A 71,695-nucleotide genomic window follows, 5' to 3' on the forward strand; every position below is an offset into this window, starting at 1 on the left:
GAGCAATCTATACTTTTAATGCCATTCCGATCAAAATTCCACCGGTATTCTTCAAAGAGCTGGAGCAAATAATCCAAAAATTTGTATGGAATCAGAAGAGACCCCGAATCGCTAAGGAAATGTTGAAAAACAAAAATAAAACAGGTGGCATCACGTTACCTGATTTCAAGCTTTACTACAAAGCTGTGATCACCAAGACAGCATGGTACTGGCATAAAAACAGACACATAGACCAGTGGAACAGAGTAGAGAGCCCAGATATGGACCCTCAACTCTATAATAATCTTCGTCAGAGCAGGAAAAAATATACAGTGGAAAAAAGACAGTCTCTTCAATAAATTGTGCTAGGAAATCTGGGAAGCTATATGTAGAAGAATGAAACTCGACCATTCTCTTACACTGTACACAAAGATAAACTTTTTTTTTTTAACTATCTCTAAGAATTGGCTAGCACTGGCTGTCCCTCCAGGGTCAGCAAAGCCCCCAAATGTCAAAACACCAAAAAATACAGACTAGGAAGAGATGACTAACACATCACTTAAAGGTAAGACTTCTCTCCATGCTGAGACCTGAGGTTGGCAGCTATCTCCCACTGGGAAGGAGAAGTGACTTCTGTTCTTCTCTTACCCTCCTCTCTCCCACATGCAAGCTGCTGTTTGAGACTCCACCAAGGTGTAGTGCATGGAGCTAGGATAGCCAAGTTGATTCCAAGTGCCACCATCAGTCTGCCCTTTTTCACAGCTCTCATCCTGGGAGGGCTTAGTCCACCCAGCTGAACACTTGAGCAAGACTTAACATGGCTCACATCTGGTACAAATCTGGTACACACGGCCTTGATTGCCTGGGCAGGAGTACAACCCTAGGCCATGTTACCCCCATGGCAGAGAACCCAGAAGAAGGCCTCCAGATGTTCCCATTGAAGCCCACTTTCGACAGACTGGAAGCAATGGAGGCACCAATCCATCCAACCCCTCAAGGTCCCAGCACAGTTTCCTGCAGAGAATTACCCCTCAAATTCTATTTTCTCACACACTCTGACCTTGTTTTCACATCTGTGATACAGTTGAGGGTTCCCACTTTCTTGGTACATCTCTGTATGGGGAGACTCATTCAGATTTCCCTGCCTCTTTGGTTGGCATCTCTGAACCTGAGGCCAGAGGAGCCCTGTCTTCACATCCCACTGAAGAGGTATCACAATCCTGCTACTGCTCAGGCTTCCTTTCCTTTTTGCCTCCTGTCCAGATAGTAAAGCTTCAAGGTTCGTAGAGCCAAGTTCCTCTTTTTTAGAGAGGAATAGAATCACAAGTAGCAAGATGCTGTTTTCCATGTATGTATGGAGAGATGTTACTTTCAGGTCCTGTGAACAAATTTGCCCAGAGCTTTCTAGAGAGGGCCAGAGCCAGAGCTAGAGAGGGACGATTGGCTCCACCCAACCTCCTTCATCCTCTTCCTTCAACATTTTTACTAAAAATACTTATTACATTGTGGGAAAGCCCCAGAAGGCTGGAGGCAGTGGTAAGATGGTGGAGGGCAGACACGTTGGAGAGAGCTCTGGAGTCACAAATCTTGGGTAGAACTGAGGTTTTTACTCAGATATTTTAACTGTTTATCTCCAGGAATCACTCAGGTCCACCTGATTTCTAGTTTGGAAGCCTGTATTTAAACTCACAAAATCAGGGACACCTTGATGGCTCAGTCAGTTAAGCTACTGACTTTTGATTTTGGCTCAGGTCACGGTCTCGGGTTATGGAATCAAGTCCTATCCTGGGCTCCACACTCACTGTGGCATGTGCTTGGGATTCTCTCTTCTTTCCTTCTGCCCTGCTCTGCCCCCCCTCAAATAATTTTTTAAAAAAATCTTAAAAAATAAATAAATTCACAAAAGCAGGTCTTCCTCTGTCTTCCTATCCAGGAGTTATAGGGAAGAAAACAAGTGGGGGTTTGGAACAGAGGTATCAAAGGCCTGCCATCCCTGATAAGATGTATGTCCTAAAAGTTTTCTAGTTTTTCAAAGCTTTTGTGACTTCTATCTACACACACACACACACACACACACACACACACACACACACACTCTGGCATTTGATGTTTCTGAAACCCAACCAGAGGCAGAACCTTAAACACATCTCAAGTTGTGATCATGGAAACAGTGGGCTCCCCCTGGGGTTGAGGTTCTGTAGGGCATTTCATAATAAATTTATCAAAGCCACAGGAGCCAAAGCTTTATAAATAATTCTGGCATCCTTCATTACTCATTATTTGCTGTTAGCCTATTGGGGGCAATTAGTCTCCATAGAAAGGAGAGGCTTCCCATTTACACAGTTGCATTCACAGCACTTTTATTTTTATGAACATTTCATTTCCCCAATCTCCAGAAGAAGTTTTGCAATGTTGGAGATTTTTTATTTATGAAAACCAAAACAGCTGTGCTCCAGCAGAACCTGGGGATTTATCCATCCACCTCGGAGTCACCTCCAGACAAATTGCACCCCCAGTGTATGCTGGGCACCGTGCCAGGAAGGGGCTGTAAAGCCCACGAGGATGTGTCCCTGGACAGGAGCTGAAAACATTCACAGAGCTGAAATAGACAATTAGAATCCAGTGGGAAGAAAGCTGACACAGAGGCCATGAAAAGCAGATGAAGGTTAAGGAGCAGATACCAAGGACGGTTGGGTTTTGAAGCATGTATAGAAGTCAGACAAATACAGAAGGAAGGGTTTTCCAGGCATAGGGAGCAGCATGTATGAAAGCATGGAGGTCTGGGAGCCGAGAGGATCTTACCCGCTTCTAGTGGATCCAGGGAGGCAGTAAGATCTTTGAAGGAGGAGGTTTGTGTAGTGTGTTCAGACAGAAGGGTCTTGTTCCCTGGTGTTTCTGAGAGTAGAACTATAGGACCCCTGGTACGTCAGCCATTTAGAAAATATCAAAAGCTTAAAATGTATTTTTGCCAATAATATAATCATAGCAATAAAATAAAAATCTAAAGTAAGGAAAAGGAACTGATGTTGAAGAAAATGAAAATCAAAACCATGCCAGGAGGTAAAAGAACAGTAGCCAGAAGAATAAGTTCTTGAATTAGATTTGGAAGTGATAATATGCATGTGCTGTATAACAGATAGTTATAAAATACATACAGATGTGCATATATATTAATATATATAAAATGCATACATATATAGTATATATTTATATTTATAGTAAGTGTAAGGGTTGTGTGTGGGTGTATATATATATATATATATATATATATATGTATATATATATGCCATGTACATATACATGTTTTTTAAAATTAAGGTGTAAGTTACACGCAGTACAATTAAACCTGATGTACTCTTACATATGTTTACACCAAGAGACAGAAGATATCCATCACAGGAGAATGTTCCCTCATGACATTTCCTAGCCAATCTCCCCAGTCCAGAGAGCCCTTACCCCACAGAGTACTTTTGTTTGTCTTTGAACTTCACATAAAGAGAATTATACCATATGTGCTTTTTTTGTGTCTTGTTTGTTTGGCTCAACACAATGCTCGTGAGGTTCCATGATCTTGCTGGAATCTTGGTGGTTTATTCTTTTTTACTGCTGGGTAGTATTCCATTGTATGAGTACACAAGTCTGGTTATCCATTCTCCTATTGATGGACATCTGGGTTGTTTCCAGTTTTGGGTTGTTGTGAATAAACATGCTACAAACATTTCTGTATGTGTTTTTTGGACATGTGCTCATTTCTTTTAGTTGTGTGCCTAGTTGTGGAGTGGCAGTCTGAAGTCGTTACACCAGTTCACATTTCCATCAGCATTGAATGACAGTGAACCATATTTTTAAGATGGATAATTCAGCTTCAAATAAGTATGCCTGTATGTCGGGAGCCAGTACAGGAGGCCTATACTATAAGAGCTGTAAGGGACTGAATATGATTGGCTGTTCATTTAGGTCCACTCACGCGGGAGGTGCATGAGCACTGCGGTGATTGGCTAGGCGGGCTAAGCGGCCGGTGTATATATGCTTGAATGTACTTGTAGAGCGGGCCCGCTGGGAGCCAGGCCGCGCCCAGCCGGCCAGGGGGCCGCAGCCTGGACCATGGCGGCGGCGGCGGGCGCCGAGGGGCGGCGCGCGGCCCTGGAGGCGGCGGCGGCAGCTGCGTGCTGTGCTGCGCCAGAGGGGGAAGAAGATAAAAAGAAGCCATTAAAGAAGTTTGCCTCCACGCGTGTCTCCCTGTCGTTCTTGCTGGCGAGAGCGACAAGTGGTGCCGAAACCCGGGAACTCGTGCAGAAGAGACGCGGGGAGTTAGGCAACGATCAGGTAAAGAGTGCACCTATTTCTGTCTAGTGACAGGGAAAGTTCCTCAAGTCGAGGACGAGCGTAGAAAGCTTTCCGGGATGGGAAACGAGATGGCTGCAAAGTTCCTAGGATAAGGACGAGAGTAAAGCTTTCCGGGATGGGAAACGAGATGGCCACATATAAAATGCTGGGGCCGCTTTCTGATATCCTTAAAGCAATTGGTACTCCTTTAAAAAATAAAACAGCTCGTTTGTTTTTGAGAGAAGTGGGACAAACGGCTCCCTGGTTTTTGGAAAGGAGCAGAGGAGGGAAATCGCCCAAAAGCCAAAAGGTGAGCAAGATGCAAAAGGAGCTTGCAAAAAAGGAGGAAAAGCTAAAGAAGGATATGGCGCAGCTCAAAATGCAGGGGAAAATTATGGCGCAGCTGAAATTAAAAGTGAAAGAAGGAGCTATGGCGCAGTTACAAACAGAGACGAAAGTGGTAGATAACTTAGATCCTATGCCCACGCGCCCAGCCCCAACAGCGCCACCTTAGGAGGGGCCTCCTCCGTATAAACCTTGCTGCACCAAGGCCTGCTATTGTGCGAGCTGCACCACATGAGTGGCTGCCATAGTAGCCTCTTAGGAGTTTGGGTGGGAACAGGATTCTCATTCAGTCCTAAAATCCCCACTTACTCTAACTCCACCTTTTTTGGCTATAATTATACCTACCAAGACCCCGCGCAAGGCGCGTCAGCTCACCTTCTAGATAGGTGGCTGCTCTGCAACGCTGCACAGGCATGTACAGGCTTGGAAAGCCTTCACTTTATTAATGGGTCTACATGGCATAACTGTACGTACAACTATCATATAGGCTCTCGATTTGAAAAAATTGGATTCCACTTTAGGTAAGGCTGGGCCCTTCTTCAGGTTCACGAGAGACTTCATTACGACTTCACATCTTTTTGTTTAGTTTAAACTTTAGTGATAACGTACCTTTAATACGGATTCCATTTGTTTTTAAAACCTTGTAAATATAAAAGTTTGAATTAAAACAACTGTTATTATTGCAAGGGTAATTCAAGTTTACATGGTTTTTACATTTTCAATGGTGTGATGACTTTTTTGATTCTGTGTACTCCAAGGTACTGGAAAAGTTTTTCCTTTACCAAATTTTTTCAACTTCTACTAAGTATAATTTAATGTAAAGTGATGAAAACTTGTGCTAATTAATGTATTCTAATATGTGATATAGTTTACAAGTTATAATTATTAAATGTCCATAATTTGGAATGCTGTTATTTATCAGTAAATGTAAATTATTTGAGGCATTTAGCCAGACACATCAGAACTTTTTAACCTGTCTGCATTCTGTAGTATAATTATATTATAAACTGATGACTGATACCGTCATACTTGATTCTTCATGGCATCAAGTCACTGAAATGAAAATATGGGAGTATTTATTTACTTTTTGTAACTAAGTTGGAAACAAAAAATGATAAAAGGAAGTATGTAAGGGGAAAATGATTCTCGTTAAATCCTGCATTTTCAGTCTCCGTTGTGTCATGTGTATCAACATATTACATACTCCATGTAAAAATTTGCTTAAAGTATACAGCATTTAGCATGTAGTATATATGCCGTAGGTATTAGGTTGAAACACTAAAGTCTGCCAGAAACTTTAGACAGTAGCAAGAAAATTGTTTTGTTTTTTCTTGGAGAGTATCAGTTTTGCAAACTTCAGTTGTAAATTCAAAGGGCTGACTTTAGTTCTTCCATGGTAATGGCTTGAATAACATCATCTTTGGGATATTGCACCTCAGCTAAGCACATAAGTTACTCACCAACGCCCGTCTGTGTTAGAGCTCCCTTTCTCTTCATAGTTTTTAATGCTTCTACTATTAACAAGTCATTTAGTCTCTCTTGTGAGTCCCAGAATTGTCTGCTATCAGAATGTTGGAACACCACGGAGGGAGACTCAGCAGTAATAGCCAAGATACCAACGTATATCCCGATGCCAGTACAGGTGAACCCCGACAACCTGCCGGTGCTGCTTCGACATAAACGAGACTTTGGAATAACAGCAGCCATTATTGCAGCTATCGCAGCATCCGCCGCCGCTGCTACTGCTGCCGCGGTAGCGTTGACAACCTCGGTACAGACAGCAGCTGCACTCAACAACGTCACAGGAATGGTCGCTGAAGCATTGGCTTCGCAAGAACAAATTAACGGACATTTGCATGCTGGAATCCTTATTGTAAATCAAAGAGTTGATCTAGTACAGGAACAAATAGATGTCTTAGAATCTATAATCTCAACAGGATGTATACATAATATGGCGGGACTTTGTGTTACTCCCGTAGTTTACAATAACTTGTCAGTAGCAGCCGATCTGTCTCGACAATTGGGAAGAATGCTTAATGGTACCTGGAACTGTCAATTTCAAAATTTAACTAGGCAATTACGAGTTCAAATTATATCCATATATTCTACCAAAGTAAATATTGCACCTGTTAGTGAGTGGGAAAAAAATGTTACAGCAATCTGTTTCGTTCCTCAAATAGTGGGCCGGACTTGGTGCCATGGCTGTTCTCTTAATCACAGCTAATGTACTAATGTTACGTTGGGTGTGTGGCCGTGTCCGTCGCAATCAATGACAATAACACCTCATGGTTCAAGCCATGGTGGCTCTTGAGGCTGGTACCTCCCCCCAGATATGGCTAAGTATGCTAGATCGGTAGTCAAAGACGGGTAAGACTGATCCCACACCATAGCAACCTAAGACAGGGGCTCTTCGACCAGGGAGAGTACCCGATGTCGGGTAAGCATGTGTGCTGAGGATTGGCAACCTAAGACAGGCACGATCTCAGCCATTATAAATAAATAAAAAAGGGGGAGATGTCGGGAGCCAGTACAGGAGGCCTACTATAAGAGCTGTAAGGGACTGAATATGATTGGCTGTTCATTTAGGTCCACTCACGCGGGAGGTGCATGAGCACTGCGGTGATTGGCTAGGCGGGCTAAGCGGCCAGTGTATATATGCTTGAATGTACTTGTAGAGGGGGCCCGCTGGGAGCCAGGCCGCGCGGAGCCTTGCAGGCCAGGGGGCCGCAGCCCGGACCATGGCGGCGGCGGCGGCAGCGGTGGCGGGCGCCGAGGGGCGGCGCGCGGCCCTGGAGGCGGCGGCGGCACCCGAGCGGGGCGGGGGGAGCTGCGTGCTGTGCTGCGCCAGAGGGGGAAGAAGATAAAAAGAAGCCATTAAAGAAGTTTGCCTCCACGCGTGTCTCCGTGTCGTTCTTGCTGGCGAGAGCGACACCTGTACACTTATAGTTTGGAAGACTTGCTAAAGGACCATAAGTCTGAAAGTCAGCGTCCTGGGTCTGAAGTTCTCACCCTGCCACCCAGATGATCACCTCATTATCCTGTGTCTTCTTTTCATTTCTTTTTAAAAAATTATGTTATGTTAGTTACCATACAGTACTTCATTAGTTTTTGATGTAGTGTTCCATGATTCATTGTTTATTTATAACACCCAGTGCTCATTGCAATACATGTCCTTCTTAATACCCACCCCCATCCCCTCTGAAACCTTTGGTTTGGTTCCTGGAGTCCACAGTCTCTCATGGTTCGTCTCCCCCTCCTTCATTTTTCCCTTCTTCTCCTAATGTCCTCTGTGCTATTCCTTATGTTCCTCAAATAAGTGAAACGATATAATTGACTTTCTCTGCTTGACTTACTTCACTCAGCATAATACCCTCCAATTCCAACCATGTTGATACAAAGGTTGGGTATTCGTCCTTTCTGAAGCTGAGTAATATTCTATCATATATAGGGACCACATCTGCTGAAGGACATCACGACTCCTTCCACAGTTTGGCTATTGTGGGCATTGCTGCTGCTGCTATGTCTTCATTTCTTTGTCTGTAACCCAAGTGGTTTGGATGTTGATCTCCAAAGTCATTAGAATTCTGGGGGTGGCAGTATAATATTTAAATGTTTTCTCGTCTTTCTCTCTGTTTTCCCCCCCAGATCTCCTACCACTATGCCAGTGTGGCCAACAAGGCCCTTCATCTTCCCTTGCCTTCAGGGAAATGAAGGCACAGCAGAAAATAGGTGAGAAAGTAGGTAAGACTCCTGGCCTTTTAGATCCAAAAGCCAAACCTTTGGCAGGGAGAGGGATGAGTTGAGGCCTGAGTAATCTGAGAGACTACATGATGCATAGTAGAGATTCTAGTTCCCTGCTCTGTACTCTCACCCCTCCACCAGCACAGATTCGCTGAAGGGGGTATGAAAAGAGTTAGAAAGCCATAAATAAATCAGTGATGTTGCTGAGACAGGTGGTAGCAGCTTACAACAACAGCCATTTTAATCCTATCTCAACTACGTAGGCTAGGAATTCAGGCAAGGCTCTGCTGGGCAATTCTTTTGTTCTATGTGGTATTAACTGGGGGTCACTCAGCAGTATTAAGCCAGTAGCTGGCTGGTCTGGAGGGTTCCAGATTGCTTCATTCACGTGGTGATGTGTCTGGCGGACTAGGCTTGCTGGGTATGATGCTCGTTCTTAAAGTATGGTCTGGAAACAATGGTACCAGCATCACCTCGGAGACTGAGGCAGAAATACAGATTTTCAGGGGATGGTGCACCTCTATAGGGGCCTCTCCAGTATGGGGGACTTGAGGCGGTTGTACTTTTTACTTGGTGGCCTAGAGCTTCCAGAAAGAGTGTTTCAAGAGGCAGGAAACTGCTAAATTCGTAAGGCCTGGGCCCAGCAATGGGTAGTCATCATATTACCTTTGCTGTGATGGATTGTTGAAGGCAATTGCAGAGCCCACCCACATTCAAGAACAGGGTACACAAATCTTACTTTTAAGGAGAGGAACATCAAAAAATTTGATAACTATCTGAAATTTGCCATTGAAGGGCCTTTCTCAGGCCAAACATAGGGATCCAGAAACTTCTAAATAGGTTTGAAGGATCTGAAAGCTGATTGGTACCACTTCTGAGGTTGAGCCTGAGGAACTAGCAAGACCCGGAAAAGAAATGACTGTGTGGTGTACGCATAAAGATGGGGCTTTAGATAGAGTCCCTCAGGTCCCAACATCGTGTGGGAGCAGAAGAGTGGACCCCTTTATGTCCCAGGAGCATGGAAGGACACTCATTAACAGAGTTGGCTCCCAAAGACTGGCAGAGACGCTTGGGGCTTGACTCTGTAGGGACTAGAATGAAAAGGCATCTGAGGACCAGATGGGATATCACGCATCTTAGTGATGCCACGTAGGTAGATGATAATGAAAAAATGGGTCACCATTTCCCCTACCATCTCCTGATACCTTGGATTTATGATGACTCCTGGAAATCAGGTATAGCCTGAAGATAGCACAATGGGGTCTTTTACAGGTTGGGTGTTTTTTATGGTTTGTCCTTGAGATCAACTCCTGTGGAGGGGAAGAGATGGAAGCAGGGCTGGACAAAGGGAGAAGCAGTCCCATTGGAGATCTCAGCCAACTCCATAGGCAGCTCTGGAGTTGGGATGGACCTTTAGAGTTATTCTGAGTTGGGATAAGGGGGCTGGACCTGTACACACCTGCACTGATGGGGCATTGGATGCAGCCACAGGGGAAGGGAGCATAACCTTGGATGAGGCAGCTGCCTTCTGCTGGGCCAGTCCCTAAAGGAGCAGAGAGCTGAGACCATCTACCAGCAGCACTGCCAACAGCTGGAAAAATGCTTTCTTTTTTCCTGAAGGGAGATCTGGAAGGCATATCCCAGCAACCATTACAGAACTTATCATAGAAATGATCATGATTTATACAGTGATCAAGAAAACTACATTGCTTGCCATCTGAATTTGTGTGACTTGTGCCCCCAACATGTGAATTCCATAATTTTAAGAACAAGGGCCATATGATGTGTTACTCTGATATAAGATAGATGGTCTTCTATGTGTCTTTTAGAAAGAGGGAAAGCCCCTCATCTTCTTGCCCCACAGACAAGAACATAAAGCCAGGATCCAAGGAGCTGTTTGCCTGAACATTGCCACATGTCACGTGCAAACCAGAGGTTGTTCTTATTTTGTGTACCCCACTGAAAGGCTAGAGAGGACCTTAAAACAATAAATCCTTACTTATGGGTTTTTCAAGCACCACAAATCGGACAGGGAAAGGGTGGAGCCTTCAACAGCTGCCTTCTGTAGTACATGAGCCCTTTGCCAAGTTGTCCCAAGTTGTGAGATGTTGATCTGATACTGGTGGCTATTTAGAACTAGAAAATATGCCGTGTCTTGGACCCCTTTACATCTTCAAAATGGGGAGACTGGCTATGGGCAGCCAGGACAGAAAATAAGCTGGATGTGAGAGTCAGATCAGCTGAATCCAGCCAGCAACATATTGTGGAATGAGCTCTCAAATCCCATAGACAGAAGCACTGGGGATCTGCGGCCAGCAAGGAAGAAAAAGGATTTCTTCATTGGTCTATTGGTGCTGCTCCATAGAGCTTTCTTTGATGATGACAACGTTCTATTCTGCTCTGTGCAATATGGTGGCTATTGAAATATGGCTGGTGTGACCAAGAAAGTGAATTTTGAATTGCATTTGATTTGGTTGGTGGCTACTGCACCGGGCTGTGAGGCCTAAAGTCTTGCTCGTTCTTAAAGTATGGTCTGGAAACAATGGTACCAGCATCACCTCGGAGACTGAGGCAGAAATACAGATTTTCAGGTCCCACTTGAGACATGTGATCCAAAATCTGCATTTTGGCAAGATTCCTCAGGGAGTTTGTGTGTCCACTAAAGATGGCTTCTAGAAAATGCCCGTCCTCCCCCAGCCTCCCATTTGATCACCCTATGATTCAATATAGAGGAGAGTGAATAGAGCATTGGAGTATATGACAAGGTCCTGGGCTTCAGAATGAAGGACTGGTTGCAACACGGGCCAAGTTTCCCCACAGGGTGCACAAGAGTGTTCTATGAGGGGGCCAATATGAGACTAGCCCCTGTGCAGATTTTGCTGACACATCCAGGAGGGTGGCCTGAATCTATCAGCAGACCTCTGCTGCATGCTCTACAGGGATGGGGGGGGGGCTGTGATCAGAATTGTTTGGGATGATTTTCCTCCACTCTTGAGCATTCTAGGTGGTGGGGTACAGCCTGAAAATCCTCCCCCCACCCATCTTACCAAATTCAGAATCTTCCCAACTTATTGAAAAATATTTTTTGTGCTCTTCTTTTGGATCAAACACATTTTATTTTATCTTTTGGGTCTCAGATGGTTTCTTTTCTGTTTCCCACCCCACCCCCAATTTCTACTTTAGTTCTAGCTGTCAAGACTGTTACTCCAACTCGCTCCTGCTTGTTTTAATTGCTGCCTCAAACTTTTCTTGAGGAATCCAAAACTTACTGTGATTTGCCCTCCTCCCCCACTTCCTCCCTAGGTTTGATGCCTGTCTTTTTTTTTTTTTTAAGATTTAATTTATTTATTAGAGAGAGAAAACATGAGCATGGGGGAGGGGCAGATGGAGGGGCAGAAGTGGGCTTAGTCCCGGGACCTTGAGATCATGACATGAGCCAAAGGCAGCGGCTTAACTGAGATAGCCACCCAGGCACCCTGACATCTGTCTTTTTCACCAGTCTCCTCTCAATTTGTTCTTTCTCTTGGGAATTTGTGCTTGTTTCCCTCTCCAGTTTTTAATTTTTAGAGTGGAGTATCCTAAGCCATAGAGGAAGGCGAGGAGGTGGGTTTGAGGTGGTCGTAAAGGGAGGACAGATGCAGTCAAAGCAACTGGGAGGAAAAGACTTGAGTGAAGCAGGGTTATCTAGTGGAAGCGTCCGAATAAGTTTTGCTCTCACAATCCAACTTTCCACCTTGCACCTACATCTTCAACAAAATCTGTATTACTCACCAATGCTTGGGAGATTTTTCAACTTTAGGATATTTCAAACATACAGAAGCAGGAGAAAACACATTATGAACCCACATGTACCACATGTTGACTGTATTCAGCAACAGTTAATATCAATATTTCCCACCCCTACCCCAGGTATTTTTGGGGGGCAAATCCCAGAAATGTAAATTTTTTACCCATAAACATTTCACAATTTATCTAATATTAGAGATTTCTTTTTAAAAACATAACCCCAATGCCATTGTTTTCTCTTGAAGTTAACAATTCCTCATTACCTACACTTAGCATTCAGATTTCTCTATTGCCTGCAATTTATTTTAGAGTTGGTTCATTTCAGTCAAGATCCAAATAAGATCCATGTGTTTCAATTAGTTGATATATGTCTTCTAATCAGTAGGTTCCTCTTCAACCTCTCTACTCTTCCTTAGAACTCCTTTGTTGAAGGACTAAGTTGTTCACTTGTAGACCTTCTCATGGCCTAGATTTTGTTTATTGCTTCCCCAGTGTGACATATAACAGATACCCCGGTCTCCTATATTTCTTGAAATTTGGTGGTGTGATAGAGGCTTGACTGGATTCCGGTGCCATGTTTTTGGCAAGACCACTTCATGGATGGTGATTTTTCTTTCAAGAGACCCATACTATATGGTGCTGTTTTTCAGGTGTGAGCAGTCACTAATGCCCAATGCCCACATTTGCAAGTTAGGACTTGCAAACTAGTAATATTCTAATTCCATCATCCCTTCTTCATTTATTAGCTAAAATTCTTCTATAAACAGAAATTCCTGCTCAACTTTCGGTTTCTCTGAGTTAAAGTGTGTGCAGAAGAAGCCTGATACACGCTTGATTCTTTCTCTTTATTAATTTTCAAAAAAGAAAGCAGGGACCCTGGTACTTGGGAGTTTATTTTATTTTTTTTTAAAGATTTTATTTATTTATCAGAGAGAGAGAAGGGGAGAGAGCGAGCACAGGCAGACAGAATGGCAGGCAGAAGCAGAGGGAGAAGCAGGCTCCCTGCCGAGCAAGGAGCCTGATGTGGGACTCGATCCTGAGCCGAAGGCAGCTGCTCAACCAACTGAGCCACCCAGGCGTCCCCTTGGGAGTTTGTTTTTGTGGATAGCAAATAGTTGAACCTGACCAGTGCAGGGGGAGGCTGGAAACTTTTAATTCTCTTAGTAGCTTTGAAGAAGGGATGTTAATATACTCATTTTTACAGATCGAGAAAAGGAGACTCAGCGGTGGCCCAAGCTAGTGAGTGGAGGATCTGGGATTTTATCCCGGGTCTGCTCGTTTGCAGAGACCAAAATCCTTACTGCGTGGAACAGTCCTTTTTATAGGACTGTGGGGAATTCACCCAAACTTGGGATTGAGCTGGCAGAAGTCTCTTTCTGTTCTGGCTTGCTAGAAATCAACATTCTACAGACTGAAAAATGACATGTATCCATAAGATCTAAGAATAACCTTTCTTCAAGTTGCATTTAACCACAATTATAGCAATGAATTTTTTGATTTCGGAATACTTGTGTTGTTAAGCAGTTTCCCAAAGGTTGAACCCTAAGCTAGGCTGCTTTAATAAGATTCATATATTTATTGTGATAGGATATGATATCATGATTTGCAGTTCTGTGTTCAGTGACAAACATCACTGTACACGGAAGTGAAGGAAACCTATGTTGGAAGGGGTTTATTTATAAAGGAGTTTCGGAAAAGCTGAGGATTAAATGTAGGAATAAAGAGATATACTGAAACTTAAGGCCAACCTTGGGTCATAAATAGCATTTGTGCAGTGACATTGTTTGTTTAATTGGAAGTTATATGGAGAACCATCAGAATAACCTGTGAATTAATGAAGATTATCTGTCAGAGTGCATTCTGCTGCATGGGGCTCAAACTGGTTTAAGCATGGGCTTACAGGATTTATTTCCTAAACCATCCAGAGATAGATCTGACCGGGCTTCAGGGCTTAGATGCTGTATTCAGAACCAAGTTTCTCTTCCTTTCTGTGCTCTGCTTCCTTTGTGTTGAGTTCATTCTCACAGAGACTCCTCCCTATTGTCCCAAAATAGTAACTGCCAGCCTCTTGTTCCTGTGGCTACAGCCTTCCTATTGTACATCAGTAGGAAAGAGGAAAGGGCCTTCCTTTAATTTTCATTGAGTCTTATTGGTTCTGAGTGGGTCCATGTGCCTATCCCTGAGTCAATCACTGTGGCCAGGGAAATAGGATAGGTTGTAGGTGCAATTGTGCCTACAAGTTCATGTCTACGCTCATTTTTCAGGGAGATGGTCTGCAGCTTTGATTAGGTTATCAAAGGCCAGTCCAAAGGAATGGCTATTCTGAGATATTGTTAGATATTGAACCAGACTGAATTGCTTTTTTTTTTTAATTTTTTGTTTTTTATAAACAGGTATTTTTATCCCCAGGGGTACAGGTCTGTGAATCGCCAGGTTTACACACTTCACAGCACTCACCAAAGCACATACCCTCCCCAGTGTCCATAACCCCACCCCCCTTCTCCCAACCCTGCTCCCCCCAGCAACCCTCAGTTTGTTTTGTGAGATTAAGAGTCACTTATGGTTTGTCTCCCTCCCAATCCCATCTTGTATCCTTTATTCTTTTTTAAAACCCTGGCTTCATATTTGTATTGTCTTCTTTTTTTTTTTTTTAAGATTTTATTTATTTATCAGAGAGAGAGAAGGGGAGAGAGCGAGCACAGGCAGAGGCAGAGGGAGAAGCAGGCTCCCCGCTGAGCAAGGAGCCCGATGTGGGACTCGATCCCAGGATGTCGGGATCATGACCTGAGCCGAAGGCAGCTGCTCAACCAACTGAGCCACCCAGGCGTCCCTGTATTGTCTTCTTGAATATTTTCAATTATAATGTGTCGAGTCTGCTTTTTAGCCGCCTTTTATTGAGGATGATCAGAGATAGGAAATACTGATCAGAATTTAGTTTATATCATTTCTTCAGGTTCTAGATGTTATAACCCCTTTTCCTTCCCAACACAGCCCTATGTCTGGGGCTATGGCAGAAGTTGCCCCCGACTGTGTCACAGGGGCTAAGCTCACAGCCTTGCTGGAGTCCCAGACCCACACCATCTGCAGGCCTCAAGTTTGCCCAGGGTTGGAGAGCTGCTCATTCCGGGTGAGGAAAAGCTCTTTGGGAATTATTTCCCGGTAATGATTCCAAGATCTCACGCAGGGTGGTATTTTTCTGCTAATCCCAACCCAGAGCCTAGCGTGTGCATTGTTGACACCAGATAATGTTAGTCCTCTGGCTGATACTGTGGCGGATAAGCAAACATCGGACGGCTGGCAGAATCCCCGACTTCCTGAGCGTCCACAATCACAAATTCATTGAAGTTTAAACACACAGAGACCTATCACCCTTGCCCTTTGCGTTTGCCAGGAGATGAGGTTATCCGTGGGTGATTGTTGTAAATAGTCACCCCTCATTTCCCCCTCCAACTTGCACTTTGGATTTTAATCAGGTTCAGAGCCTTCCTGGCATTTGGCTTATTTTCTTCTTCTGTATGACCCACAGGCTAGTCCAGGGAGGCTTAGACTTTAATGAGCCTTTGAATCACCCAGGGATCTTGTTCCAGTGCAGAGTCCCATTAGCAGATCTGGGGTGGGGCCCGAGATTCTGCATTCCTAACAAGCTCTCAGAGATGCCTGTGTTCCTTCAAGGTCCACACATCGAAGGGCAAAGGATGAGACTAATGGCTTTCAACCTCAGCTGCGCAATGGAGTCCCCTGGGGAGTCATGGAAATTCTAGTGCCCAGTCCTACTCTCAGGTGTTTGGATTTATTTGGATCGTGCATGACTATCCAGGTGATTCTGATGTGCGGCCCAGCTTGAGAACAGCTGCTGGACCCCTCAGCCTTCAGCCTCTGCCTGCTAGCTCCTCCTCACCACTGGTCTGGCCTGCTCACACCACCTCTGCTCTGTGCTCCTGGATACCCTTCTCCCTTGTCCTTGACATTCATGAAGAGCTTACTATGGACTAGAACTTTTCTATACAACCCAGTTAGGTCAGTACTGCTTCTCTCCCCATTTTGCAGGCAGAGAAACAGAGGTTTAGAGAGTGAAGTATCTTGTCCCAGGTCACACAGTCATTAAGGAACAATGTCAGGGCCCACACAGATCTTCTGTCTCTGAAGCACAAAAGTAGCTGAGTGTGGTTTAGGAGAATGGCCTCTGGAGTCAGACACATGTGGGACCCACCACTTATTGTCGGTGTGACCTTGGGCAAGTTGCTTAGATCCAGGAAGCATTAGGTTCCTCCTTTGTAAAATGGGGGGTGATAAGAACACCCACTTCTCAGGGCTATGGGGAACATGTAAGTTATGCCTCTAGAGGTGGGCCAAGGTCACCACCATTACAGTGCCACATGCTGTCCCCATAACACTTGCCATGAGCCCCTCTTCTTTGGTGTGGAGGCTTGGACTTCCAGATTATAACTCTTCTGTGTTCACATCAACTCTTCAAATGGAAAGCAAGTTCCTTCAAGGCAGAAAAATTACAAGTATAAAATGTGTGTGAATGTGACTTTTTTTTTGATTCATGGCCTCAAATGGGTTTCCTTTGCCCCATGGCTCCTAGCAGTGGGAGCCAGTGAATTTCCCAGTGTTTTTCAGTTGATGGAATTTATACATTAGTCAACAGAAAATAATCCTATTGGAAACAGAGCCATCTTATACATACAGATAATCATATTTTTTTGGAGTCATTCATTCATTCATCCATCCACTCATTCATTGTCTTCTAAGTTTACCCAGACCCTATGGAGTGACTAAAGACAGCTCCACCAAACTGGGCTGGCTCTGCTGCTCTGTCCCCCAGGGTGCAGGTGGGAGGGTTGAAGAGGTGGGGACACTTTCTCATGCGTATCTCCTGCATTCAAGATCCTACTTTTTAGAGGATTCACACCTAGGACTTTTCCCAGTTTTAACACTGAAAGTTTCACATTCCAGGAAACCCTGCCATCTCAGACAAACAGATATGTCCAGTCACCCCACCACCACAGGACAGTTCCAGGGCCATGTCCTTGTCCTTTGCAAACCTGACAGCTTGTGCCTTTCAGCCTTTCTGCTTCAGGGAGGGCTCTTTGGTGCGAAGTGGTTCTTGCTGGCTTTTCTCATTCCTTTTGTGCTGTGAGTGCACGAGCCCCGGAGTCTGGACCAGTACCGTGCTGCCTCTCACCATGCCTGGACTCGTGGTCATGATGAGTTCCCTGCTTGCTCCCTGCTCAGCAGGTTTCTCTGCACAGCCTGACATCCTCCTCCTTCCATGTCAGGGCATTGTGCAAAGCCCGGGAGTCTTTGTCCTGTCCCAGCCACAAGAAGAATGTTTATAAAAGAAAACACCTCCACTTCCCTCCTCCTTTCTCAAGGCTGCGAGCACACTTTCCTCAGACAAGTGCTCAGTGAGTACACAGAATCGGGGCTGTTTTCTTTCTGATGCCATTTCAGATGAAGCTGAATATTTTTAAACTAGGCAAGCAACACCACAGCTAAAAATGCTTGGATTTGAAAATAAACGTGTGACAGATTTACACCCAACCCTTGAATCAGAGACACTTGCAGCAACAAGCTCACTAGGTGATTAAAGGGGGCTCATGAACAGAGCCTTATTTTCCTGTGGACGAAGACTAAAGTCTGGAAGCTGCCAATGTGGATTCAGGGATCAGTGATGCCGGGTTCTCATTTAGCGTCAATGCCGTTGTCTTGGTCCGCTCCTGTCAAAAAATGAGAGCAGCAACTCCCAATGTCTCGCCTTGGCAGCTGAGTTCAAAGAGGAAGTGGGGTGGCTTAGAACAGGGACTCCCTCCTTTCTTACCTCTGTCTCCTGAAGGAAAATCATTCCCAGAAGCCCCTCTCCCCTGTACACTTCCCCTCACATCCACCTGTCCACAGGGGCAGCTCCCATCCTCTTTGTGGTTCAGGGGTCTCTGTCCAATGCATGAAACACTATTGCAGTTCTCTTAGGGAGAAGTGGCTTTGGCTGGATGAGCAAAACTGTATTCCTAGCCTTCTTTCTTGGGTTCTCCTAAGCCTTGGGCTCTGACCCTTACTTTGTTTCTGTCTTGTTCAGATGCGAATAACGTGGTGAACTGGGTGCACCTTTTTCAAGATGCAATGCAAACGACACTTGCAAACGAGGCAGGGAAGGCAAGATAACAGTGGGATTTTCTGGGGGAGATTGCTTTTCATCGGTGGCTCTGTGGCAAGAAACCATCTTGAAGACAGGTAAACTAGATCATCTCAAAAGGAACTTCTTCCTCGGATGTTTCTGTGTGTCTGCAGGATTGGCTCGCCAACATCTTTTCTTGTCTCCAGGCACTTTTTTTTTTTTTTTTTTTTTTTTTTTGCAGATATAGATGCAGATATTGACAGATACAAATATAATTATAGATTGTGTTATCTGGTGGTGTCTGCAGAGCAGATGGATACCCATCTGTCCGGGAAGGTTCAGAAGTCTGGCCAGGGCCAAGGGTTGGGGCAAACTCAGGGGCCTCAGTTCCAAGAAAGCAAGTGAGACTCAGGGATTCAGGGCTGGCTCCCCGCCTCCCAGTGAGAAGTGGCTGAGCCAGGCCCCCAATTCAGGGATCCTGGCTGGTATGAGACACTTGGGACTTGAACCAACCAAATTGATTTCACTGTTGGATTATAGTTGACCAATGATCCTTTAAAAAACCCATGCACACACATCTCTGTATTTTGGAGCTAAAGGCAGTATTCCCCACTTGTGGAAGAAGTGATCTCAGCAGCTTTGCTGGAAGACTTGAGAACAAGGAGGTTAATGACTGATATCTTTCCCTGGGTCACCAGGCCTGGGGGCAGATGAGCAGCTGATACTGGTCTCTGATATTTTTCAGGAAAGTTTGGAGTTGGAGGGTGCCTGGGGAACTCAGTTATTGAGTGTCCAATTCTTAATTTCAGCTCAGATCGTGATCTCAGGGTCATGGGATCGAGTCCTGTGTTGGGCTCCATGCTCGACGGGGAGTCTGCTTGAGATTCTACCTCTGTTTCTGCCTCTCCCTCCTGCCCTGCCGGCAAATGCACTCATGGTCTCTCTCTCTCAAATAAATAAATAAATCAAGAAAGAAAGATAGAAGGAAAGGAGAGCTTTGAGTTGGGAAGTTAGCATTCATTTATGGCTTTCTTAAATGCTTTGCTTTTACAACTTAGGATATCAGCCAACTTACCCAAAGAGCTTTGAGGCAAAACTTTTTCCTAATCTAGATCGTCCTACCTAGGAGAAACTCTGTCTCCCTCCCCGGGTGATGAGCCTGCTCTTCTTTCGTTCCTTCCTGGTCAGACTGTGTCCCATGTATGGCTGTGTTGGAATACCTCTGCTCAGAGAAGGGCAAGGGAAGCACTTTTTTCCCCCCACCTTTTCCTCCTTCTCCTTCTCTCCCTTCATTTCCTTCTCCTCTCCTTCTCCTTCAGCTTCTTATTTTGATATTAAAAAGACTAGTTATTGATCACCTACTATGTGTCCAGTGCTGTGTTAAGCATTTCACATGTATTTATCACATTTAATTCTCTAACAAGCCTATGAGGCAGATTTTATATTATCCCCATTTTACAGGTGAAGAATCAAAACTAAAGAAAATACATTACATGCTCAAGGTCATATAGCTAGGAAGCCACAGAGCCAGGACTGTCTGACTTTAGAGCTGCGGTTCTTTTTTTTTTTTTTTTTTTGGCCTCTTAAAAAATTAACTTATTTTTCTAGTTAGAAGGGAGGTGTGATAAACACTAGTGTGTCCCCCTCCAGGTTTTCTGGCTATGAATGCCTTGCTGCTCCCACTGCATGTCTCTCTCAAAACACACCCGCATACACACACACACACACACACACACACACGCACTCCCTCTCTCTCTCTCTCTCTCTTTCTCATGCCAAATAATCTAGAAGTTGACTGCAGATATAATGACATTTTACCCCTAAATATTTCAGTTTGAGTCTCCTAAGAACGAGGACAGCAGCCTTCCTAAGCTCAACAGCATTTGCTTCTTAAGGAAATCAATTTTATTTCAGTTACTCCATCCAACACATAGTCCATGCTCGAATGGTCCCTACAGTCCCACACATGGCCTCTATAGTTACTGTTTTTCAATCCAGAATGCAGTCAAGGTTTATAAACTGCCTTTGGTAATAATGAAACTTTAGTGTCCCCCAGTGAAGGGCAATAACCTCCTTCCTTCTGTTCTTCATAAGCCTAGATCTTTTGTAGATGTTAGAACCATTAGTCTTCAGAACATTCAGGTTCAGGAATTTGTCTGTTTCTTCATGATCCTTCATGTTAACTTGTTTCTGGTAAGAACCTTCCAAGGCAATGTTGTGTGGCTTCCCCAGTGTGGCATCAGGGGAACAAAATGTCAAGCCATCCCACTACTGTCAGTGCCAAGTCCAACACCTTGGTGAGAGTGGTGTCCTCTGGATTTTGCCATATAAAGCCCATTTCCCCCTTTGCAACAAAAACAGGCCAGGGAGGGAAGGAAATGGTCAGTCAGAAGTCTTCGGTTGTAAGTGACAGAAAAGCAATTCACACTGGTTTAAGCATGTAACAGGAATTAATGGTCTCCAGCATGTAGTAAGTCCAGGGTTTTCTTGCTTTAGGTATGCTGGGGTCATGTCCTTAGGGGGTCAACCTCCTTCTTCCATCTCTTACTCTTCCTTGTTTGACTTCATCCATGGGCAGGCCCTTCCCCCATAGTGGGAAAAGTGGTCATAGCTACAGGCTCATAAACCTTTTTTGCTAGCCATGCCAGGAAGAGAGAGAAGAGAGCCCCCTTCACAAATGGTTCCAGCTGAAGGTCCTGAGCTGACCCTCACTGGCCTGGCTGGAGTCCTATCCCATATCAGTTATTGATTGGCTAAGCCTGCATCTTCTCTCACCTTTGGAGCCAGAGTTAGCCTCTAGCCTCATTCCTCTATCTTCTCTGTGTCCCATCTTGAAGAAAGTAGGAGTATAAATAAAGATAGTTGTCTTTATGGCTTGACATCTTGACGTGAGAAGCCTCAGGGAGGGCCCCTGCCTCTGAGTCATCCTTGCCATGGGTAGTGCTGGCACAGGCACCTGCTGACCTAGAGCTTAGGGCACCAGGCCCCATGGGGTGTATGTGTGCATAGTGACAGCAAAGGTGGTGGGCTTTACAACAGAGGAGATGGATCCTACAACTGTAGAAGGCAAGGCTTGGAACTGGGAGGTTCAAGTCCTGTCTTCTCAGTTATCTGGCCCTATAATCAGAGGCCTCTGCTTGTGCCCTGTTTCCTTATCTGCAAAGGGAATGAGACACCTGCTTGTACTTTTCTTCAGGTCCTCTGTTGTAAGCATCCAGAGATTGTGGACATGTAACATTTGGTAAACATAACAAATGTAAAAGTGTTTCAGGTCTGTGAGAACCTCATTCCACACAGACAGCTTTTGCCCTGAGGGCATACATAGCCTTGGGGCCCTTTGGTGGGGAGGAGGGGTGGAGTCTCACAGAAGAGCCACTATAAGGCTGGAGCTCCAAAGACCTCCACATCCAGCACAGTAAACTAGCCATCCTGTCCGGCAGACTGCAAGGGAAATTGCTTGTCTTAAAGTTGGACATAGAGTGAAGTGGGGAGGAAGAGCTTTTATTTTCTCTAAGAACTCTTCACCACTAGCCAGCTGGAAAGCAAAAATAATAGGATCATAACTTCCCAGATCTATTTTGAATAATAAGTCCCAGGATTTTACCAGATATAAAATACATGTGCTTAATAAGTTTTAAAGAAAATAAAGGTAAGGTTAAAAACATGAGTAAAGAAAAGCAGATTTGAAAAAAATCATATAGAACTTCTAAAGACAGAAAATCAAATTAGTTAAATGAAAAACCTAGATCTTGGATTTAAAAGCAAATTCAACATATCTGAAGAGAGGTGTAGTGAGCTGGAAGACGGACCCAAAGAAGTTATCCAAAAATAGATACAGACATGGAAAAAAGGAGAGATTAAGGAACATAAGGATGGGATGAAGTGATAGTACCTGAAAACTCTTTGGAAATAATGAAAGTTGTTCATTGTCAACAGATTCAAGAAGCTCAACAGATTTTTTTTTTCTTTTTTAATTTACTTTTTATTTTCAGCATAACAGTATTCATTATTTTTTCACCACACCCAGTGCTCCATGCAATCTGTGCCCTCTATAATACCCACCACCTGGTACCCCCAACCTCCCACCCCCCGCCACTTCAAACCCCTCAGATTAAGTGGGATAAATAAGTTAAAAGAAGTCTATGTTTGGACCTAGTGGAGTGAAACTGAAGAACTTGAAGGACAAAGAGAGAGAAGTAGCATGCTCAGAGTACTGCATGGAGTGACAGGACATCACTCTAGAATGAAGCTCTTACCCAGTCACTTACTTACCTGCTGGTGACCATGGACAAGTCATTCCTAAGCTTTGGCATAATACGGGCATAATAATCATATTAATATTGAACTGTTGGGGAGGTTGTAATGATTAAGTGACCTAATTCATATTATCACCTTAGCTGAGTGCCCAATATATTAGTAGGACCCAAGAAAGTCCAGCTACTGTTTTAGGGGAGCTGGAGGTCTCAATCTTTCCAAAGGCACTTGAACTTGATGGTGCTGGTGGGTAGGGGATGGAGACAACAAAAGAGGAGCAGAGGCAGAGCTCATGCACACTCTTTGTCATCTTGCTGGTGACCTTCTTGCCTATTGTCTGAGACTCAGTTTCCACATCTCTTCCTCAATACAGCCTTCCTTGCCACCATCCTGCCCTACCCCAGGCATGTTAGGGCTCTCTTCTCTTTGCTTCCACAGAACCATGAATGTTATGGTATTTATTAAAATGCTGCTGTAATTTTTTTTTAACCTGCTTAGGTACCCCTCTATGCTATGAGCTCATCTTGGCATCCCCAGCCCTTGGCACAGTTTTTATCTCATACTATGGTCTAATAAATATTTTAGGTGAATAAACATTACACAGAACCATAAGCTGTTGATCCCACCAGTTTACCCAGTGTATTAAATCTCATTGGTAACACCAAACCCATTCTATCCAATTATGCCCATAATTCAATAAGGACAAATAATGGGACAGCAAAGTCTGGTGTCTTTGCCTGAGGTGGCCCCTCATCAAGCTGGCTTCTTGGTCAATTTTTCTGGCAAAGGTAAATGTGGCCATATAAAGAAGAAAAGGAAATTCTTTTTCCTGTGGAAATTATACCTTTGCTGGAGGTTGTGTGATTGCAGTATCCTGCTCAGTCAATAGGGTGGCTTGTCAATAGGGGGACAGAGCAGATGGCCATTGTGCTAAGGGCTCAGACAGATGGTTGCCTAGAGACTTGAACCAGGTCAAGAGCACAGAGTGGAGGGGATGGGTCAGTTATCTATTGCTGTGTAACAACCCCCTCCCCACTTAGTAGCTTAAAACAAGAGTCATTCATTATTGCTCACTAGTCTATGGGTCAACTGGACTGTTCTGCCTACCTTAAAAGCACTTGGTTGATTTTGGCCATCCTTGTTCATGCATCTTTGTTCAGCTAGAGGTTGTCTAGTCTAGGTGACTTTACTCACATTCCTAGCAGTTAACTGGCTGTCCACTGGGGCAACAGGGGTGATGGGTGCCACTCATCTGTCAGAAGACGAGGTCAGGCTTGTTTATACGGTGGTGGTAGGGTTCAGTGTGAGCAGAAGCTGCAAAACTTCTTCAGACCTGGGATCAACACTGGCACTGTATCACTTCCACTGCCTTTTGTTGGTCAAAGCAAGACACAAGCCAACTGAGACTGGAGGGGAGGCGAATGAGATCCCTCCTTGATGGGAGGAGCTATAACTGACATAACAAAGAGGCATGGATACAGAGAAGACTAGAGTTGTTTCCTTATTCTTTTGGCAAATGATCTACTACAGTAAATGAGGGGGGAGTTTCTTTTCTGATAAGATGCCTTTTCAGAGATGGTAAATTTTGCAGATGGGTATTGATTAGCGTATAGTTGTGAAAAACACTTTGGTTCTTGGCCAACCAGTCTCCAGGCTCTGGAGCCATCCTTGAGCTGCCCCTTCTCTTGTATTTCACTTACATCTGAGTTATCTGAAAGTACTCCAAGGCTGGGGGTGCCAGATCTTGTCAGATATGAGCCCCAGCACAGGCTCTTGCTGGCTTCTGAAAAAGGGGTGGGGGAGGGACTTTTTCACAATAAGCCAAGGAGATGACCCTCACCGTGTCAGCATTGACTGACAGTTGCCTAGCTAGGAGGTGTAGGCTGGAGCCACAGCAGCATCTTCTCTGGGTGCCCAGAGAGCTGAAAAGACAAGTGGTGTGTAGTATGGCCTCTAAAAGACCAGTTTGAGGGAGAGGAGCCTGGGAGATTGGAGAGCCTGGGAATGGGACATAGCAGGGGAGAAGGTCTCTCAGCAGTGCACATTCTTCAGAACCAGCATATTCGCTTCTAACCCCAGGACACATAGAAGGTCCAGATAACAAGAAGTGCATAGAATGCCAGTTCCCAAGGCCACCAATTTCTCTCCTCATAAACATTTCATTTAGGTCATGCCAATGAGGAATGTGTGCTAACGCATCATTCCTGCCAGGGGCATAGGACATCAGAGCTTCCCAGGATAACAAGAACCTACCAGAGCCACAGCCCAGGAAAACCAGAGACCTCTTAGCAGCAGGGAGGTGGGTGTCCCATAAGAAGAATGAATATACCCTTACTTCACCAATCCAGGTGCTCTGGGAGAAGCTTGTTTGGGGGTAACTCTGAAGGACGCAAATGTCAATTTGGCCTTGGGATGGTTTCTGTGTGTGAGAAGCATCAGGTAAATCAATAGTGATCCAATTACTTTCTATTTTTAGAGTAAGTTAAAAAGCCAAACAAGGGGAAATAAGCCAACCACAAAGGGTAAATATTGTATGCTTCCTCTTATATGAGATACCTACAATAAGCAAATTCTCAGAGACAGGAAGATGAAAGGTTACCAGTGGTAGGAAGGAGGCAGGAATGGAGAGTTATTGTTTAATCGGTACAGAGTTTCTGTTTCAGTGATGAAAAAGTTTTGGAAATAGTGGTGATGGTTGCACAACCCTGTGGATATAATAAATGCTACTGAACTGTACACTGGAAAATGGTTAAAATCACAAAAGTTATATTACATGTATTTTACCACATCTTAGAAAATTGATGTAATATTCCCAAATGATATATTCTATATATTATATATTCTAAATGGGTTAATTGTATAGAATGAATTATATTTCAATGAAGTTGCTTTTTTTGTTGTTGTTTTTCTCATTTTTATTTCTATTTATTTATTTTAAAATTTTTAATTTAAATTCAATTACATATACTGTATTATTAATTTTGGGGGGGAATTTAGTGTTTCATCTGTTTGCATCTGATACCCAGGGCCCTCTTTAATGCCCATCACCCAATTATCCCTCCCCCACAACCTCCCCTCTAGTGACCCTCAGTTTGTTCTCTATAGTTAAGAGTCTCTTATGGTTTGCCTCCCTCTTTGTTTTTATCTTATTTTATTTTTCCTCCCCTTCCTCTATGTTCATCTTTTTTGTTTCTTAAGTTCCACATAGGAGTGATGGTATTTGTCTTTCTCTGACTGATTTACTGTGCTTAGCATAATACTCTCTAGTTCCATCTGTGTTGCTGCAAATGGAAGGATTTCATTCTTTTTGATGGCTGTAGTAAACAATAATTCTCCATTCCTGCCTCCTTCCTGCCACTAGTAACTTTCCATCTTCCTGTCTCTGAGAATTTGCTTATTGTAGGTATTTCATATAAGATGAAGCATATAATACTTACCCTTTGTGTTTGGCTTATTTCACCTTATTTGGCTTTTTAACTTATTCTAAAGATACTGTAGGCCACATATTCTCTATCTATTCATCATTTGATGGACATCTGGGCTCTTTGCATAGTTTGGCTATTGTGGACATTGCTGCTATAAATATTGGGGTATATATGCCTCTTTGAATCACTGTATTTGTATCTTTTGGATAAATACTAGTTGTATTATTCCTAGGTCACAGGGTAGTTCTATTTTTAATCTTTTGAGGAACCTCCATACTCCTTTCCAGACTGGCTGCACCAGCTTGCATTGCCACCAACAGTGTAAGAGGATTCCCTTTTCTCTGTATCCTCGCCAACATCTATTGTTGCCTGGCTTACTCACTTTAGCCATTCTGAATGGTGTGAGGTGGTATCTCATTGTGGTTTTGATTTGTACCTCCCTGATGCCAAGTGATGTTGAACATTTTTTCATGTGTCTGTTGGCCATAGGTAAGTCTTCTTTGGAGAAATATCTGTTCAAGTCTTCTGCCCATTTCTTGACTGGATTTTTTGTTTTTTGGGGGGTTAAGTTTGATTATTTTTTCCTAGAGTTTGGGTACTCATTCTTCATCTGATAAGGGATTTGCAAATATCTTTTTCCATTCTGTCAGTTGTCTTTGGTTATGTCAACTGTTTCCATCCTGTGCAAAAGTTTTTTATCTTGATGAAGCCCCAATAATTCATTTTTGTTTTTGTTTCTCTTGCCTTTGAAGACATATCTAGCTGGAAGTTGCTGCAGCTGAGGTCAAAGAGGTTGCTGCCCAGCTTTGGTTTTCCTTTTCAACATTCCTGTGTCTATTCAGGGTCTTTTCTGGTTCCTATAAATTTTAGAATTATTTGTTCCAGCTCTGTGAAAGATGTCAGTGGCATTTTGATAGGGATTGCATTTAATGCACAGATTGCTTTGGGTAGAATAGACTGTTTAACAATATTTGTTCTTCTAATCCATGAGCATGGTATGTTTTTCCATTTCTTTGTGTCTTCCTCAATTTCTTTCATAAGTGTTCTAGAATTTTCAGAGTACAGATCCTTTACCTCTTTGGTTATGTTTGTTCCTAAGTATCTTATGGTTTTGGGTACAATTATAAGTGAGATTGATTCCTTTATTTCTCTTTCTTCTGGCTCATGCATTAAAAAACCTACTTAATGTTCTGCAAAAAAAATAAAAAAAAAAAAAGAATTCACTGAATCACTTCATAACTTACGTAATCAACCTCTTTTGAACCAGCCATGGTTCAAGGTCAGTGGCAGAACTCCTAGTTGAAGTGAGCCTAGGAAAGGAGTTTTGTTCTCAGTCTCTCCATGGTCTCCATCCACCCGAGATGGCGGAAGCGGTCAGAGAAGTCATGAGTGGGACCACCCCATCCCTGCCTGTGATATCCAGTGCTCTGATGGCTGACGCATTGGGTAGAGGAGGGAAGAAGCTGTCTGACTCAAGCAAAACCAGCTCCAAGTTTCTGGGAGTCCCTAACAGGGCCCGCCCCCCCACTTATGCTCCCCAAGAATTCAGGGAATGTTGTGGGGCCAAAGGGTCTTCACTGGGCCCAAGGTCAACACACACACTCACCCCAGTGCCCAGAGAAGGGAGAGATTCTGGTCCTTGGGTGTCTCTGAGCTCTAGGGACCCAGGACCAGCCCTTACCTCAGTATGCCCTTCAGATTGGGGAGATCCAAGCAAAACAGTTACACCCCCCCCTCAAAACCCTGCTGGCTCTGGGTGGATGTCTGGGGCCTGGGCTTCCGAGGCATTAGAGTAGTGCTTGGGACGTGGGGACGGGGGGACCCCAGACAGCAGAATGCTCACTGGGAAGTGGGTACTCAGGGAATAAAAGGTTTTGTAAAGAAAAAAGAAAAAAAAAGCAAACTGAGGTTTGCTGGGGGAAGGGGGGTTGGGAGAAGGGGGGTGGGGTTATGGACATTGGGGAGGGTATGTGCTATGGTGAGTGCTGTGAAGTGTGTAAACCTGGCGATTCATAGACCTGTACCCCTGGGGATAAAAATATATTATACGTTTATAAAAAATAAAAAATTAAAAAAAAAGAAATCTATCTTCATTTTTTTTAAAGATTTTATCCATTCATTTGAGAGAGAGAGAATGAGAGTGAGCATGAGAGAGGGAAGGTCAGAGGGAGAAGCAGACCCCCTGCTGAGCAGGGAGCCAGATGTGGGACCCAAAGAGCATGACCAAGAGAGTCTCCTACATATTCTTCCACAAACTTCAAAGTTTTATTTTTCATATTAGTGTTTAGTCCACCTAGATTCACCTTGCTTCCCCAGGGGACAACAGCAATGCAGAAAAACAACAACAACAACAAACTTAAGTAACCAACCTCTTTTGATGGAAATGTAAGTTGTTTCTAATCATTTCCTATTTTAACCTAATATACTAATGAAAGGGGGTGGCTCTGTTCCAGTAAAACATCTCTGCTCAGCCCCAATAATTAATAATAATAATAATGGCATGCTTTGTGCTTTCCAGGGCACTCTAGTGAATGCAGTGAAGTCTTTTATTTTTAATTTAATTTAATTTTTTCAGTGTTCCAACATTCATTGTTTATGCACCACATGCAGTGCTCCATGCAGTACGTGCCCTGCATAATACCATACCCACCACCAGGCTCACCCATCCCCCCACCCCCTCCCTTCCAAAACCATCAGTAAGTGAAACCATATGATAATTGACTCTCTCTGCTTAACTTATTTCACTTGGCATAATCTCCTCCAGTCCCGTCCATATTGATACAAAAGTTGGATATTCATCTTTTTTTTTTTTTAATTTTTAAAATTTCTTTTCAGTGTACCAGAATTCATTGTTTATGCACCACACCCAGTGTTCCATGCAATACATGCCCTCCATAATACCCACCACCAGGCTCACACAACTTCTCACCCCCCGCCCCTTCAAAACCCTCAGATTGTTTTCAGAGTTCATAGTCTTTCATGGTTCATCTCCCCCTTCAATTTCCCTCAACTCTCTTCTCCTCTCCATCTCCCCATGTCCTCTGTGTTATTTCTTATGCTCCACAAATAAGTGAAACCATATGATAATTGACTCTCTCTTCTTGACTATTTCACTCAGCATAATCTCATCCAGTCCTGTCCATGTTGATACAAAAGTTGGATATTCATCCTTTTTTATGGAGGCATAATACTCCATAGTATATATGGACCACATCTTCCTTATCCATTCGTCCGTTGAAGGGCATCTTGGTTCTTTCCACAGTTCGGCGACCGTGGCCATTGCTGCTATGAGCATTGGGGTACAGATGACCCTTCTTTTCACTGCATCTGTATTTTTGGGATAAATAGTCAGTAGGAACTCACTGAAATCTTGTACAGGAAAGGAAACCTGAATAAACAGCAGTGGAGGAGTGTGGGGGGGGGGTGGACAGAGGAGGGCTAATAAACTTCCTGTAAAAGACCAACTCTAGGAGAAGAGACATTGTCCTTCTTGACTAGGGGTTTTCTGGAAAGTATAAGAGTTCAGGATTACCTTTGAAACACTACTTAAAAGTACATAAAGTTACAAAATACTCTGCAGTGATGAGTAGTAATGGTGACTTTTACAAATACAGTTGAAGAGTTAACAGGAAGTACATATGTGCCATTAGTACTGTTCTGTCAACTATGTGAGTATAAGGCTTTGTCCAGCCAAACCAGGACAAGCTGGTCATTCCAGCTAAGTTAATAATCAAAACTTTAAGATGATCCTTATGAAAGACTTGAGAAAGGTAAATTATTAAAAAGCATTTTACCGAAGGGATAATTATGGGTAATTTAACTAAGAAAGTTTAGAAAGACCTTGAAAATCTAGAAAGGAAATCTAGGAGACATCGCTCTGCTTTATTTCTGTAAGTTCTTGCTTGACTTCTATGTCTTTAAGTTCTTGCTTTGCTTTACAGTTATGGCAACTAGAAAAGGAATATGGGAATATGGCACAGTGTAATTTACACAAAAACCTTAAGCAGTGCTCCAGTCTATAACTCATATCTAAGAAAAGGCCATCACTAAAGATTGTTGAGCCAATGTGGATTTATGGGCTTAAGTTTCAGTGTTCATGGCCCATTTCTTTTATGATTCTCTATCTTACCACTTTTAATTAATCAACTAATTACCAGTCATAATTGAGTGAGCCAGAAGGACTTCAGTGTTTCCAAAGGCTAGTGTTATCCTCAGTCACGTCAACATCTTTTAACTCTTTGGAGCTAGAAAGGATTTTAAAAACCATCCATGTGACAAATGACATTGCCCAGGCTCCAGAGAGGATGTCCTTGACCACGGCCCCATCAGGAGTAGAAGAGCATAATAATGGCTCCTCCCACTGCTCTCTAATAGAAGACAGTTCTATGGGGGGAGGCAGAAGAATGCTGTGATAGGCAGAATAATGGTCCTCCAATAAAGGTCCATGCCCTTACTCCTGAAACCTCTGAACATATCATTTACATTGCAAGAAGGACTTTACAGATGTAATGAAAGGTAAAGGACCTTGAAATGGAGAGATTATCCTGGATTGTGTGGGTGAGCCAATTTAATCCCATGAGTCTTTATAAGTGAGAGAGGAGGCAGAAGAGTAAATCAGAGATAAAACAGTGTTAAGAAGAGGCAGGAGGGAGTCAAAACATGAGAGGATTTTGATCTATCATTGATCGTTTTGAAGGTAGGGGAGGGGAGTTGGAGTCAAGAAATGAAGACAGCCCCTAGAAGCTGGGAATGGCCTTTAGTGATAGCTAGCAAGGAAACAGAATCTCCATCCTACAGCTACAAGGAACTTCATTCTGCTAACAGCCTGAATGAGCAAGGGAATGGGTTCTCCTCTAGAGCTTTCAGAAAGGAGCCCAGCCCTGCCAACACCTTGATTTTAGCCTGGTGAGACTCATGTCAGAATTCTGATCTATAGAACTTTAATTAAAGATTTTATTTATTTATTTGACAGACAGAGATCCCAAGTAGACAGAGAGGCGGGAAGAGACAGAGAGAGGGGGAAGCAGGCTCCCCGATGAGCAGGGAGCCCAATGTGGGGCTCCATCCCAGGACGCTGGGATCGTGACCTGAGCCGAAGTCAGAGGCTTAACCCACCGAACCACCCAGGCGCCCCTGATCTATAGAACTTTAAGATAACAATTTTGTGTAGCTTAAGCTGCAAAGTTTGATGTAACTTGGTACAGCATCAATAGAAAACTAATACAGTGCATTGGTGACAGACCCCTCTATGCTTCAGAATATTCTGCTTCATAGCAACTGATGTCATAGAAAAGATTCTAGAAGAGCAGGTTATGGAGAATCACTTGTGGTTTAGAAGCTCTTGGGTGAAGGTAAGTGGGTTATCAAGAAAGAGGAATCTGAAAAGTCCAGGGAACTGAGTGCAGGTAGAGGAACTTTCCTGCAAAAGGTCAGAACTGCTGCATTGGCTGCTCTTCCCCTCCCCCAAGGAGGCACCAAGGCCTGCGGAGGGACTGGTGAATGGTAAGCTGGTATGAATGGGCAGCAACCAGACAGATATGATGATACCCAGGTGCAAGAGACACTTAGCAAATCCGTTTAGTGCTTATACAATGACAATTCTGTTGGGAAGAGTTTACTTCTTCCCACTCATTCATTCATTCAACAGAGAGTCACAGAGTGCCTACTATACACCGGGTTCTGTTCTAAGGTCTGGGATAAAGCAGAAAACAAAATAGGCTGGGGTTTGGCATGCCTGGTATTTACACTCTGGTGTGAGAGATAAGCAAACAAATGAACAAGGTCATTTCTGAAATTGACTTATATTATGAAGAAAATAGAAATGATTTTCTGGGATGGAGCAGTGATCAGAAAGTCCTCTTAGAGATGCTGAGCTCATTTTTGAGCTCTGACCACAGCCAGAAAGAGCAAGCTCTGTGGTGGTCGGGGGCGTCATGTTCTAGGCAGAAGAAACAGCTGGTCCAAAGAACCTGTGGTGGAAATAAGAAATGTTCAAGGAAAAGAAATGTGCAAGGTGAGTGTGATGGTGTGAATGTGAACAAGGGGAGAGAGACGTGAAATCAGACTAGAGAGGTGCTCAGGGGCTTGAGCAAGAAGGGTCTTGTCAGCTAGGTTGAGGAGTTGGGATCTTATTTGAAGTGCCAGGAGATGTACTGGAGATGAGTGATGTGACTGGATATATGTTTTTAAAGAGAACTTTTTAGTTACTGTATAGATAATAGGGACAGGGGGACAGGAGAGGATTGTGGAATATCAGAATATATCTAGGAATTTCTACAGAAGTCAGAGATGATGGTGATCTGGACTGGGATGACGGCAGAGGAGAGCGAGGGGTGGGTTGGTTTTGGAAGGACGGGGACAGGGCTCCTGACGAATTCATTGCAGGGGAAGAGAGAGGACTCAGCATGTGTTTTATGAGTATGTCTGGAAGACAGACATCATCTGAAAATATCCTTTGCTCTGCTGAAAAATGTAAACATGGACTTCTCTTCCAATATGCATTGGAATTCAGTTATTAAGCTAAGGGCAAGGATGTGTGACCATGGCTCAAAGACAGGTCTGCTGCGGATTGAATACTTTGCATATTTAACTCATTTACTTTTCAACTCAACATGATTAGGTAAGTATTATTTTAATCATTATTTAGATGAGGAAGCCAAGAGGCCGAGTAACTGTCTTCAATCACTTCTGCGATCCCTAAAATCCCAGCTATTATAGGATAAAGTCAGAATTTGGACCCAGGCAATTTGACTCCCAAGTCTGAGCACTTAAATGCTAGGCACTTCTTGACAATGTATTTGGGATAATGGTGATGTCTTGACAATGTATTTGGGATAAGTAGTCATGTGACTTAGGAGTTTAGACAAATGTTTAAAAGTTAAATTCTTCTAATTCAAGAATATACTTATTTATTTCTAACTTTTCCCCAAGTTAGACATTTAGGTCATTGGTTCTCAACAGAGGACAGTTTAGTCTGCCGGGAGATGTCTGGCAACATGTGGAGACATTTTTGTCTGTCACAACTGAGAGGGAGAAGCTCCTGTCATCTAGAGGTCAGGTGTGTTCCTAAATAAATTCCAGTGCACAGAAGAGCCCACAGGACAAAGAATTTTCCAGCCCAAGGGCCAAGGTCAAGGGCCCCTTTTGCAAGTGAATGCAGGTTGGCGGACAAGCATACGCCTGTGTTTGATGACAAACAGGAAGGTGTAATTGTCTAATTAATATCTATTTATGCAGTGTTAGGGGCTGTAGGACATGCTGGGAAGAAGATATGTTATAATTTCCAATTGCACATTCTAGTCTGAGAGATAACATGGCATAGAACAGGATGATCGCCTGCTAGGTGTTTTCGAAGTGATTCTGAGGGCAGTAGGGGTTCAAGGGTTCATGCAGGATTGCATCAGACTTCAAAGAGGTGGCACCTGGAGTGGACACCTGAAAATGGAACAACATTTGGGTGGGAAAAGGCATGGTTGGGCCCTGTGGATTGGAAAAAGCTATGTTTGGAGATACTAAGGTAAGAATTATCAGACGCATGGGCAGTGGGGTGTGGAGTAGGGAGGTGCAGAGAAGAATAGAGAAGGAACAACATGGGAATTCAGAGTTACCTGAATGGATTGCTCCTGATGGAGGGAGGGCAGGGTAAGGCCAGGTTATGGAGGGCTCAGAAAGCCAAGTCTGGGTTTGCTATCAGGAATAGGGAACTAAAAGCATTCCCAAAGTGACATTATATACATGCTTTGGGGACTTTGAAAATACCACCTGGAGGAGTTGGCTTGGAGGAGTGGAGAACAATAGGCTGGACTGTGACTCAGCTTGCAGGGATGAAGGGGGTTTAGGGGATAAAGGTGAGGGGAGTTTAGAGGATGGTGACGATGAAGGTTTAGGGGAAGACAGCGAGGCAGTTTTATTGGAGTGGCGATGAGCAGAGTCTAGGTGGTAACAACAGAAATGGAGGAGAAACTCAGGAACGAATTCTCTGAGCATATTACACCCCTCCCCTTTTCACAGATGAGAAAGCAGAGGCACCATGAGGCTAAGGGCCTTGTCTGCTGTTGCCAGTGGTGACCCCCTACTACATGGCAGGTCTGGGCTGGACTGGGGTTTGTTTCCTTGTGTGCACAGCCAGAGAAAAGCTCAGTGGAGTTTGGTTTCTAGACAATCTGAAGAGAAGATCATAGCCCGGGTGAGACCACAGCTCCAAATATATTCTAGGATAAAAGGCAATGGTGGAAAAAATTCAACAGAAGAATAGTGCTTGTGCTTGATTAGTGGGACCACAGGGATATTTCTTCTTCTCATTCTGTTTTCCAACATGTACCTAAAGGACAAGTTGTACTTTCACAATAAAGAGGAAGAGAGGATTTGAGCTTCTGTATCTAACATGAAAGAGAAATGAGTGAGAAGAAAATGAAGCAGATGCCATTGGGTTTTGCTGGAGGGAGAGAATGTCTGTGGTGGGGAGTGACTGTCACAGGAGCAGTTTTCTTAGAAAATGGTGGAAGGTGGTCCCAGAAAAGGAGGAGAGGCAGGGTTTCAGGTGTTCTGGGTTTGCAGTGACACGAAGCTGAGGGTTAGGGTGGGAAGAAGTATCACGGTCAAGTCAGGCAGAACTCCCCTTTTTCTGAACACACTGAATTGTACACCCGCACCCCACAGTGCCCTTCTTTTCCTTCAGAGAAACCGGTGTCCCTGGGATCCTGGCAGGATTTCTCTGTGACTCTGCCAGCTCCCCTGGCCATTACTGCCCTGAGCTGCCTGGAGCCTAAGAAGATGAAGGCATCCGTGGTTCTGTCTCTCATTGGCTACCTTGTGGTTCCAAGTGGCGCTGCCGTCATGGCACGCTGCAGGGTGGCGAAGAAGCTTTATGAAGGAGGCCTGGATAATTTTGAGGGCTACAGCCTTGAAAATTGTGAGTAGGCCACTCTAAGACCCCTCTTCCCTTACCTCCTTTTCCTCTGGCCTCTGCCCTGGTATCCCCAGCTCTGCCCTCCTCCAAGCCACCCACCTCCTGTTCCATCTTAGGGGTGTGCCTGGCTTATTTTGAGAGCAAGTTCAACCCCACGGCCATCTACGAGAACTTGCCTGGTGGCTACACTGGCTACGGCCTCTTTCAGATCCGCAGCCATGACTGGTGCGACAGGGGCAAGAACCGCTGCCACGTGTCCTGCTCTGGTAGGTCCCGCCCACCGCTCTCCCACACTGGGGCACTGGGGGCTGTGCACTGGGGCACTGGGGGCTGCGCAGAGAGCAGAGGCCAGTCTTCTGGGTGGCCAGAGTTTCCAGGTTTGGGGCAGGGAGGAAGAGGGCCTGGCAGGTGCGGGACCAGGGAGGCTGAGTGCTTCGCACCGGAGGGTCTAGGCTGTGGGTGGCCGCTGAGAACAGAGTCATGGAGACCCCCATCCAGATGGGCAGGTTGAGAGGTGGCAGGGAGGAGGCTGTAAGCATCAGAGCCCACCTGAGTCTGAAGGATTAGAGCAGAGGGTTCTGCCTGGGTCTCCTTTCACCCACACATACTCTTCTTCAAGAACAGTGACCACTTGGACAGGCACAAGGGGTCACTGGGAAGAGACAAAAGCAGGCCATTCCAAGGGGAGGTTTCTCTGCTGCTCTCAGGGGTCCCAAGTACCTGTGTTCTAGAGGATGCACTGGCCCAGGCTTCCCTCTTCCCAGAACTCACTGAGCATCCACAATGTGCCAGTCTCCTGGAGCTGACAGTCTAGTGCTTGCTAAGCGCAGGGTACTCCTCAAAGCTCTTCATAGGTCTGAATGCATCTAATCGTCACAAAGACTCCCATGACATGGGCACTGTTATTATCCCATTCTATGAATGGGAAAACTGAGGCCCAGAGAGGGTAAGTACATGCCCAAAGCCACACAGCTGTAGGTGGTGGTGTTGAGGGGCAAACCCACACAGGGTGACTTCTGAATCAGGGCCAAAGTGATAGGCTGCACAATTACAACAGAGCTCTCCCTGACCCCCAGAAGCTACTGCAGGAGGGTCTGAACACCTGGCACTCTCAGGGTCTCCCTGATGAGTGAAGCTCCCTCCCCCATGATGGATGAGAAATGTTCCAGAACCCATGGCTTCTGAGCTGGTTCTTTAGGAGACAGAGTGGAGAGGTCATGGTAAAACTTGTAAGCTTATGTGATCCAGGAGAAAGCTGCTTAGTGTTGGGCCCCATGCTCAGTGTGGGGACTCCAGAGAGGAGTAAGACAGTTTCCAGATTCAAGGAGAAGCAGGATTTCGAAGTAGGAGGGAAGGGTGCCAAAAACAACACAGGAACCCAGTGAGAATCACAGCCCTTGCCCTTATAAGTGAGCTATATGAGCTTGGGTAGGTCCCTTCCCAGAGCTTCCTCCTCTGTCAAGTGGGGATGACACTAGCTGCTTCTTAAGGTTACTGTGAGCCTTAAATGGGCTAATATATGTAAAACACTGTGCAGGGCCCATAGGAATCATGTATCAAAGTCTAGTGGAGACCTACACATTAAGAACATAATTTAATTACTATGACAGAACATTCAATGTTGTCCTGAGTTCCTGGCAGCCAAGGCAAAAAGAAACCTAGTAGGCCCATAATTTATATCTCATAAGAAGATTGATTGATAGACTGCCAGAATCTGACAGAAGAAACAAATAATTACCTGTAATGGAGGTGGTACTAAGTGCTGTGATGAAATAGGGTGAGTTAGATAGCCTAAAAAACCCTCCCACTAGATAAAATGTGAAAAAAAAATCTGGAGCACCTGCCTGGCTCAGTCAGTAGAGCATGCGACTCTTGATCTCAGGTTGGGAGTTGAAGGCCCATGCTGGGCACAGAGCCTACTTTAAAAATAAATAAATAAATAAATAAATAAATAAAATCTTCCACAGTACTGGGTTCAGATGGCAAGAAGATAAAATCCCTAAAGGCTAAAATGAGAAACAAGAATCCAAACAACTAACTGAAAATTGAAGCTGATGCTGACCCTGGGGACCTCAGCTGATTCCTTGTGGCATAAGGCACAGTTCTGAGGTCATTGTGTAGACAGGGCCTGAGCAAAATCAGGAGGTGAATTAGAGACTCCCCTGAAACCCAAGACCCCAGAGAACTGCATTGTCAGCTGAAGGATGAGCTAGGTAATGGTGAAAGCAAACACATTCTAAAGAGAGGGGGAAACAGGCTCTTTGGGAATTTGTCTCCACAAGCCAATAGGACTCACGGGGAAGTAAGGCACCATCGAGAAGGACTAGCTAAGGAAGATGTGGTCCATATACACTATGGAGTATTATGCCTCCATCAGAAAGGATGAATGCCCAACTTTTGTAGCAACATGGACGGGACTGGAAGAGATTATGCTGAGTGAAATAAGTCAAGCAGAGAGAGTCAATGATCATATGGTTTCACTTATTTGTGGAGCATAACAAATAGCATGGAGGACAAGGGGTGTTAGAGAGGAGAAGGGAGTTGGGGTAAATTGGAAGGGGAGGTGAATCATGAGAGACTATGGACTCTGAAAAACAATCTGAGAGGTTTGAAGTGGTGTGGGGGTGGGAGGTCGGGGTACCAGGTGGTGGGTATTATAGAGGGCACGGATTGCATGGAGCACTGGGTGTGGTGAAAAAATAATGAATACCGTTTTTCTGAAAATAAATAAATCAATTTAATTAAAAAAAAAAGAGAGAGAAGGACTAGCTAAGCCCTGTGCTAAGTCCTGAGGACAGTTCAGGAAAATTGTATACTGTCCTTGTCCAGCAGGGTGAGGGACAGAGAGAGCACAGACTTTGAGGCCAGACACAATCTTGGCTCAACCTCTTACTGGTTATATGATCTGAGCCTTAGTTTTCCTATGTGTAAAGTGGAGGTAATAATAGCACTTGCCTCACAAGGCTTTTGTGAGTTTTTGATATACTACAGTGCATATGAAGTCCTGAGCCTGGTGTTGGGTATACTGCTTGGTGTGTGATGAATACAGCTTCATTCAGAGTATTTGCAAAGTAGCGGGGGTTAGGATGTGTGTGTGTGCGCATGTGAACATGTATGCACATGTGTATCTACATATGTATGTTTGTATATATGTATTTGGTTAGAGCTAAATTGAAGTGACATTTTATTCAGAAGAGGGGAGAGGGTACAGTGAGCTAGATGGTCAGTGACAGAGTTTTAAGGACTGTCCTGCTTAGATGAGCAGATCCAGGTTGGGAGATGAACATGAACTAAGCCTAGAAAAAGTCCAGAATAGGATTCCCAAGCTGTGGGCACCAGGGGTGGAGCACCCACCTTCAGGGCAAGCCTTGTCTCCTGGTCCTTGGTAGGTCTCTAATGGTGGGGTCTTGGAGGAAGACAATGGAAGGTAAGGTTGTAGAAATGGAAAGGAATGTTGGGGAAAGGGCAGATGGACTAAGCCAAGGATTGGGTGTTCTCTTTTACATGAACTAGGGGCACTGAAGTAATGTTTTAAGGAAAAGCAATCAGACTGGATTAGGGAAAGGGAGAGACTCAAGTGTCAAGAAGGAAGGTATTGCAGCAACCCAGGCTTCCACATTCAAAGGAAAGAATGGAGTGTTGGGCTCTCAGAGGCACCTCTGGGGCATTGCCAATGCTGTTTCTTCCACCTGGAACACTTTTCCTTCTGTGATTCCTCCACCCTTTCTCCTTCCCTACTCTTCTAGATGTCATGTGGCCCAATAGCCCTTCCCTGATCCTTCGAGTCTGAATTGGGTGCCCCCACTCACCGCTCCCACATCAAGCTGCATTTCCCCATCATTCCAGGTATCCTTTGTATTGTAATTGTCTATGACCTTTATCTCCCCCTTTCAGACTGTAAGCTCTAGGAGGACAGGGACAGATTTACTGGGTTCACCATTCTACTGCCACTAGCACAGAATAGTCGCTGTACATGTTTTTAATGAAAATATTATTATAAGAATTGAAGAAAAAAATAGATTTAGTAAAAGATGACCACAAGCTACTATCTCCCAGTGTTGTCAGAAAAAAAAAATCCTAGGGATAGATTTATCCTTGGAATCACATGGAACCCTCTCTAATGCGGGCACCCTGTACCTTCCCTGGTGTCACTCTGACTCAGCTGCCAAGTTGTGGGGTCGTATTTTTCTACTTTATTTTCTTCACAGCTTTACTGAATCCAAATTTGAAGAAGACGATTGAATGTGCCAAGAGAATTGTAAAAGGAAAAGAAGGTATGGCAGCATGGTAAGTGGTACATTTTTGAATAGTCTATGTTTAATGACCTTCACCCATTGTCTTTAATCCTAATCTTGGCCTGATCTTGGTTTCTGCACATCTATAGGGTCAAACTAGTGGGTTCTTACCAAGCTAGGCAGTAGAACACCATTGAGATCTGCAACCCCAAGATCTCAGGAGGAAGGACATAATTATCAGGCAAATTACCTTAAGTTGAATGTATTTTTTCTTTCTCAAGTATTGTTTGGGGTTATTCAGGTGCCTAGGATAAGCATCCTTAATATAAATCTCTGTATATCTTTCTGATTACTTCTCTCATCTAAATACTTAGGTTCTTTTTTTTTTTTTAAAGATTTTATTTATTTATTTGACAGAGATCACAAGTAGAAAGAGAGGCAGGCAGAGAGAGAGAGAGAGAGAGGGAAGCAGGCTCCCTGCTGAGCAGAGAGCCCAATGTGGGGCTCCATCCCAGGACCCTGGGATCATGACCTGAGCCGAAGGCAGAGACTTCAACCCACTGAGCCACCCAGGTGCCCCAATACTTAGGTTCTTAATGCATGTTGTGAAATGACTCTACTCCAAGTCTGTACCAATTTATATTAATAGTAATAATTTAATAAATGCTTATTTACTGCACTCCCATCAGTTATAAATCTTTGCCATTTGAAAGGTATCTAACAATTTTATCTTCTTTTGTATTTTGTGATAGTCTATTAGGGTGTTTTCCTATTATGTTTGTTATATATTTATACTGTGATTTTCCCCCTGCCCTTGTTCTTTATTTTTGAAATTCAGATCATCATATTCATTTGAAAGAACACTTTATATATTAGATGTTAATTGTATTAACAGATAGTTATATATTTGTATTTTTTTATTTCATTGATGTTCATGTAAGTTGAAATAACACACAACTAGATTATCCATCTTATTTACATATTCTTGGTCACTTATTTGGCACTATATTGAGACATCCTCCTGGTTCTTTTTTTTTTTTTTTAAGATTTTATTTATTTATCTGACAGAGATTGAGAGAGAGAGAGAGAGAGCACAAGTAGGGGAAGGAGCTGAGGGAGGGGGAGAAGCAGACTCTCTGCTGAGCAGGGAACCTAAGGCTCAATCCCAGGCCCTGGGGTTCTTGACCAGAGCCAAAGGCAGATGTTTAACCAACTGAGCCACCCAAGCACCCCAACAGTTAAATATTTGTTACCAAAAATAACTGCAACTCTGATTTCTTCTTTAAGCAGATATTTGCTTTGTTAAGCCATCTAAAATTTACAAGTGTTTGGTCCTGTTTTGACTTCTTTCAATATTTGTTCATATTGTTGTGTATAGGTTCTAATTTGTTCTCATTGCTGCATAATATTTCATTATATGGATATATCAGTTTATATATCCATTATTCTGTTGGTGGACATTTGGGTAGTTTTCACTTTTTAGTGTTGTCATGAATATTCTGTACTTTTCTTTTAGTGAATATAAAAATGGATTCACATTGATCACACTAAGGAAAAAAAATCACTGGTCATAAGTAATGCATATTTTCAGATTTGGTGTATCCTACCAAACCATTTTTTAAAGAGATTCAATTTACATTTCCATCAACAGTTGTAGTTTTCAGTGGCTCCAAATTATTGTTAAGTGCTTCATAATTTCTAGTTTTCTAGTTTTCTCTTGTGACTGTGTAGTGGTATCGCACTGGGTTTTGAGTGTTCTTTTCCATTTCTAGTTTGCTAAAGGTTTTTAAAATCATGAATGGGTGTTGAGTTTTGGTTATTATATATTTAGTATCTTTGAAATTCAGTGTTAGCTTATCCATCTTTTTTTTTTTTTTAATTCAAGTCGTTGACTTTTTCATCTCTCTTCTCTTCCATCGCTGTCTCTAGAGGTTATGCCTAGTTACATTTTATTGACAATGTCAATTTTATAAAATTTACATCTGGATTCTGTAGTATGTTACTCTTCTAGGAATGTTCCTCTGAATTTAATGACACTGCCCCTTTTCTTCTACTAATATTTTCCCATAAGTACCATGTTGAATAAGGACAGATTTGCCCATATTTAGCATTTGCAAATAGATAGGTTATCTATTTTCTTGTTTCAGCTCACTGTTACTTTGGTAATGGTCAGACTCCTTTCACAAAGGTCCATCTGGGCATAGATTGTTGTGCAAGTCTCCTGGTCCAATTTCCACTTTGGAGATTTTCCTGATATGTGTGTCTAGTTCTCTCTCATAGGCTGAGCCAGTGGAGTTCATGAAAACCCTTCATTCCCATAATGCACTTCTGCCACCTCCACTGATACCATTTGTCATGGTAGGTCTCCACTATCCAGTAGACGCTGTCTCACCACCAATTTCCACCTTCTTTTTGCCTCTTCCACCCCCGCCCTGCTCCACATTTCATAATTGACTGCTTAGATTTTGCAGGATATTGTTATTACCAGTTAGATCTAGAAACAAAGTCATATTTCCTCAGTTTCAGATTGTATATCTTAATATTTTGCAATTAGGGTTTATCCTATAGCCAATGTGTCCTCCCACAAAAGTTGTTAATAAATCATTAACACATTTTAAATAGAAGGTATCTTAAATAGAGGAAATCCTTTAACAATAGCTATCATTTCTTTACTATGGTATGTAGGCTTTGTATGTTTATATAAACATCATCATTTAATCCCTACAAATCCTTATGCCATGAGTATAAGATGAGGAAGCAGAAGCACAGGGAGGGGTACAGTAAGTTACTCATGTCCATAGTGTTGGAATTAATTCTAGATCTTTGCTCTTCTGGGCCTCAGCTTTCCAAGTCTCCTTGAAGAGACAAGGATGGTTGGCCTGGGGAATCTGGGCTCTGGTCGTGTGGAAGGGCAACCAAAGGACTCTGTACAGTTCTTCTGTCGGAAGCCTACGCAGGCCTTCCAAACAGAATCATTGAGTGCAAGAGGCACAGCCCTGCAGGTGGATTCATTTTGCCACTGGAAGTCTTTTTTTCTTTTTAAAGATTTTATTTATTTATTTGACAGAGATCACAAGTAGGCAGAGAGGCAGGCAGAGAGAAAGGAAGGGAAGCAGGCTCCCTGCTGAGCAGAGAGCCTGATGCAGGGCTCTATCCCAGGACCCTGGGATCACGACCTGAGCTGAAGGCAGAGGCCTTGACCCACTGAGCCACCAGGCGCCCCGCCAGTGGAAGTCTTGAGTGGTGTTTCTTACAGGGACCCCTGGGTCCTATAGGCAGTGGAGATCTCGTTCAGAATTTGGCAACAGGAAGTGTGTCAGTCTCAGAGGCCAGCTTTCGTTGTTGCTTTTTTGTCTTTTTCAGTGCCTTTTGGTGCTAAGTTCAGTCAGGGATTTTTATCTGTTTTTCTTTCATTTCCTCTGTATTGCCAGCATCTTGCTCTGTGCCTGGCATATAATAAGTACTCCCTAAATGTTTGGTGCAAAATCTAGGTTGCATTTGGGCTGTCACCTAAAAGCTGTTAAAAATTTTAGAAGTTTATTATTATTTTTTAAAAAATTTAAAAATTTTTAATAAACATATAATATATTTTTATCCTCTGGGGTAGAGGTATGTATATTTATTATTTTTTTTAAATAAAAATAATACTGGGGCACCTGGGTGGCTCAGTGGGTTAGGCCGCTGACTTCGGCTCGGGTCGTGATCTCAGGGTCCTGGGATCGAGTCCCGCATCAGGCTCTCTGCTCAGCAGGGAGCCTGCTTCTCTCTCTCTGCCTGCCTCTCTGTGTACTGTGATCTCTCTCTGTCAAATGAAAAAATTAAACCTTTAAAAAAAATAAAAATAAAAATAAAAATAATACATATGTGTTTAAAGATTAAAATATAAAAAAATAAACTTCTTGCTCTTGTCAGCAGCCTCCTGAAGGTCACCACTATTAATATGTCTTGTAAATCAGAGAAAAATATATATATTGAGAATGAGAAAAAAATTTAAAACATATATAAGAGGTGCCTGGTTGGCTCAGTTGGTTAAGTGTCTGCCCTCGGCTCCAGTCATGGTCTCTGGGTCCTTGGATCAAGCCCCAAGTCAGGCTGTCTGTTCAGCAGGGGGTCAGCTTGTCCCTGCCCCTCTGGTCCACCCCTGCTTGTGTACTCTCTTTCTTTCAAATAAAGAAATAAAATCTTTAAAATAAAATACATATGAAATATCAACACACATACTGACCTGAACCTAACTTTTTTTCACTTACTAAAAAACTTACAAATCTTGGCATATCATACCTAGAGGTCTCTGCCCTCTGGATGCTACAGATAATTATCTGCTGTCCCCTATTGATGAACATTTAGATTGTTTTCATTTGCTGGGACTATTGGGTACATTTAAGTGTTGGCAGAGAGATTGCTAAACTGGCATTCAGAGAGGGAGAACCTCCAGATACATTACATGATGGGGTCTGTGTTCTAGATTGTTTATCTAGAATAATCAAATTTGTACAGTTTTTGGAAATTGAGACTTACATAATGATGCTATTCTATTTTGCTTTGCATTTTTTTTTTTTTTAAGATTTCATTTGTTTGAGAGAAGTGAGAGGACATGATTGGGAGGGGAGAGGCAGAGAGAGAGGAGAAGCAGTCCCCAGTGAGCCTGGAACCTGACATAGGACTTGATCCCAGGACCCCAGGATCATGATCTGTGCTGAAGGCAGACACTTAACTGAGCCACCCAGGCATCCCAGTTTTGCATTTTTAAAGATTTTTAATTTATTTGTCAGAGAGAGAGAGAGAGTACGACACAGGTAGACAGAATGGCAGGCAGAGGCAGAGGGAGAAGCGGGCTCCCTGTTGAACAAGGAGCCCGATGTAGGACTCGGGATCCCAGGCCATGACCTGAGCGGAAGGCAGCTGCTTAACCAACTGAGCCACCCAGGTGTCCCCAGCTTTGCATTTTCAAACTAGAAAGAAGTTACGCATTTTTTCATGTGTTTGTTGGCCATTTTTCTCTGAAGTGATTATTCATATTCTTAGCCCATTTTCTATTCAGATGATAACGTTTTCTTTTGTTTTATTGATTTCAGTTGCAATTTATTAATTAAGGTTATTAGACCTTTGTCTGTGTTATCTATGTGATCTACTTTTTTCAGGTTTGCTATTTGTATTTTGATTTTGTTTATAGTATTTTCATCATATAGGAATTTTACATTTTCACACAATCAGATCCCTCAATATTTTGTTTCGTGGCTCCTGAATTTATATGAAACTACATTCCAAGTTTGCAAAGAAATGAAGCCATGTTTTCTTCCACATTAAGACAGGACCTGGCACAAAATAAATCCATGTTAAGTTTTTGTTAATAAATTAGGAAATGGAATTCACAATTTTATGTTTTTATATTTAAATTATGGCCTTCCGAGAGTTTATTTTAGTATAAAAAGTGAGGTAGGAATTCAGCTTTATATTTCTCAAATGGTTAACCAGTGTTCTTTTTTTTTTTTTTTTTTTTTTTAAGACAGGTCTTATTTTATTTTATTTTTTATTTGTTTGACAGACAGAGATTACAAGTAGACAGAGAGGCAGGCAGAGAGAGAGAGAGAGGGAAGCAGGCTCCCTGCCGAGCAGAGAGCCCGATGCGGGACTCGATCCCAGGACTCCGGGATCACGACCCGAGCCGAAGGCAGCGGCCCAACCCACTGAGCCACCCAGGCGCCCAACCAGTGTTCTTTTTAAAGATTTTTTTTTTTTTTTAATTTATTTGTCAGAGAGAGAGCGAGCGAGAGCAAGCATAGGCAGACAGAGTGGAAGGCAGAGTCAGAGAGAGAAGCAGGCTCCCTGCGGAGCAAGGAGCCCGATGTGGGACTCGATTCCAGGACGCTGGGATCATGACCTGAGCTGAAGGCAGCTGCTTAACCAACTGAGCCACCCAGGCGTCCCGGTTAACCAGTGTTCTTATACCACTTATTCATTCATCCATTTTCCTCACTCATTTAGTAGATTGCATTTTAAAGTGGGAGTCCCCTTACTAATGTGTCTTCCCAGTGTTTAAAATAGATTTCATACAGTCTCTACTCTCCAATTAATTGGAAGCATGGCTGGCTCTCTAGGGTGAGCACTAATGAGCTAAAATCATCTTTATTGTATAGCATTAAGTAGAGATATGCTGGCCCAGGCTGATTAAAGCCTTCTCACTTGTTCAGGACTCCCAGCAAAGTGAGCTCTTATTAAACTAATAAGCACCCATGTCTTTTCAAAGCTTAGATCAAGCAGCTCTGCAGAGTTGAGGCAGACAGGAAAGGAGAAGACCAGGGGCATGCATGCCCACAGGATTCCCTTCTGCAGTGCCTGCTCCAGGCTGCGGAGAGCCCTGCAATTTCTGAAAATGTGTGTGTGTGTTCCCTGCTGCTTTATAGCTGTGAGGGGCCAGTGGGTCACAGCCTCATCTTTAACTGTGGGACCCCTTACCCTGGAAACTCATGGAGGCCTTCTGGCTGAGGGATGGCCTACCCAAAGAGGTTTTGTTTTCTTTCTTTCTTTCTTTTAAAATATTTATTTATTTGACAGGGAGATAGATATATATATAGAGAGAGAGATCACAAGTAGGCAGAGAGGCAGGCAGAGAGAAAAGGAGAAGCAGGCTTCCTGCTGAGCAGAGAGCCCGATGCGGGGCTCGATCCCAGGACCCTGAGATCATGACCTGAGCCGAAGGCAGAGGCTTAACCCACTGAGCCACCCAGGCACCTCGGCAGGATTCCTAATGGCCTGCAGCTGAGCTGGTGAATCCCACAGCTTCTAGGTTGGGAGAGGAGGAACTGGAGTCTGGCTCTGGCACAGGGGCTGGGACTAGAGGGATCACATTTAGGGGCAGGAAGAGAAAAGGTTTGAGAAACTCAGTCTAGCTGGGCTAGGCAGGGTTGAGGAGCTAGGAGTGAAACACATGCATGGAAAGGTGGAAGGGGCGTGGTTATAAGGTCAAGGATTTCCATTTCTGATCAAGGATCTGCCTAGGTCTCACCATCTGAGCCTGAGCAAGTCACGGAACTTCTCTGGTGCTCACTGCAGAGAAATTAAGAGTACTTGTCTTGCCAGTCTGAGGGACAGACTCCCCGTTCACTCTAGTATGGGATTTATGGAAAGAAATGGGGGGTGATGGGAGCATGAGGATCTAGGGGGCCTCAGCATTCATGCTCGGATGTGCTGGAGTCAGCAAGAGGGTCACACTCAAGATGCACAAAAGTCTTCAGAAACATGCCTGCAGCAGTCGGGGTGGTGAGTTCAAATGTTTCAAGGCCGGGATGTAGCTCGGCCGGGGCGGCTGTGGTTGGGAGAGAGGTTGTGGAACCCTGCCGATCCTGAGCTCAGACACCAGGAGCCACATCCTGTTCACTCTCCCTGCTTTCCTGTCTGCAGGCCCTCCTGGTCCCTGAACTGCCGGTTAGCGGACAATCTGGAGAGGTGGTTGGATGGGTGCAGGTTCTAGCTGCAGAGGCGACCCTCACACTCTCCAGGGGCACCTTCCAAATGAAGATACTTTCTTGTTTGCCGCCTTCACTCAACCCTGTTGATTATCTCACCGCTGGACAGCTCCAGATGGAAAAGGACAAACGTTTGCTTCATCCGGGGATGAGAAATGCAGAATAAACCAGCTACTTATGCAAATTGGACCTAAGGTTTTCATTTGTCTTACTAAGCTGGGATGGTTACTAGCATAACAATGGAGGATCTGAAGGAAGGGAACTACCTGGAAAACAAGACGGGTCCATGATTGCCAATATTAAGTAGGGAAGGGAAGAAAAGATACAGTGGAAGAAAAGAGGGGTCAAAGGCAAGCAGGGCCACCAGTCCCAGGCAGTGCCCCCACTGGGACACGTAGGTTGGAAGTGACACTACAGAATCCTTGTACTTCTATGGAGAGAATCAAGTGGCAGTTGCTCTTCTTTTTAATAAAAAGTTAAGTTTTTAAAAATTACCAATAACACATACTTGCTTTAGAGAAACTGAAAAATAAATCTTAAAAAAAAAAAATGCTCCCATGATCTTAGCTCCCAAAGGCAGTTGCTGTCATGCTTTGGGTGCATTCCCTTTGGGTTTTTCTTCCTATGGAGGGAATTTTCTTTTTTCTTTTTTTAAAAGATTTTTATTTATTTGAGACTGAGAAAGAGAGCACAAGCAGCGGAAGAGGCAGACAGAGGGAGAAAGAGAAACAGGGTCCCTGCTGAGCAGGGAGCCCAACCTGGGGCTCAATCCCAGGACCCTGGGATCATGACCCCAGCCAAAGGCAGATTATCAACCGACTGAGCCACACAGGCGCCCCTCTTCTTTATCAACAATGCTCTGATAATGTTCTAGATAGAGTTTGGTACCTTGTGTTTTAGAAAGAAAAAAGCCCTTTTCCCCCTATATGGGTTGTGATTTTAAACAGAAAGGAGTTTATTTCTGAGGCTTAGAGGCTTATAAAATCCTTGCAGGGGGTGGAGCAGCAGGGGCCAGCATGGGCTTCCATAGCACCCCTGCACAAGCCATGGGAGCAGAAGCAGCAGCAGAGGAACCTGTTCCTGGGAAGGCAGGTCACCTGCCAGAACCCAACGTGGAGAGACATTCCCTAACCTTCCAGGCTTCCAGGCTTCCAGGTCACCTGCCAGAAACCCAAACGTGGAGAGCACAGTCCCTAACCTTCCAGGCAAGGAACTGGAGTGCCACGGAGAGAGCCTGTTGGCAGCACGGGCTTCACCATGGGTGTCAAGAGTTTCTTCCAAATGAAATCTTAGTCCTGGTCAATATTCCCTGGATGAATGCACCATATTTGATTTAACTCCCCCCCTACTATTAGATTTTTTGATATTGCCATTTTTTTAACCATGACAAAGAATGCTGGTCGTGTCCACATGTGGCTGCCCCTTTTGCATTTTTTTACACTTTTAAAATTACATGAGCCCTATATATTTAATGAAGAAAACTTGGAGAGTACAGATAGTCCTAAAGAAGGAAATTAAAAATACCCATCATTCCCCCTCCCCCCTGGAAACAGAAGTTTGCGTCATTGCTCTGCAGCCACGATTGAGAGCCCTGATGTAGCGATGGTGTCAGTCTTTGTACGTGTACCCTTCCCTACTTCAGTGTGCGTAAGTGCACATCGTTTTACCTTACAAAATGGACCACTGCTGTATATACAGCCCGTATCCTGCCTTTTTCATGTAACATTCTGTGGCCTGATATTTCCAAGCTTATGATAGGAAACCCGGCACTGTTTTAAACCACCTCCGGGCATTCCTGGATGTGGGCAAGATGTAGTGAATATAACCTTTCCTTGTTACTTACTCTGTTCCATCCAGACATAAAGTAACTGACCTCGGGGAATCCTAGCCACCAAGAGGCAGGCAGGACAGAAAGCAAATCAACCTTTCTTTTTGTCTGCTTCTTGGTTGCTTTCCGAGGGGAGGGGAAATAGCTTTAAGTTAGAAAATCAGGGGTAGAACTCTGAAGTTACATATTGAATTATTTTAGCATGGCATTTCCCCACCCCTACCCCCACCCCGTGTAGAGAAAAGAGTATTCCGCTGTTCCCAAGCACAGGGCAGGAATCCTACAATAAAATCCCTGAAGTTGGCTACACCTGCTGTTGAGGCAAAGAGAAGATTCTGAGACCCTGAGAGCTGCTTCCTTATGGAGCTGGGAACTCCACGCTCTTTCCGTGGGTGGGCCCAAGTGTGATAATGCGCCTAACCTCAACCCAGCCTTCACCCAGACATTAATGACAATGTGCAATTGATTAAAACGCTATCTCCTCAAGTGCCAAATCCAGCGTGCTGCCGCCTCCTTCCAGCCCATTACTTGGCCACGGCTCACCATCGGCCTCTAATGGCCTTTCTGTCAACATGGGCGTGAGACTCGAGGACAAAGCAAATGTTAGTGGATCGATTGGACCGGTCTCCGGGTTTTCCCACCGTCAACTCCTGGCTTGGCACTCTCAAACACACTGACGGTGGGCATTGTGAAGACACACCCTCGGGGCTCAGATCTCCCTGTCTGGTATAGGGAATGAATGACGAATGCTTCATTTTAAAATTCTCAATGGTGACTCCCATTACTTCTAGCACCAGCAGCTACCATACGAACCCCAACCTGACATATGTTATACATAGGCCTTTACATACAATATTTTCAAACCTTACGAAACCTTCCAAGGTAGGTATGAATTACAACCATAACTTGGGTGGAAAAACTGAGGCTCGGAGGGGCTAAACAACTTGGCTTTAGTCTGGTCTGGTTAGGGCTGGAGATGGAATGGGTATTTCCCCAAAACCTGTGGCTCCCCCCACCCAGCCCACTCCATACCCTAGTTCTGTACTGATGTGAATTCTCCACTCTATCCTTTAGCTGGAAAATTGGTCTCCAGCTTTTCAATTAAGACTTTGCCCTGAGGGGTGCTGGGGGGCTCAGGGGGTTATAGCCTCTGCCTTGGGCTCAGGTCATGGTCTCAGGGTCCTGGGATCGAGCCCTGCATCTCGGTCTCTGCTCAGCAGGGAGCCTGCTTCCTCCTCTCTCTCTGCCTGCCTCTCTGCCTACTTGTGATCTCTGTCAAATAAATAAATAAAATCTTAAAAAAAAAAAAAAAGACTTTGCCCTGAAGGGGTTTTAGGCACAATTAGCACAGAACAATGGGTCATTGTCACAGTGCACAATTCACGGGCTGGGAAATCGAGGTCCTAAGAAACAAAGTAACTCTCTGAGCTACATGAAATAAATCAATAGAGAAGGCAATGCGGTGACCTGCCCTGTTTCCAAACTTCTGTCATAATGCAAATCACCTGGGGCTTCTGTTAAAATGCTGATTCCTGGGCCATGACCCATATCTACTGAGCCCTAGCTCCAGATATCCTGGAACGTGTATTTTATTTTATTTTTTTAAGTCTCCAGATCTATCTGATTTTTGGGACACAGGAGAAGCTGGTTAGTGGCAAGAACATGGATTGGGAAGACTCAGAAGACATAGGATCATTCCCAGCTCTGCACTGACTTTTGAGTCACTTCACTCTCTGAGCCCAATTTTTCCAAACTGTAGGCTGAGGTGAGTGACCTGGTCACATGGTGGCAGGTGGCAATGCTGAGGGATGGCAATGAAGTGATGGGTCATCCAATTCCTGGGTGCTCGACCCTCTTCCCAGCGCCATGTTGACAAGAAAGAGCAAAGATTGTTGAAGATCTGCCATCAGGAGGGTCGGGGTGCTGTGTGTGTGTGTGTGTGTGTGTGTGGTGGGGTATCCCCTGCCATCTGGTGTTGTAGGTATCCCACAACATGGCTTGACCAAGTCAGTTACTGGAGTTGAGAAGCTTTTATCTTGCTCAGGACACTGCTTTCTAGAATTCCCATTAAGCTGTGGCTGGATTTCATTTTGAATCTCAAATTCTACCTATATCTGGGGTTAGAGGTCAGATGGCTCCTGCTGCTCATCACAGTTTCTTCCTTCTTTCCCAGACTTCTAGCTTTTTTGAAGCGAGTCTGCTCCTCTATACTGTCTCCTGCCCTGAAGTTTGTGACTCCTGCCTCAGCTGTTGTCCACCAGTGCCGAAATTGTCATCCTCAGTGGCCTTGGTCTTTTTGTAGACAAGCCACAAACACACCCTGACATCACAGTTTCCTCTCGGCCATTGCTTGCAAAGACCTTGTTCTCGACCTCAATTCAGCCACCACCATGGTCATGCACGCCTGAGCCTTGTCTTTCCTGATTACTCCACCACCCCCAGAGCCTCCATCTTAACACCACATACTCTGAACACTGCCTCATAACTTTCCATGGCTTTCCCTCCCATAGGTCTCTAACTCTGAAGTTCCTTGATTCCACTGGAATCTCGAAGGTTCAACTCTCTCCACCTTGCTCTGCCCCTCACCTTCCCCACGTCCTCACTTATCTCCTGCCCTGGCTTAGATTCCACAGCTGCCATTGTGATGTCAGCATGAATCCACTTCTCTCTGGCTCAGCTTTCCTCTCTCTCACATACCCACTTGGCTACTCACCCTCGGGTAAACCTGACTCTCCACCTGCTCCATGTTTGCACCCACGTAGCTCTATGTATTTGGAGAAGAAGGAAAGAAAGGAAAAAAAAAACAACAACAACAACAACCCCACAACACCATGTTGACTGGTCTCACTTTAAACTCATGCCAACCATTATCAAGTGGGCCTTTGCATTTCCAATCTATTTCACACTTTCCCCTGTCTCGTTAAATCTCCAACATCTCCTCCCTAATCCACCCTCTTAACGGATGATGATGCTTCCTATTCCATGGAGGAAATAGAAGCCTTCAGATAAGACCATCTGCAGGCTCCCACCACACCTGCCCCCACATGATCCTCCCTCCCATCTGTGCTCATGGATGAACTGCTGATGCTCCCAGTTAAGGCCACCCTCTTCACTTGGGTCCTGGATACCACCCCCTCTCGCTTACTCTCCGACAGTACAAGAGGCAAGTGATACTGTACTATCATGTTTTTTTCTTCCCTACTTGATTGCTTTCATCCCCATAAAAACATACTGTAATCTCTCCCATTAAAAAAAAAATCCCTCTCATGACCTCTCATTTCCTGCCATTTCCTTAAACACTCCTAGAAGAATTGTCCAAGTTACTTCTCTTCTCTGCCTTACTGCCCATTCTCTTCTCAATCCAACTCCTTAGAAACACATCTGTTGTGGTTGTCGGTGATCTCCATATTGCCAAATCGTAGGATCAATTCTCAGACCACATCTTGCTCTCAGCAGCATTAGACATTGTTGATTACTACTTCTTAAAATGCTAAGTTCACTGTCATTGGGCCACCATGCACTGCTGGTGCTTCTCCCATCTCACTGGTCACTTCTTCTTCACCTCTTTTATTGGTATCTCTCCTCCTCCTGGTTTGTGTTGGAGGGACCCAGGCTCAGTTTTTGGGCCTTTTCTCTGTTTCCCTCTACTCCCATGTTAAATAACATCAGTATTCATCAGTATGCTTATGACTTCCAAATATGTATATTTCCTCCTGGTGTGTCCTTCAAAACTTCAAATTCATATATAAAAATACCTCTTCTACATCTCCACTTGATCACCTAAGAGACATTTGCACATCATAACAGCAGTAGAAAATGAATATAAACATAAAGAAACCCTGAGATCTCAGGCACAGACTTCTTTATCCTCATATTTCTGGGTCACATATGACATACATGATTCCAGGGGTGTGTAGAATCCCTCAGTCCCAGGAAGCCTGCTGATGGTGGGGTATATTACAGTAAGCTGGTCTGGTAAGCACGCTGTAGCTATGTGATCAGCCCTAACCATTCAAATCTGCCTTGCTATCCGAAGTAGGTACAAACCACCAATCTAATTATTTTACTAAATAATGCTGGGAGGCTGATTCATCTTCTTCCAGAGTGAATCACTTGTCTTTAGTTAATACATCTTGTATCACTGGGCAATCTAGATAATTTGGGATTAACCTGTGTTATGCAAATTGCACAACTGGAAAGGCTTTCTAACCCTATGGATGGGGGAGCTGACAGAAACACTGCAGGTAGGACAGGAAAATATTCCAGTGGGTCTATAAGTTGCTGCCCCCACCATGACGAAATAGGTCCAGTATAGTCAACCTCCCACCAAGTGCCCAGCTGGTTCCTCCGGGGAATGGTATTCTATCACAGGCATAAGCAGTGGTCTCTGGTCTGGGTAGGCTGGGCAGATCAGTCTTGGTAAGGAGAAATCCATGTCATTGAGGACATGCATGAACTCCATCCCTGATACAATAGCCACTTCATTTGCTCATCAGGTGTGGCTAGAAAAGAGGCTGCTGACCTTCACAACCTTTTCTGTTAACCAGATTATTGAAAGTTTCCTCTACCATGGGTGTCCTGTGATGAGCATTCACACAGGACACAGATATCTTTACACTCTGTACCCATTCCAAGAGGTCTATCTGCAAATCTCTTTCTCAGACCTCTTTGTTACCAGCTCTCCATTTTTGTTCCTCCTGAATCTCTGATCATCCAGCCAAACTCTTAGTACTTCCCATGAATCACCAGAGAGCTCTACCTCTGGCCATCCTTCCTTCTTTCCAGTAGATGACTCAGTGTACTGCTTAAAATTCTGCCCACAGGGAAAAATCCCTCTCTGTATGATGCTATAGTAGTCTACATCTCATGGTATAGAAGCACCCTGTGTAGATCCATCCATAAAACTAGGGCCTAGGTTTGTCTTCCTCAAGCACCTAAGCATAAAGGACTCCCCCCAGAGCCACAGGGGAGGCTGGAGGGAGCAGAGGAACTATAGGAATCTGGGAGTGAGCACCTGTTGAAGCAGTGTTCTTGGGCCTTCAGGACCTGACCAAGCCCAATAACAGGTCTGTCACTTTTCCTCGATGATGGTGTGCTGCTGAGCACATAAGGCACCTTTGTGCCTTGGACAGAGAGCATCTAGTTCACAATGAGCAGTTGAGATTGCATGGTCACTTGGTCTCCTATAGTCAGCCCTAGTATTGACAGAGGAGCTGTTTCTCAAAGGGAAAGAAAGCAGTTACTTTGGGAAGAGAGCACAGCTTTGCTTTGAAGCCCTAGGGCACTGAGCTGTGATTCTATCAGGGCTTTCCAGAGGCTCCAGTGAATTAGTTGCTGGAAGAGCTAATGGAGCAAAGCCAGTCACCTCCAGGTTCACCACTGCAATTGGGATACAAGGAGGTAGAAAGTTGAGGCTTCCACTAGCAAGTCTGGAACTTGCAGGAAGCTGCTTGCTGCCAACTTCCTAGCAGCTCTGCAGCCTTAAGGGAGGTGGCTGGCAGGGAAAGGTGTAGCGTGCTGCAGGATCTCTGACCTGCCGAGTCTCAACATGCACAATTCCAGTTGAAGGAGAGTCTGTTTCATCCTTTCTAGATCTCTGTGAGTGTAGCTCAGTGGTGAAACCTACATTGATCCACATCCCATTGGTAGAGGTACCTCCCAGATCCTTGGCTCCTGCAACCCAGGCAGAACATGGAAGTGGGTATCCTGCTCGTCACACTCTCTCTTCCTCGGTAAGGCATTCATTTTCTTGAAAAAAAGACAAAAAGGACTGTACAAATCCTAAGAGAGATCTAACTTAATTGGGTAAATTTGTTAAGTACTTACTGCAGTGAAAAACATTTAAGTGAGTGAAGTTTAATTGCTTCTTTTAATTATTCATTTCTATATCAAGTTATATAAGCTCATGATTTGAAGAACAAAATAGGTTTGGCTGCGAAAATCAGTCTTCTATCAGTTTTCTCACCTTCCTTGGGAAAAAAGCCCCAAACACGTTAAACTCTTTCAGCTGATGCTTTGGTATTTACATCCAGTTCTCTGAAGGATATACTTTTATCTTGCTCCTTGGTTAGTGTGAAATCAGGGGTCTCCTTACAACTAGGGAGATGGAGGTTCAATTCTCTTTTTCTGCTTTGTCCTCACCACACACATGGAGCTTGCAAGACACCCATCCTTCCAGTATGGTTCAATTATAATTTGGACTCTTTCAACATTTGGTCTCCATCATGGCTATGAAAATGTTTTTCACAGCTGAGTCAAGATGTCAAGTCTATGATTATTTCTCTTTCCTAAACAACGTGCTCGTCTTTAGTGAATTGTCTGTGTTTACTTCATTGTTGGCTTAATTGCCTAACTACTTCTCACTCATTCAGCCCCCAACATTCCCCCAGTTGTCCAATTCTTCTCTCAGAGTGGGCGGATTCACCAGATTTTCTTTCCATTTGTCTTCTTAAAGAACTCTCTCTCCTGGCGCCTTCTGATTGCTTCAGTCGTCACTGGTATTTTGTATCTGGCACACCTATTGTTCTGGAATATTCCTTTACCACCATCACTTTTGCTTCTCTCTGTGTTAGCTCCTGTGTTTCCTAAAGCCCATGTCTACCTCTTTCTTGGTTTATTCCCTTGTTTTATTGGAGTGCATCCTCCATAAGCTTTCTTAAAAAGAAAACATAGAACTTTTCTTAAGTTTTTTGAGATTTTGTATGTCTAAAAATGTCTTTGTTCCACTCTGACGCTTGGTTGATATTTTGGTTGGGTGTACAAGTCTAGATCAAAAATAATTTTCCTTTAGAATATTGATTACAGGGGCGCCTGGGTGGCTCAGTAGGTTAAGCCGCTGCCTTCGGCTCGGGTCATGATGTCAGAGTCCTGGGATCGAGCCCTGCATTGGGCTCTCTGCTCCACAGGGAGCCTGCTTCCCTCTCTCTCTCTCTCTCTCTCTCTCTCTGCCTGCCTCTCTGCCTACTTGTGATCTCTGTCTGTCAAATAAATAAATAAAATCTTAAAAAAAAAGAATATTGATTACATTTCTTTTGATTATTCTGGTTCTTTGTATATAACCTGTATTTTTTTTCTTGAAGGTTGTAGGATGGTCCCTAGTATTCTGAAATTTCATGATGACATGCCTCAAGTACTTAAAGATCCAATATAATGGAACCTTTCTGGCAATCTATGTTCTTGAGTTCTGGGCAATTGTCTCAGATTATTTTGTAGATCATTTCTTCTTTTCTGGTTTCTCTGTTCCTTTTTTTCTGGTTTTCCTGGTATATGGATTCTGTGCATTCTGTGTTTGTTATTCATTCATTTAATAGTTTCTCTCCATTTTTTTCTCTTTGATTTTTTTCCTCTACTTTCTGGAAAACCTCCTCACCTTCTTGTCCAGAACTTCTATTGATTTTTCATTTCTATTGTCGTGCTTTTTAACTTCTAAGGGCTTTATTTGTTCTCTAAATATTCACTTTCTTTCTTTCTTTCTCTCTCTCTTTCTTTCTTTTTTCTTTCTTTATTTCTATTTCTTTCTCTTTTCCTTCCTCTTTTTCTTTCCTTCTGGTTCCCTCTTCTTGTTTTGAAGATGTAATATATGTCCTTTTTTAAATGACAGATTTTGTTACTATTTGCAGCAGACTATCTTCTTTATAATTTTTTTTTTTTAGTTATTTATTTAAAGTTTTTCCTCCAATCTCTATTGATACCTGCTTGTTGTTTCATGTTTAAGAGTGGGAAAGCTAAGAGCTGATTGGGAGCTTGAAGGCTGTGGGTGGACTCTTCTTGGAGAAGGTGGGCTTCACCACAGGATGGTCTGGCTGGGCTGTTTCATGGGCATTACTGGTGTCAGGTCTTAAAGTCTGCCTTCTTTAGAGTCTGCCTTCTTAGGCTGATCACAGTTCCCAGAGAAGGCTGACAGAACCTCCTATCAGGTAGATAGACCTGACTGCCCATTCTTGGAGCTAGCCTGGGAAGAAAGCCAAAGAGTGGGCTATGGCTTAGTTGTCAAGTATATAAGGGTTTATTGAAACCCCCTGATAGCAGTATGGTACTCCCACCCAGAACTGTGCCTGATGTCCTCAGTCGAAAAACCACACTGTGCCCTTCCCAGATAACAGAATGATGGTTTTCCATAAAATGTAGGGGCTGGCATCGGCTGCAAGGAGTGGAAAAGAAGAGATGGGCTTTCACTGATTCTTAAGCAGACTTTGGGCCATGTAGCCCTCCCTTCCTCCACACTCCCAGAGCAACCAATGGCTGGCATTCCTGGCCTCAAGGATTCTGAGGGTCAACCCAGCCTGTATTTGCTTGGCTGATGGCTGAAGGTCAGCTTTCTGGGAACACTGGAAGTCAGTTGCCACATAACCATCTGTTTTCTCACTTCTAATATCCTGTCAAGTTATCTCTTCTGCTTGGCCTGAGCAGTTTATGTATTTTAAAAATTCCCTTCAGCTAAAATTGGGGCAATTTAGGAAGATGGTGGTTTAGAGCAGGGACCTGGGAGTTCATTCGACCTGCATTCTAGTTCCAGCCCCCTGACTTACCATGTGCCATGTGCCATGTGCCATGGAAATCCTAAACAGTGATCACCTTTCCAAGCCTCAGTCCCCCCCTCCAAAACTGGGAAATCTATAGGGAAGTTGGGAAACTAACATCATAATTGGGGTCTATATGACATACAATTTTGAGTAGAGTGAAAACCTGGATGATTTGTCTAAGACTATCTCTTCCATGGCACTAAAATTGTCTATAAAGTTTACACCTCCCCCCCGCCCCAATTTCTATCTTATCTGTTGTGGGCTAATTTAGTACATTCAATAATGAAGGAATACCTTTCTAAAACTTGTTGAACAACTAAATAGAGAAATAGATCAGTGACTGGGCCATCGAACAGCCTGATCCGTAGACCCAATCAATAATGTTGGTTATTGCTATTAGTAAAAGACTTTGTAAATGCAACATTGAGCACAATTCCTGGCACAGAATGAGTGATCCATATGTGCTCTCTGAGTTTAATCTGTTTTCCTGTTCTTTCTGCTTCCTGAAATGTAACTGGCCAGCTCTGTTTTGCTACAACTGACATTTTAAAAACTTTTTAAGTGCTTGTTAGACTACAGTGTGATGCAGAGGATGTTTCTTTTCCCTGAAAGAAAGCCCCAAATTCTAGCTTTATGTGTTTTAGAATAAGAAGCACAAGTCTGCCTATATTCCATTTGGATTCTAATGAAAGCCAGTGACCACATTCAGCCTTCCGAGGTGTTTTGAAGGACAAATGTAAATAACAATTCGTATGACTATTTCTTTTGGCAAAGGCAGATTTATTTCTGTAGAATCTTATCTATTACAGTGATCTCTGCAAAATGAAATGGGAACTGGCTTTCCTGTGAGCTCTGGCCTTTGAAGTACTTGTGATTTGGGGTCACTTTTTGTCATTTCACATAGATTTTCTTTCTAGAAATTCCTAATTTATTATCCTAGCAATAAATTCTGCTTCTTCCAGATGCACTGCCATTTCAATGTTGGCTTTCATTTTTTCCAGCTTCTTTCAAAATTCGGAATCATATGCCAACTTTAAGCCAGTTGGCTTTGATCACTCTACATGGCCAGCAAAAAAAAAAAAAAAATGGTTCAGCTCATCCTTTTCTCATTATTTTTAAATGAAATTCTTTTTAAAATTATTATTTATTTTTTAAATTTCTTTTCAGTGTACCAGTATTTATTGTTTATGTACCACACCCAGTGCTCCATGCAATGTGTGCCCTCCATAATACCCACCACCAGGCTCACACAACCTCCTATCCCCCACCCCTTCAAAACCCTCAGATTGTTTCCCAGAGTCCATAGTCTCTCAAGGTTCATCTCCCCCTCCAATTTTCCCCAACTCCCTACTCCTCTACATCTTCCCTTGTCCTCCGTGTTATTCCTTATGCTCCACAAATAAGTGAAACCATATGATAATTGACTTTCTCTGCTTGATTTATTTCACTCAGCATAATCTCTTCCAGTCCTGACTATGTTGTTACAAAAGTTGGGTATTCATCCTTTCTGATGGAGACATACTACTCCATAGTGTGTATGGACCACATCTTCCTTATCCATTCATCTGTTGAAGGGCATCTTGGTTCTTTCCACAGTTTGGCAACCATGGCCATTGCTGCTATGAACATTGGGGTACAGATAGCCCTTCTTTTCCCTACATCTGTATCTTTGGGGTAAATACCCAGTAGTGAAATTGCAGGGTCATTGGGAAGCTCTATTTTTAATTTCTTAAGGAATTTCCAAAGTGGCTGCACAACTTAAATTCCCACCAATAGTGTAAGAGGGTTCCCCTTTCTCCACATCCTCTCCAACATACGTTGTTTACTGTCTTATTAATTTTGGCCATTCTAACTGGTGTAAGGTGGTATCTCAGTGTGTTTTTTTTTTTTAATTTTTTTTTAATGGTTGGTAAAGGAGGTTTTTTTTAAATGTTTTAATTTTTAATTTTTTATAAACATATATTTTTATCCCCAGGGGTACAGGTCTGTGAATCACCAGGTTTACACACTTCACAGCACTCACCAAAGCACATACCCTCCCCAATGTCCATAATCCCACCCCCTTCTCCCAAACCCCCTCCCCCCAGCAACCCTCAGTTTGTTTTGTGAGATTAAGAGTCACTTATGGTTTGTCTCCCTCCCAATCCCATCTTGTTTCATTTATTCTTCTCCTACCCACTTAAGCCCCCATGTTGCATCACCACTTCCTCATATCAGGGAGATCATATGATAGTTGTCTTTCTCTGCTTGACTTATTTCGCTAAGCATGATATGCTCTAGTTCCATCCATGTTGTCACAAATGGCAAGATTCATTTCTTTTGATGGCTGCATAGTATTCCATTGTGTATATATACCACATCTTCTTGATCCATTCATCTGTTGATGGACATCGAGGTTCTTTCCATAGTTTGGCTATTGTGGACATTGCTGCTATAAACATTCGGGTGCACGTGCCCCTTTGGATGAATGGCTAAAATAAACAAGTCAGGAAATGACAGATGCTGGCGAGGATGCGGAGAAAGGGGAACCCTCCTACACTGTTGGTGGGAATGCAAGCTGGTGCAGCCACTTTGGAAAACAGCATGGAGGTTCCTCAAAATGTTGAAAATAGAACTGCCCTATGACCCAGCAATTGCACTATTGGGTATTTACCCTAAAGGTTTTTTTTTTTTAAATTTTTTAATTTATTTTCAGCGTAACAGTATTCATTGTTTTTGAACCACACCCAGTGCTCCATGCAATACATGCCCTCACCAATACCCACCACCTGGTTCCCCCAACCTCCCACCCCCACCACTTCAGACCCCTCAGATTATTTTTCAGAGTCCATAGACTCTCATGGTTCACCTCCCCTTCCAATTTCCTTCAACTCCCTTCTCCTCTCTAACTCCTCATGTCCTCCATGCTATTTGTTATGCTCCACAAATAAGTGAAACCATATGATAATTGACTCTCTCTGCTGGACTTATTTCACTCAGCATAATCTCTTCCAGTCCCGTCCATGTTGCTACAAAAGTTGAGTATTCATCCTTTCTGATGGAGGCATAATACTCCATAATGTATATGGACCACATCTTCCTTATCCATTTGTCCGTTGAAGGGCATCTTGGTTCCTTCCACAGTTTGGCGATCGTGGCCATTGCTGCTATAAACATTGGGGTAGAGATGGCCCTTCTTTTCACACATCTGTATCTTTGGGGTAAATACCCAGTAGTGCAATTGCAGGGTCATAGGGAAGTTCTATTTTTAATTTCTTGAGGAATCGCCACACTGTTCTCCAAAGTAGCTGCACCAACTTGCATCCCCACCAACAGTGTAAGAGGGTTCCCCTTTCTCCACATCCCCTCCAACACATGTTGTTTCCTGTCTTGCTAATTTTGGGCTTTCTAACTGGTGTAAGGTGGTATCTCAATGTGGTTTTAATTTGAATGTCCCTGATGGCTAGTGATGATGAACATTTTTTCATGTGTCTGTTAGCCATTAGATGAAATTCTTAAATAATCTCTTGGCTTAGTTAACTCATTAAAAAAAAAAAAGCTTTCTTTAAACAAATTCATGTAGATTGAAATGCTGAAATCTGACAAATACAAATTCACAATTTTATCTAGGTCTTGAAGTAGGCATTTAAAAAGATGGTCAAGTTTAAAGAACTGGGAAGGTCCAACATTGATCACTGTATCAGTTACCTCTTTCCACCATACTACTATTTAAAAACTATCCAGATGTTAACTGGGCTCCAACAGTCGGTGTTTCTCTTTCTCTCTTATGCCTGCAAATATTCAGGGGTCACCCAATTTAGGTTCTGCAGGGCTCAGCAGGGCTCAGCAGGACTTCACTACAACTCATGGTTGGGTTCAAGTCTGCTGCGTTAATTCTTCATTTTTCTGCCACCACTGACCTACCGTTGGGAGCTCTTTCCATGACAGCAGCACAGAAAGGCAAGCCCAACCACACAAGCATATTTCACTCGGTCACATCTGCCAACATCCCATTGGCCAAAGTAATAATGTGGTCAAACACAAAGTTTAAGGAAAGAAATGTACACACCAACCATGAAGCCAAAATAAGTCACATGACCTAGTCCAGCATCAGTGGGACACGGCAATATACTCCTCCCATGGAGGTGTGGTTAGAAGTGTTTAAGTATTTGCTAAAAAGTCATCCTTGACCCATGTATCCCTGAAGCTCTGAGAAAAATAAATTCTATAATCCAGATGTCTGTTCTTTCAGACTAGTAGTTCTCATAGTGTGGTATCTTGTCCAGCAACAAGAGCACCTAGGAACTGGTTAAAAGGTAGACTCTTAGACCCCACCCTCGACCTGCTAGAGCAGATGCTCTGAGGGTGGGATACTCATACACACAGAGAACATTCTGATTCTTTGACTTTAATACAGGTGGAAGAAGTTTACATTACAGAGGGAAACCTTATGTAACATGGCTCAGCTGCCCACCAACCACTTTCACCAAAGGAACTTGACAAATCCCACAGCTGCCTAGCCCTGAATTTTATTCACTCCAAGCCCCTGCATGGGAGGCAAAAAGATCCTGAGCACAAACTCTGCTTTGCAACTTACCAGTTATGTGACTTCGGGTAAATGACTTACGCTCACTGAGTTTCAGTTTACTCAGCTATAAAACAGGACATTAAATGTTTCCCTCCTCTGAAAGACTGTCTGCAGTGTAGGCTTAGGCCTTTGGCCATAGGTGATGAATCCAGGGTTGGCCCCTGACCTCAGTGTGATACTTTGATTACCTTTTTGAGGAGTTTGGGATCTTGCAATGAGAAGCACAGTGTGGAAAGACAGCTGGGCTGAGTCACTCTGATGGCACATTTCTAGAGACATCTAAGGAAATCGATCTCTCTAGTGTTGAAGCATTTGCATTTTTTGTTGGTTCCTGCTCTTCTTCAGGAATCCATGACTATTTCCAATAAACATCCCCCTCTGCTTAAGTAAATGTGGTGGGTTTAAAATATGGCTCCCAAATTCTTTGATATTCCCCAAGCCCACAGGTTGAGGGGGAAGCCCAAGCTGCCCACAGAAAAGCCTATATGGTGAAAAACCAACAACCAGCACCACCTTACGTGCAGTATCACTGAACCACTTGGGAAGTAGATCTTCCTGCCTCAGTCTAGCTGTCCCAGTTGATTCCATACAGAGCAAAGACAAGGCATCCCTGCTGAGCCCAAACTGCAGATTCGTGAGAAAGTAAATGATGTTGTAAGGTAAGTCCCTCTGTCTGGCTACTTATACAGCCATAAATTAGTGGAATAACCATAACCATAACCACAACTTTGTTTGTTTTCTTTTCTTTCTTTTCAGAAGCAGTACCATAGAGATGAAGCACTTAGATCTGGACTCAGGTTGTCTGGGTCCCAATCCTGCTTTGTCATTTGCTAGGCATGACTTTTGGGCTTGCTATGACATTTCTCTACACTTGAATTTTCTCGTTTATCAAATGAGAAGAGAAATTGAGAAATAGCCCCTTATCACCCAGTTGCCATGAGCATTAAGTGAGATTATGCACACAAAGGATTTGGTGTAGTTTTGAATCTGCATAAGTTGGCCTCTCTCATTCTTTTTGCTACAGAAATGGGTTTTGGGAATGGCAGGGACAAACTACCTCTTTTCATTGACTTGGGGCCAGACCATGTGGCGCATGGCGAAGCACTGGGGGCAGACCAGCAAAATATCAGAGTATTTCAACAGTTGGAGATCATCTACAGTTCATGCCTCCAGAAAAAAGAGAAGCTCCAGACAAGCTGGACTGACCACCTGAAAACCAAGTGATAACAACAGAACAGAGACACTTGCTGCTGGTGCTCTGAGACCACGGGGGGTCAAATAATCATGCTTTGTTAAATTTCAGAAGCTACATTCTCCGCTGCCCCTAATCGAGTGGCCTGATGAACACTCGGGGCTCTGGGAGAGATGCTCAGGAAAACTAAGAGGGCAGGGATGCACCCTCTGTTGAGTCCTGGGGGGACTTTGCCATCATTGCACCTCTGGGATCATGGATAAGTCCCATCAGTTTTGTATACACTGCATGTCCCCGCCCCCTTGGCTGTCCCCGACAGATCCAGGAGGAAACCCAATCTTGCTCCAACCTCCACAGTCTCTGTCCTTGAACTGAAGGCCTGAGATCTTCAGTTGCTGAGTCAGAGCAGCAAAGAGGCAGTCAGCAAACCCACTGCTGAGTCCACAGCCCTGGTGCTGTCAGCTTCTGCTCTTTCTCTAGCCTTGGGTTAGCTTTCCCTTTTCTCTCTGTTGGATCCAGCAGGATTTATCTAGTAACACCTGCTTTTTATTTAAGCTTCTCTCTTGCTTGTCTCCCTAAGCATCTTAACGTAATGGGGATTTAAAAAGCCAGCAAGACGGCAAACGAAGCACTCTATAGGCATATGGCGACGATTCAAAGAGATTATACACATTCCAGGTTACCAGCTCTGTGCCTGCATCAGGTAGGCCACCAGGACGCTCTCCCTTCAGCCCTTTCCTTCTCTTGGATGTGCTCTGGAAACACTCATTACCGCACGAGGCCAGACTTCTCTGGTTCCCTGTCCTCTTGCTTCAGGAGCCTGCAGCCCTCTGCCCATCTCATCTACATGCTAATGCAATTTCTGAGCATGATCTATCCTAAGCATTGCTACAAATCCTGGGAGATTTATTACGTTCCTTAGTTCTATAGATCAGGGATGATTTTTTAGAAATTCTTGCTTTTGCTGAACAATTTAATATGCCATTGTCTAGGCAACAGAATTTGCCTCAATTAGATTTTCAGGCTAATGTGGGGAAGAACTTTCCCCCTTCCTCTCCAGCAGTATTAGGAAAGGCCATAAGTCCTGCTCAAAAACATAATTTGCTGCTGCCTTGCGAGGAACTTAAAACCTGACTTTCTGTGGCAGCCATGCTGTATCCTTCTCTCTGCTCCAGGACTGGTGTCTTGTTGAAGTGGCTGAGGCTGCCCATGGGAAGACCCCACTGCCCTAGTGGGGGGTTAGGCACTGGCCACGCAGAGACCTCCCCCCCCACCAGAGGACATTGATCTTGGAGGATGAATCACCGTCCACCCCTGGGGTCTGGTCCTTAGCTGTGTAAGCTCAGAAATTCAATCTTTGAAGTCCAAAGGTTATTGGATGCTTGAATCAACATTGTCAATGAAGGACTCGAGATGAGAACAGACCAGAAAGAAAATTTATTAATTTCAAGCAGACGGGACATTCACATCAGTAGGACAAGCACATTCTGTCCCTGGGGGCATCACTCTTCCGGAAGCCAAGTTATCTGATGGTGGCTTAGTGAACATGAAACCTGAGTGTGAACTTCTTGTGATATCAGCCACTCCTGGGCAGAGGGTGGAAGGCCCTGCCAGTGGGCCACCTCTGCTCCTACCTGTTCAGACTTCTGTGATTCATCAGCCTTCATCGAGGGACCCATTCTTCCACAAAAGGTTGATTCTCCTGTGGGCCTGGGGCTTGTCCTGGGACTTCTACCCTTCTGCTCACTTCATCATGAGCTGATTCCTGGCTTACTCTCAAGACATCCTTAATGTCTTCCTTTCCACAACTGTGGCTCTGTTAGTCACCATGCAGGTAGAATCTTGGTTTTGACTGGACTTGAGAGTGGGCAGGAAGTGGGGGTCAAAGTTGACTCAGGCGGTAATCTGGGTGACAGGCTGGTGGGTGGCATGATCTGGATCCACGTAATGATAGTCACTGTTTGTAAGAGTGCTGGGCTACAGGCAAGAGAATCATTAGCTCATTGAATCTTCCAAAGTACCTACAATGAATGTATGTGTATATTTCCCAATTGGCTGAATGGCAACTTTGATAAATTTACATGGTTTGTCTCATTATTTAGTTTTAATTCACCAGTTTTCATTTTGTGCGCATAACAACATTTACACAGAGACTTCACGGTGTCCTTCCTTCCACTTCCTCTGTTGCTCCTGGGGCCTAAGGGTAGAGAGAAGGGAAACGGAGAGAAAGAAATATAATATATTCTTTAATAAGGAGAATTTTTATGAGCATATTCTTTACTCATGTTTTCTTATTCATTAGGATAACATATTTATAAGTCTTTATAATAAAGAACACAGTCCTAGGAATGCATCTCTTTATGCCCCCACCCTGACAAGCCTGCCTCTCTTCTGTCCCCTTTCTCCCTGTCAACCTCCTCCACCATTCTGTCCTGGTACCTCGGTCTCCAGCTATGGCAGCAGAGAGCTGGGGAATATTGAACAATAGTTCAACTATTGTTGTTGAACTATAAACTCCTGTTATAGAACAACTATTGTTGTTGAACTATAAACTCTTGTTATAGAACCAAGATGAACTGATCAATGAAAACAGAATACTTCAAAGGATCTAACGATACAGCAGATTGCTCATTTGATGATGGGTTGGGTCTCAGTGTTTTGGGTGACCGGGTCATTTGGCTTGGCTTTTGGTTTAACTCTCCAGTTGAAGTGACAAGGAGGCATTTCCCAAATGAGCAAGCAGAGGCTGGAGAAGCAATAACAAATGTTAGATCCACAATTTAAAAAGGATTGTCTGGGGGCATCTGGGTGACTCAGTCAGTTAAGGGTCTGACTCCTGATTTTGGCTCAGGTCATGATCTCAGGATCATGAGATGGAGCCCCGCATTAGGCTCTGAGCTCAGTGTGGGGTCTGCTTAGATTCTCTCTCTCTCTGCCCCTCCTCTCTCTCTAAAATTACATAAATCTTAAAAAAAAAAAAAAAGGCTTGTCTGAAGGTGATTTGGTGTCTTCGTGCCATTCAGCAAGACAAGAGCACAGAAGAGAGGACAGAATAAAACCCCAGATGGTTTCCCTGTATCTCTAAAGAGCTGTATTGGGAGGGAATTGATTTTCAAGTGTCAAAAAAGCAAATGCTTAAAAAGGCTAGGAAAAGTGAGGAAACAATTGGCAAGATAAAGGAATTAGAAAAATCTAATTTACTCTAAACAACAAAACAACCCAAAACAGTGCAAAGTGTGATGCTACCTGGTCCCATCACTTGGTGCTAATGACAGGGAGGCAGTAGGGACAGGTGGGAATTGTGGTGAACCCAAGAGGGAGCTTCCATTAGTGTTACAGATCCTTTAATTTTTCCAAAAGAGCTTGAAATCCTGATTTTGATATCAGATCTCCCAAGTTGTAAGTGTAACTTTGAATTACTGTACAACACCTTGCAGTCTGAGCAAATCTGGAGGCTGGGTTTGGTCTGTAAATTTGCAGCCATGAAGGGGAGCCATCACCAAACCTGGAAGCGGAGTCAAAACCATGGATTCCATGTGGCCGTGGGTAGTGGGCTGGCAGAAAGGGCTACTTAAGATGGCAAAAGTTCCCACCACAAAACCTGACTTGGACAGGAGAACAAAGGCCCAAGCAGGAATCTGAAACCCTCCTGCCCCAGGCTCCCATGGACCAATGGGACCCTGACAAACAGGAATCTGAGCCCCTGCCCCGGGGTCCAGTAGACCAATGGGACCCCCACGAGCAGGCGAAATATCCAAATAAGGGAAACTTGCCAAAAGACCCCTTTACTCCCCTTGAGGCCCCTTAAAAGCCCCCTCCTCCCTGCCTTGGGCACGACTTCCGCCACTCTGCTTTCCAGAATCGCGGAACCTCACCCGAGGGTGCCCACCTCCTCCCGGCGCAACTTTTCTGGCTCCCCTTCTTTTGAGCCCTGAAACTTCTCCAGAGAGTGTTTTTAATAAATCTTGCCTTGCACCCACTTTGCCTGGTATTGTGTTTACCTCGCCAGAAAAAACTTTACAGTGGGCATCTGTAAATTCTGATTATGATGAAGAAGTCAAGAAATGATCTCAGTGCTTCCAAGAACAACATTTTACCACCAAAGGAAATCCGTTTCAAATATATTGCCTGGTACCTGTCGTGAAGCATTTAAAGAGCCGACTTTGAAGATAGAAATATGGTGCTGAATCCCAGCACCCCCCCCCCCCCATATAGCAGACATGCAACCTTGAGCAAATCAATTAACCTCTTGGTGCTTTATTTCCTATCTGAATTCCTGTGAGGCTTCAATGTAGTAAGACAATTAAAATCTAGATAAGTGGCAGATAGGAGGCTGTCAAGAAATGGTACTTGCTAAAATAGCCAGAGTGACGATTATCGCTGATAATCATGATAATTGTTGTCAGTACATGCATTTATAAACCCCCAAGAAAGCTCTAATGGAAGTTGGCTGCTCAAAGTTCTTTTCATGGGTGATTTTTCCATGAGGTTGGCAAGGCACTTGGATGTTTCTTTCTCATTTCATTTACGTAGGAAGTCACAAAGCTTAGCACCTTTTTGTGATTCTATCAGAAAAGCATTCGGGCAACTCAAATAATCCAATCAAACACAAACGCATGTGAATTTCTGACACATGACTTACAAATCACAAGGCATCTCCAAATACTTCTCTCTGCTGGCCATTAAGGGAGGCTGTGTATTGGGAGGATTCACACAGAATTCAGGTCCTTTCTCATGCACAGGCTCCTTCATTCTGTTTTCCACACCTTCTGCATTGCCTGCACTGCCCATCTCTTACTGTGCTTTTCAGCTCAGCCCAGGCTGAAATCACTGTACTTCATGAGCCAAGTGGTAGTCCCCTCCATACTTCCTCCAGGACCTGCACAAGCGCGCTTGTGAACACACACACACACACACACACACACACACACACACCTTTCCCCAACACTCAGTACCAGATCTTAAGCTTTAACCCTCTATGGGAGTGGGAGAGAGTATATGTGGGAAACAGGGACCATTATGTTATGAATGAGAGAGAAAGGCTCTCAAGGCAATTCCAAGTTGCCCCAGGTCATGCTAACAGAGAAATCTGACCTGCCTCACAGTATAACCAGCACCCAGAAATGTGAGACTTGGGCTTCCAGGACAGTTGATGGCAAATGTCCAGGACTCCTAACATCATCTCCGACTCACTCCCCACTGCTACCTGCACCAGCTTCTGACTTTCAGGTTTGGTGTCCTGATTCTAGCCCCAGCTCAGACCTGATGTGACAGATGTTACTTCTCCTGATGAGCTTTGGGCCCTCATAGCATATGCTGTGGGGGCCCCAACCTTGAACAGTCCCTTGCACATGGACCCCATGATGTCCAGTTTCCAGCAGTTGCAACTTGCTGCCTAAAGAAGGACTCTCTGGCTACTTAAGCCCATTGAGCTGGCACCAGGCGCAAGTTGTTCTGGGGGGTTAAGCCTCACCCCTCAGCAACGTTCAATCAATGACAGATGGGAGTTGGGGTGAATAAATACTCCAACCTCCTCGCCCCCTGCAGGAGAGACAACTCTGAAGGGTGTTCTACCTATGTCCCAGGGGTCCCGGGTGGGACTGAACTCCAAATGCTAACATGGTAACCGACATGTTAGAGCACCTAGTATCGCTCTCATCCCCTTTTAAACACATTCCCTGCCCTCATACTGATGTTTTCTAGGCTCGCCTCCCAAATAAGCTTGACCCAGGGTCTGCTTCTAGGGTAGCCCAATCTAAGATAGCTTTTTTCCTTATCCTACAGAGTAAGATAAAACTCACTAACCACCTGATTGTGTCAGACATGAGGGTTACTTCACCTTAGCTTCCTGAAATGGGTGCCATTTTTACTCCCACAAGGCAGATAAGAAAATGGAGACCACAGGGCCAGCAAGGGGCAAAGCCAGGATTTGAACTCATATCTTTCTGGCTCCCAAAGTTCTGCTTGCTCCATCCCATCATGTTCACCTTGTTCCTTTCATCCTGGATCTCTTTCCTGCCTAATCAAGCCTTGGCCACAAGGACAGAAGTAGGCATGACTGACCAGTTACTGTGACACTAATTATCGCCACAAGTAAAAGAGCAGGAAATTGTAATTCAGGAACTGAGTGTACCAAGACAGCTGGCTTCAGCCCACAGAGGCAGGCAGCATTATTATTTTAAGAATCCTCCCGGGCACAGAAGAGCAGCCTTTGTGTCTGTGGAGGTTGGTACAGGGATGGTGGTGCCCTCCCCATCAACGGGTTGTGTAGGAAGACCCACAGAAAATGGAAAAACCCAGCTTGGACCCTTTCTGGTCTGTTACTCCTTATAAGAAAAAAAGGATGAAAGATCTGGAGACCTGGTTTCTAATTCTCAACTGTCTGTGTAAGTTTTGGCTTCTTGCTTCCCCACACTGGACCTCTCTTCTTGGGTTACATGTATTGGATGTCTGATGGTCCCATTAACTGCTGCAGACCGAGTGAATTTCAAGTGTTGGATGCTTCGTTTGGATGTTTTACCACGAAGTTTGGCCTATGGCTCACCCCGGATCCAACTTTATCTTTGGATAGGTAAATAAGACAATCATCATGTCCCATTTGGGGCTCAAAGGAAACATTTGCCCAAAAATAGATTTCTACTATGTGTTTGTTCCAGCCTGAAATTCTAGAAAAGATGGACGTCTGTTCATGCCTGCATTCAAATAACCAACAGTACTTTAGATCACACCTGTGTTCTAGGTCCTGAGCTTGGCCCCGTGGGTTCAAAAATAGATAACACCAGGCTGTGACCCAAGGGTCGGGAAATACTGGAAAGCGATGGGCAGGAATGAGTGTGAAGGAAAACCACCTGGATTCTCTCTGCTTCCCCTGAGAAATGGCCTCAGTGAGTTCCCCTCTAGTGGGGAATCAACTATAGCAGCTCTGTCAAGGAAGGTCAACTCCATCTGGACCCAGGGGCAATTGCTTCTAGTATGGCAGAGGGGAGGAGGTCTCCCAGGAGAACGAGGAAAGGCTTCATAGAGGAGACTGTGTTTGAGTGGAGCCTTGAAAGGGGCGCAGGACCTCAGCAGCTGGAGACAGCAAGAGGATGTTCCAGGCAAAGCAAATGTATACAAAGTCCCCCAGACATGGTCCAGGGCGCAAATTGTTTCAATTGGATGCCACAAAGGCTGTCAGAAAAGAAAAGGATAAGGAGAGGGAAGACTGAAATAGACTACTCGATCATATGAGAAAGCTTCTGAATTCAGACCAAGGAGTGGGAGATTTGGTAAAGAGTTGGTAGATGAGCCCTACCAGTTAGGGTTCTGAGTTACAAGCCACAGGAATCAATTCCAACTAACTTTAGCAAAGAGAAGACTTTATTAGAAGAATACAATAAAGCTCCTAGAATTAAAGGAAAAGCTGATCAACCAGACCTCGAAAAATCCAGGGACCAGGAAATCTTGAAGGAAATAGTGATAAGGAGTCATGAACAGAGGAATAGTCTTTAACAAAGAGTCCTCAAAGCTCAGTGACTTATAACCAGAAACCCTTTGTCTTGTTCGTGGGGCTGAGGGTTGGCTGGGTTGGCTCTATTTCAGCCTACAGGAAAGTTCAGGTGTGCATACATTGTCTCTTCATTCTCCTTGGACCAGTGGTTACCTGAGGCTTAGCTTTTCATAACAGGGAGTAGAAGAGCAAGTCAAACCACCGAAGAACATTTAAGGTCCCTGCTCCTGTCCAGCAACGCTGAGTAATATTTCCTTGGCCAGAGCAAGTCCCATGGAGAAAGAGAAGGAAAAAGAAGGGGAATCTATGATGGGTGTGTAAATGAGTGTGTGTGTATGTGTGTGTGTGTGTGTTGTGTGTGTGTTTTGGGGGGGTGGACAAGATACTATAACTAGTAAATAAGGGCAGTCTGCCAGTAGGATTATAATGCTGGAGGCTCGAAGTTTCTGCTTCCCTCAGAAACTCAGTGAATCCAGCTTTCCCCGCTTCTGGCCACACGTCTCCTTCTGACAAGGGATGATGGTTGCAGGACACCCTGGGGATGTTAATGTAACCCTTAACCTCACAGTGTGGGAACCCCTTGGGAGGTTTTTACACATTCTTACTCAGACCCAGATGAGGAAACTGACTCCCCAGGGAGCAGCCTTCATACCCAAGTTCTAGAGTGAAGAACTGAATTCTGTGGCCTCCCAAGACTGACCTCCCAGTACTGACCATTAGGGATCCCAAAAGATGAAGCTACTTATCTCAGAAACTCAGCGAGTGAGAGATAGAGGAGCACTCACCTTCTTGTCACCCCTCAGGCTGGGGAGCAAGCTTCCAGAGGTTGTCCCTGAAACCATGCCCTGCCCCAACGCTTCAAACCTGGGTTTCTAGGACATCTGGCCATGACATCTCAGTAGGTGTTGTGCCTCTGGCTGGTCTCTAGTTCAAAGCTAAAACTTTTCATTCCAACTGGTGATTTTCCTCTCTTGGCCAGGCTGAGGCTCCTGTTTCTATAAGCAGAGCCCTGGTTGCTAGGTGACATCCTGGCTCTCAGTTCTGGAGGCTGCCGAGGCAGAAATGAACTGAAGAGATTTGAAGCTTGCACTTTGAAGCCAGAATATGAAACCTAAAAGAGGAGATACGACCCTAACTTAATTGGAGGGTTATATAACCACCAGACATGGTTCTAGTGTCCTCCCCACAACCCTGCCAGGACCAGTGGGATATATTTAAATGGATTTTTTCAAAATAGGAAGAAAAGTAGGAAGTTGAACTGATAAATATAGTTGGGCTCTTTTGACTGGGAGAGGAAACTTCTAATTACATCGCTTTTCTAAGCTCCATCAATCAGATCTACACCTTCATTAGCCTCTGAATCATTAGTGGAACTTATTAAAACAATTAGATCTGCAGAGAACTGCAGCCATCAGCATTTCTGACAGCTGCATTGGGGATTTAAACTTTTCATTAAAATTGGATGGAGCCTCTTGCAAATCAATAAGGAATAGATGAGCATTCCAAGTGAAAAA

At 44.0% G+C, this 71,695-nt stretch overlaps 1 protein-coding gene and 1 long non-coding RNA gene across 6 annotated transcripts; one reads left to right on the forward strand and one right to left on the reverse strand.

The window, feature by feature from the left end:
* Positions 1–382: 382 nt before the first annotated feature.
* LYZL4 (lysozyme like 4) lies at positions 383–46,770 on the forward strand. Of its 5 annotated transcripts, XM_082724703.1 has the most exons (6): positions 383–544; positions 8,296–8,391; positions 34,652–34,885; positions 34,999–35,148; positions 39,091–39,169; positions 46,519–46,770. In XM_082724703.1, the coding sequence occupies exons 1-6, from the start codon at positions 523–525 to the stop codon at positions 46,586–46,588; spliced, it is 651 nt and encodes a 216-aa protein (XP_082580829.1). In that variant the 5' UTR covers positions 383–522; the 3' UTR covers positions 46,589–46,770. The 5 variants fall into 5 exon arrangements, with proteins under 5 accessions (XP_082580829.1, XP_082580830.1, XP_082580833.1 ...); XM_082724704.1 differs by lacking the exons at positions 383–544; positions 8,296–8,391 and adding an exon at positions 30,404–30,489; XM_082724707.1 differs by lacking the exons at positions 383–544; positions 8,296–8,391 and adding an exon at positions 30,452–30,531.
* Positions 46,771–64,106: 17,336 nt separating this feature from the next.
* Positions 64,107–71,181, reverse strand: LOC309847743. Its single transcript, XR_014302588.1, has 2 exons — positions 70,967–71,181; positions 64,107–64,889 (listed from the first exon to the last, which is right to left on the reverse strand). It is a non-coding gene; the product is annotated as an uncharacterized lncRNA (long non-coding RNA).
* Positions 71,182–71,695: the final 514 nt, after the last annotated feature.

This window comes from Mustela nivalis (genome assembly GCF_964662115.1).
Source record: "Mustela nivalis genome assembly, chromosome: 1".
Taxonomy (NCBI): domain Eukaryota; kingdom Metazoa; phylum Chordata; class Mammalia; order Carnivora; family Mustelidae; genus Mustela; species Mustela nivalis.

What these genes read in the sequence shown, in the direction of transcription:
- LYZL4 (XM_082724703.1), top strand. Translation starts at nt 523, where the DNA reads ATGACTAACACATCACTTAAAG. An exon ending in GACTAACACATCACTTAAAG is followed by an intron (nt 545 to 8,295) that starts GTAAGACTTCTC and finishes TTTCCCCCCCAG; the next exon opens with ATCTCCTACCACTATGCCAG. An exon ending in AAAGAAGGTATGGCAGCATG is followed by an intron (nt 39,170 to 46,518) that starts GTAAGTGGTACA and finishes TCCTGTCTGCAG; the next exon opens with GCCCTCCTGGTCCCTGAACT.